Below are 72,089 nucleotides of genomic sequence, written 5' to 3'. Positions count from 1 at the left end.
CAGTATACTTGGCACTTCATCTGTGGCCCCGCGGGTCATGTTTTTGGGATTTCCATGGAGTTGCACAGGTGAGAGAATTCCTGATGCCTTGATGATACTTCCAAAATCTGTGTGGTAATGGGGGGGGGGCCTGGGGGCATGCCCCGTGGGTTCGTGGGGACTGGAATTTGGGAGGCACTGATCTATAGAATTATAGTGCTACCCTGGTATATACATGATATATCTACACACCAGAAGCCCAGTAAATATGACTGCAAACCTCCTGAATCATTATAAGCCTGTATATAGGGCTGTCCCCTGCAAATATGGCAGCATCTTTTATATTGTGCCCTGCTTGATGGCTGCCCCTAGTGGTGCTGCATTGGCTTTATAGTAGGTTAACAGTCATGGTATATACCCATTATTCGATTATCTACATTGCCTATGATGGTGGATAGTGCTGTGGGGAAGAGTTTACCTGGAGCCTTATCCTATATGTAATTACATAATATAAGGAATAAGTTGTGGGTGTGTAACTGGTCAAAAAAAAAAAAACACCTCGGTGTTGAATGGGGACAATCAGTGCTGCAGACAAGAGGCAGAGCCATAAACACAAGTGCTGTCATTACTGAAGGCAGGTAGAATTATGGACACAACAGTGCTAGCCATTAATGAGAGCCAGCAGAAACATAAACACAACAGTATCAGCCATTACTTACGGCGGGTAGAGCCATGGGAGGTGTCTTTATCCTATATGAATTCCCCTAATTGAAATAACATGGTAGGTGAAGAATGGGTCAACACGGGGATCGATGACTAATGGTGAGTGTGGTGGCCTCAGCGTAAATTTTCCTACTACTACTTCCTATTACTGTAAGAGCAGTGAGACTATGGAACTCTCTGCCATATGATGTTGTAATGAGTGATTCACTACTAAAATTTAAGAAGGGACTGGATGCCTTTCTTGAAAAGTATAATATTACAGGGTATGTACACTAGTCTCCTTAATATTGCGTTGATCCAGGGAGCTAGTCTGATTGCCGTATGTGGAGTCGGGAAGGAATTTTTTTCCCCAATGTGAAGCTTACTGTTTGCCACATGGGGTTTTTTTTGCCTTCCTCTGGATCAACATGTTAGGGCAAGTTAGGATAGGATATGGGTTGAACTAGATGGACTTAAAGTCTCCCTTCAACCTTAATAACTATGTTACTATGTTACTATGTTACACGGTATTTGTCCAGGACGAAGAAATATTTAAAAAAAAAAAAAAAAACGTAATAAATATTGTGGTCCTTGTGGGTGAGCCCAATGGTCAGAGAAAGAACCCCCTCTTGTTATACAGGTGAGTTGGGAATGCTGCAGCCCGGTTCTTGACTGTTATATTGACCGACTCTTGTTTCTTTAAGGCTGACCTCTGGACAAGCAGGAACCCAGTGCAATAAACTGAAGAGCAGAATACCTAATCGGGGTGACCTTCAGTCAGAGGGAGCAACTAAAAAAGAGAAGTGAAAAAGGGTGTTAACACATAGGGCAATATGCCTCTCCCCCAGTGCCCGTCAGCCAGGGGAAGCAGCTAAGGGTAACTAAATACATCACAAGAAGCAATAGGCCTATCCCCAAAAACTTGGACCCAGTGGCAGCGGTTAGCAGTGAATGTCATCAAGTGCATGAAGAACAAGTAACATAGGTTTAATTCAATTACTATGTCCAGGTATTATGTAGGTTATTTAATAGTCTGTTATCGTGTTGATGTTACATTGGGTATGGTTTTTAATTACTCGTTAATTAGAATATCTTCCTCTTTATATATACTCATCAATTTTCCGGGAATAGTATAAGGTATATTTAAAAAAAAAAAGCTTACTGTTCACCTATCGTACATATTGGTGTTTCTAGAACCAAAACCTAGAAATTAGGGGGCTGGCTATGGTATAATAGTTTGAAGCATGATACATGTCATTATACAGGTATGCATTCTGTTGCCCCCACCCCCTTCGGAATAGAACTGATTTCACAAAGAATTTTTAGTCAGACAGGCGCTTAAGGGTTCTCGGAAAGTAAAAAGCCAAAAGGACAACAGGTGGCCAGTGTCATTTGGGTTATTGGTGAATTTAATCTTACAATTAGAGGCTGTCTGCTGGTCACGTTTCAACATAGAGTTGTTTAGGTTGGCATTTTGCTGGCATTTTCAGGCAATGAGAATTGGGTAAATAGCGCCGGGTAGAACCAAAGTTGGGGACATTTTAGCCGGAGACAATCTTAGCCAAAACCGGAGACATCATGGCCACCCAAAAAGGGGTAGAATTTTGTATCAGTAAGTCAAAACGGACCAATGGCATAAAAGGAAGAAGGTAATGTTGGGAAAGGTGAAGAATTTTGTTATGTGCCCATTGCAATGTTTTGGAATATTTAAAGCTTCTAGGCCCAGGCAAGGGGAACTATTGTTGTCAAGAGAACTGTCCCCTTTTATCAGAATATCAATTCATCAAGGTGTTTCGGTGGTGCTTGGAAGAAACAGGCATGGAGCCGAACAGCTATGGAGGTCATTCCTTTCACATCAGGGCTGCAAAAGAGGCAACAGTTGGAGGTTTAAGTTTGGAAATTGTGATGAGAATTGGCCGGTGGGAGTCAAAACGGTATCAGTCCTACTTACGACCCCACGGATGTGAAGGGGCTAATCTTTTGGGGTAATTGACATATTGCACTAACCAGAAGTGGAGCATCATATTAGATTGGCGCTTTGTTATAGGATTGTTCCACTCCTGATTTTGGCTTACTAACAAAACACTGAATGCGTGAATTTGGCCTTAAAAGGTTTTGTTAATATGGATTTATGATAACACTTTCCAACACATCTTGTCATGTCTTCTTAAAGGGAATCTGTCACTCCCTACTGCACAGTGACTCACCGGCACCTGTGCAAAAGCAGGATGAAGATGCTGCCTATTGAGAGTCAGATAAATACCCAAAATGGTGCAAATGCGAGTTTCTATTAAAGCTTATCACAACATTGATTACATTTCATGAGTTAAGGCAGAATATGTGGTCTCCTGGATGTCCAGAATGGTTGTTATTAGAGGTGAGCGAATATCTTGGGTTCCCCGCTTATTCGGCAAGCTATAGCCGAACCCAGCTGTAGCTTAGCTTGCTGAATAAGCGAGGAACCTAAGATATTTGCTAAACCCTAGTTGAGATTACTTGAGGTTCAAGTGAAGCGGTTGATCCATTCAAGTTCTTTTCATGACCTTTCAATAGCATATAATAGAAAGCTTGTTTGTATTTTAGACATTTTTAGGGTTTAGCTTTAGTTGTGATCTTGGGACCCTTTCAATGCAATATATAGGATCATAGCATATACTTTTGAAGTTCCAAAGCAGTTTTTTTCATTTGACTTTTCGAGTGCTTGTCAGAAGTTCAGAAAATCCATTTTATTTTGAAGTAGTCGTCTGTATATGAAAAGTTTCCACAGAAGCTTTCATTGGACGGATACAGTAAATGTATTGTGACATCTCAAGATGAGGTGGAGAACTAAAGGACTGACAATTCCAGAAAGAATCTCCCTTTTGGAAGGAGATTATTATGAAAAAAGTAGCTTATTAATTCTTGATTATAAAAAATATCTTTCTATAATTAACACATACTGTATGTCAGTTTTGTAACATTTGAAAAAATCTATCTGAAATCTAAAAAAATATAAAAAAAAGTTGCTAATCTGGTGTTGATTATACCAACCCCATACAAAAGTAAAATCTGCATTCTGCTGTGCGAATATAAAACAGTCAAATGTAGTCTCATAACTGTGCCCAGTTAAAAGTCAGCCAAGGACAGCCAGCAAATGAAACAGTTAATTATTATGTTAATTAAACTTTCCACAATGGCATAATGGCATCACAAATATACCACTGAAGTAAAGCATATTTCACTAACATAACGATAGTGAATAGTTCAGCTAATGAATAGCCATCATAATTTATCTTCTCACCATACTGAAACAATTAAATGTACCACAGAGAATGATTTGAGATAGCTATTAAGTTTATCATTTTGTACTTATACACTGATTCATTGCTTGTTCTGGGATGTTTATATAGCAGGAAATGAAAGTTGTAGGTTACCGTGCAACATGTCCAAAGGTTTTAGCAACAATATATCGGTAACTTTTGTTTGTTGCGAGTTTTGTTGTTTTTACTATAGTTAATCTTTGATTTGGAAATCCATTTTTTTTTTACCCGGCAGCTATTAAAATTAATTTCCTTTAAAAATTCCTACTGTGCTGTATTAGATAAGCAAAAATAAAAAGCTGTACATAAATAAAAAGGAAGAACTAATTAAAATGATCCTTGCTTAGGTTACCCTGTACAAATGTTTAGGGTAAGATGTCCCAAAACGCCACTAAGGATATAAAGAACACGTGCCAGGGCTGAAATGAAATAAAAAATAAGTTTAAAATATTTAACCCCTTTGTGACCCAGCCTGTTATCACCTTTGTGACCCGGCCAATTTTTACAATTCTGACCACTGTCCCTTTATGAGGTAATAACTCTGGAATGCTCCAACAGATCCCACTGATTCTGAGATTCTTTTCTTGTGACATATTGTACTTTATGACAGCAGTAAAATTTCTTCGATATGATTTGCGTTTTTTGTGTGAAAATTTTGCAATTTTCCAACTTTTAATTTTTATGCCCTTAAATCAGAGTCATATCGCACAAAATAGTTAATAAATAACATTTCCCACATGTCTACTTTGCATCAGCACAATTTTGGAACCAATTTTTTTTTTTTGTTAGGAAGTTATAAGGGTTAAAAGTTGACCAGCGATTTCTCATTTTTTCAACAAATTTTACAAAACCATTTATTTTAGGGACCACATCACATTTGAAGTCACTTTGAGGGGTCTATATGGCAGAAAATACCCAAAAGTGACACCATTCTAAAAACCACCCCTCAAGGTACTTAAAACCACATTCAAGAAGTTTATTAACCCTTCAGGTGCTTCACAGGAATTTTTGGAATGTTTAACCCTTTAAAAAAATGAACATATAATTTTTTTTCACAAAAATTTTTATTCAGATCCAATTTGTTTTATTTTACCAAGGGGAACAGGAGAAATCAGACACCAAAAGTTGTTGTACAATTTGTCCTGAGTATGCTGATACCCCAAAAGTGGGGGTAGACCACTGTTTGGGCTCATGGCAGAGCTCTGAAGTGAAGGAGCACCGTTTGTCTTTTCAATGCAAAATTAGCTGGATTTGAGATCAAACGCCATGTCACTTTTGGATAGCCCCTGATGTGCCTAAACAGTGGAAACCCCCCAATTCTAACTCCAACTCTAACCCCAACACATCCCTGACCCTAATCCCAACCCCAACCCCAACCCTAACCCTAACCGTAACCCTAATGGGAAAATGGAAATAAATACCTTTTTTTAATTTTATTATTTTTCCCAAACTAAGCGGATGATAAAGGGGGGTTTGATTTACTATTTATCGCGGGTTTTTATGTTTGGCAGCTGTCACACGCTAAAAGACGCTTTTTATTGTAAAAATAGTTTTTGCATCACCACCTTTTGAGAGCTATAATTTTTCCATATTTTGGCTCACAGAGTCATGTGAGGTGTATTGGTACCATTTTCGGGCACAGGACATGAAAAGCAAAAAGCCACTCATTATGTATGTACAGTGGCTTACAAAATTATTCTCCCCCTTGGCATTTTTCATGTTTTCCTACCTAACAACCTGGAATTTCACAGTTTTTTTAGTGTTTGCATCAGTTGATGCAAAGAACAGGCCTAAAACTGTCAACTTTTCATTTTGTTTTTATTGTGAAGCAAACAATGTGTCAACATAGCTGAAAATGTCAGTGTGCATAACTATTAACTCCCGTAAAGTCAGTACTTTGTACAACCTCCTTTTGAAGATGGGGATGATAATATTTTAATTATCTAACTATGCTGGGTGGGACAGGCTGTGGAAATTGGAATCATTATATGGTAAGGGGTCTATGTGATTACACTATGCAGGGACGATGATGATTAAAATGTAAGGGTATATGTAATTATACTACCCAGGGGTGACAGGGTGTGGAGGGTTTATAGAATGCAAGTACAAGCTACTACATTGCTTGTCTTCAGAGATTAATGACTGTTATTAGTGGTGTTACATCGGACTACAGGTCACATCAAGCTATACTCATAAAGTTATCACTACGTTATCTGTGATTCTTCAGTACATGAGACTGCAGAATTACCATGTTAAAGATATTAATAACCAATGAAGATATACAAAATGCTGACATTCTGCACCACACCTATCTTTGCTAGGTTCAGAGTTCTCATAAGACGTTTTGTGGACTTTGATCTTCTTTTACCGATTTTGTCAATAAATACTATTGTACAGCAATGAGGAGCAGAATCATAAAAGGCAATAACTATTGCTTGAACCTTGAACCAAAAAGGTAATAATTCCTTTTTTTAACAATGATCATGAAGGTAAGCAATTGTTTATATAAACCTGTGTAGCTTCCTTAATAAAGAGAGCTTCTGCTTTTGACTGATATTGGCAGTCGAGTGTGGTTATTCTCCGCATACGTGCACATACATTCATTTGATAACAGATTTAACAGCAGACAATTCAGGGGATCGCACACACCTAGAGTGTGGCTGCAAATCAGTTGGCACCCATCGTGAGGCACCAACTGATTTGGGGTACACTCTGTGGGTGAGTAATCCTCTTAATTGTCTGCTTTTGACTGACATTGACAGTCGAGTGAGGTTATTCTCTGTGTACGTGCACATTCATTATTTCCAGTTGATGATTTGTTAGCAGACAAGAAGATTGCACACCCCTAGAGCGTGCCCGCAAATTAATCTAAAACATTATCTTTACTCGGAGTATTACCACTGTGTGTTATCTATGGTCTTTTATAGGACTGCAGATAACATCTACTACATTATCTATACTCAGAGAGTGTTATGCGGGGTTTAGGTCAAAGAAGGCTGAAATACCCGGGGCCCCTGCGGAGTCCCTCCAACTAGGGAAAACCCTGTCTAACCCTCAACCCAGGGTTTTTGCTAATGGTGCAAATGCCTGAGCCTCCAACCTTTCCTAATCTCCTGCTCAGCCCTAAGCTGAACCCTCCACCCTCCACCCAGTGAGCCGTCAAACCACCAAAGCCCGCACAGTAATGACAGACAGGGAGAACTTAAACCGCACCGCGCCGCATACACACAGGACAATACCGTAATGTGAACAGGGCAAAACAAAGCACAAATATAGGAAGGCGAAAAGGTAACAACGGATCATACGCCACCAGCTACGAATTTCTCTCTCCAACACCTCCTCTCCAGACCGGAACCACTTGGCATAAAACACAAGCTATAATCAGCGACGCCCATAGGCCAGCACGACTATTTAAAGACCGTGGGCGTGACCAAACATCCCACCTGATTTCCAGCTAGATTAACCCCGAATAACCTGAGTAAAATCAAGCCGGCGCCAATGAGGCTATAGTGGACGGAGATGGAAGTACCGCTGCCTGCCGGACGCTGTGGTGTGAATAGCGTCCGACATGACAGAGAGTTATCGCTGTGTTATTTATGTCCTTACATAGGATTGCAGGTAGCAAAAACTACTTTATCTGTACTCAGAATTATTGTGGTGTTACATAGGGCTGCAGGTAACCACTAATATATTATCTGTACTCAGAGTGATCTCTGTGTTGTTACATAGAATTGTATTGATAGAAAAACACAAGCATGCCATGTTGGGGGTTTCAATATTTTTGATGACAAGAATAACAGGCGGAAAACTAAGACATTTTGTAATATATTTTATTAGAGAAATCCACTTTCTTTTCCCCCAGGATTTTTCATACAGTCTCAAAATTCGTAATTCATGGATAAAACTGTCTTCATTGAATACAGACTTTTCCATTACAAATCCCAGCATTACTGCTATAGATTTTTATGTCCAAAGTAGTGTTAAATAATAAGATGAGAGAACCCAGTGGAGTGCCATGGCCCCTTCATATATTTGATCAGTGAGGCTGCTGCAATTTGGACCCTCACCAATCAAATATTAATGTATTAATGGGCTATCCAAAGGTATGGCCAACACAGATGTGATCCTGAGAACCCTCGCTAGGACTTTTCTGACAATTTATGCCATTGGGTCATAATACGCTATGATCAATGTGATGTCTCATTTTTAAATGCCCCCTTAGTAGCCTTAACAATGTTAGGCTGGTTTCACATTAGCGTTGAAATAACGCTGCGCACTGCGTCGGTAAAGCCCCGCCCCGATCCGGCTCCCTGCCCGCCCCATCCGGGATCACCGCCTACTATCGCATTTGCACGCATGCGATCGGCGCACCCTATCTTTAGCATAGGGTGCGCAGATCATGCGCTGCCAGTGTGAAAGTAGCGTGCTGCGCACTTTCGGGCCAGATCTGGCAGAGCTGGAATTGCTCTTACTTACAAGCTTTTCACTTTCGCTAATGGAGGGGGCATTCCTAGTGATTAAATGAGAAACCTTCTTAAAAGTTAGCTTTATAGGATATTGTTGTGCCTGGGGATTCATCAAACAGAAAGCAAGACAATTTTCCCTGATGTATTACATCAATTTGTACATGTCCTTATCACAAAATATAAGGTATTCTGTAAAAAAGAAAAAAAGAAATTAAAAGCAAAAGTGGGAAAACTCAACCTCTCTCTGAATTGTAATGAGGACATGTAAATATTTCTCGGCATGTCACCGAGTCAAATTGCAAACAGAATGTACAAAAAAAGAAATCTTAAGAGGCACAAATGAACTTGAAAGTTCATGGAACAAAAAGTTTCTACGCTTTCTCATTACTCTGATAAACATGGTTGTAAATGGAAAGGACAAGTGTTGCCACCCACTGCAGCTTTATTTGACAGAATTCTATGTCCTAATGTCCTTTTCTTCACATTTTAAAATAATAAGGTCAAATCAGACTTGTACCACATGAAATATCACATTAGAGGCTTTAAGGCCACAGATCAGATGGATTGCCTGCTTTGCTAGGACTATATGATGAATGAGAATGGCAACAGCTCTCTGAAGAGACATAGAAGGCTGGCAGCGACTTGATTAACAGTGATATATGACTTGGAAATATCTGGTGAAAGCACATTCTTTTCTCAAATGATAATCGTAAAATCTATAAGGGTATTTGGCTTTCATTGACCAATATTTGCCAGTTAGTGAAATGCCAGTGCCCTATTAAGTGTTGAGACGTAATAACAAGAAAACTCAAAAAATATTACATAATAGAATGGTTCTTGAGTGTCCTCAATATGATTTCAGAAAATTAATGGCTCCAAAATCACTACACAGTTCAGTAGTCAACAGTTAGCTCTAACATCTGTTGTCTTTGAAATTTAACCCCTTCATTACCAAGTCTATTTTGACCTTAATGACCAAGCCATTTTTTGCAATTCTGACCAGTGTGCCCTTATGAGGTAATAACTTAGGAACGCTTCAACGGATCCTAGCAATTCTGAGATTTTTTTTTGGGACATATTGGGCTTCATGTTAGTGGTAAATTTAGGTCAATATTTTTTGCGTTTATTTGTGAAAAAATCAGAAATTTGGCAAAAATTTTGCAATTTTCAAATTTTGAATTTTTATTTTGTTAAACCAGAGAGTTATGTGGCACAAAATAGTTACTAAATAACATTTTCCACATGTCTACTTTACACCAGCACAATTTTGGAAACAATTTTTTTTTTGTTATGAAGTTATAAGGGTTAAAAGTTAACCAGTGATTTCTCATTTTTACAACAAAATTTACAAAACCATTTTTTTTAGGGACCATATCACATTTGAAGTCACTTTGAGGGGTCTATATGGCAGAAAATACCCAAAAGTGACACCATTCTAAAAACTGCACCCCTCAAGGTGCTCAAAACTACATTCAAGAAGATTATTCACCCTTCAGGTGCTTCACAGGGGTTAAAGCAAAGTGGAAGGAAAAAATGGACATTTTAATTTTTCCAGCAAAAATTTTCTTTATCATTAATTTTTTTCATTTTCACATGGGCAACAGGATAAAATGGATCCTGAAATTTGTTGGGCAATTTCTCCTGAGTACACCGATACCTCATATGTGGTCATAAACCACTTTTTGGCTGTACGTCAGGGCTCGGAAGGGAAGGAGCACCATTTGACTTTTTGAATGGAAAATATGCTGGAATATTTAGCGGTTGCCATGTCGCGTTTGGAGAGTCCCTGTGTGCCTAAACATTGGAGCTCCCCCACAAATGGCACATTTTGGAAACTATACCCCCTAAGGAACTTATCTAGATGCATAGTGAGCACTTTGAACCCCCAGGTGCTTCACAGAAGTTTATAAAGCAGAGCCGTGAAAATTAAAAATATTTTTTTTCCTCAAAAAATTATTTTTTAGTCAGCAATTTTTTTATTTTCACAAGGGTAAAAGGATAAATTGGACCCCTGATGTTGTTGTCCAGTTTGTCCTGAGTACGCTGGTACCAAATATTTTGGGGGGACCTCTGTTTGGGCACACGTCGGGGCTCAGAAGGGAAGTAGTGACATTTTGAAATGCTGACTTTGATGTAATAGTCTGTGGGCGTCATGTTACATTTGCAGAGCCCCTAATGTAACTAAACTGTGGAAACCTCCCACAAGTGACCCCATTTTGGAAACTAGAGCCCCCCAAGGAACGTATCTAGATGTGTGGTGAGCACCTTGAACCCCCAAGTGCTTCACAGAAGTTTATAACGCAGAGCCGTGAAAATAAAAAATCATTTTTTTTCTCCAAAAAATGATTTTTAGCTCGCAATTTTTTTCCCACAAGGGTAACAGGATAAATTGGACCCCAAAAGTTGTTGTCCAGTTTGTCCTGAGTATGCTGGTACCCCATATGTGGGGGAGGACCACTGTTTGGGCACACGTCGGGGCTTGGAAGAGAAGTACTCACTAGGTATTGAAAGGCCGACTTGATGGAATGGTCTGAGGGCGTCAAGTTGCTTTTGCAGAGCCCCTGATGTGACTCAACTGTGGAAACCCCCCACAAGTGACCCCATTTTGGAAACTAGACCCCCCAAGGAACTTATCTAGATGTATGGTGAACACTTTGAACCCCTAAGTGCTTCACAGAAGTTTATAACGCAAAGCTGTGAAAATAAAAAATCTTTTTTTCTTCAAAAAATGATTTTTTAGCTTGCAATTTTTTATTTTCACAAGGGTAAGAGGAGAAATTGGACCCCAAAAGTTGTTTTCCAATTTGTCCTGAGTATGCTGATACCCCATGTGTGGGGGGGAACCATTGTTTGGGCACACGTCAGGGCTCGGAAAGGAAGTAGTGACATTATGAAATGCAGACTTTGATGGAATGGTCTGCGGTCATTGTTACATTTGCAGAGCCCCTGATGTGCCTAAACAATAGAAACCCCCACAAGTTACCCCATTTTGGAAACTAGACCTTCAAAGGAACTTACCTAGATGTCTGGTGAGCACTTTGAACCCCCAAGTGCTTCACAGAAGTTTATAACGCAGAGACGTGAAAATAAAAAAAACATTTTTTTCCGCAAAAATAATTTTTTAGCCCCCAATTTTTTATTTTCCCAAGGGTAACAGGAGAAATTCGACCCCCAAAGTTGTTGTGCAATTTGTCCTGAGTACGCTGATACCCCATATGTTGGGGTAAACCACTGTTTGGGCACACATCGGGGCTTGGAAGGGAGGGAGCACCGTTTGACTTTTTGAACTCAAAATTGTCTGGAATTAATGGTGGCACCATGTCGCGTTTGGAGACCCCCAGATGTGCCTAAACAGTGGAAACCCCTCAATTCTAACCCCAACATAACCCTAATCACAACCCTAACTCCAACACACCAATAACCCTAATGCCAACCCTAACTATAACCCTAACCACAAGCCTAACCCTGATCTTAACCCTAATTCCAACCCTAACCCTAATTGTATCCCTAACCCTAACTCCACCCTAACCCTAACTCCAACCCTAACCCTAATTCCTCTTTAACCCTAACTCTTATTCCAACCCTAACCCTAACCCTAATTCCACCCTAACCCTAATTCCAACCCTATCTCTAATTCCAACCCTAGCCCTAACCCTAGCTCTAACCCTAACCCTAATGGAAAATAAAAATAAAAATATTTTCTTTATTTTATTATATGTGCCTACCTATGGGGGTGATAGAGGGGGATTTTAATTAATTTTAATTTCATTTTGATCACTGTGAGCGCGATCAAAATGAATTAATCAAATCTGCAGCCGTCAGATTCGGGTGGGCACACTGTGCATGCGCCCGCCATTTTCCAAGATGGCGACGCCCATGATCCGGGACCGCGGGACACCAGGAGCGACAGCGGCACTCGGTAGGCACCAGGGGGTTGGAGGGGGGTGATCGGACTGCGGGGGGGAGCGGAGGGAGGTGGGGGGAGCTGATGGGGGTCACATTACTGTCTCCAGCCATGTCCGATGCTACTGCAGCATCGGCCATGGCTGGATTGTAATATTTCATCAATTTTCATTGATGAAATACTACTATCGCTCTGATTGGCTGTTTCACTTTTAAAAGCCAATCAGAGCAATCGTAGCCACGTGGGGGCGAAGCCACACCCTCTGTGGTGAAGAACAAAGCCCCCTGTATCTGCAGGTCGGATGACCTTTATGTGACCCCAGTCACCCGACCCGCAGGGGGGCTTTAAAGTCATGACGCCACATAGGCGTCACTGGTCAGATTGGCACAGGTTTTCATGACGCCTATGTGGCGTCATTGGTCGTGATTTCAAAATTCACCTTTGAACACCCGGGCATGGTCTACATTACACATTGCATTAAAGTAGGCTCTTTGGCTTAAAAACTAGTCAGCAGATTTTCAATCCAAGATGAAATTTTGTATTATTTCCTGTCAGTGAGGATATTTGTTTGGCTCTGAGTTAGATAAAATCCTGGGAAAGCTGCAGATAGAAAAAATATTTCCCCTTCTTTTACTTAAACATAATATGTACTTTCCGGTCCCAGTAGAAATTAGAAGGAACATTCAAGAAAAGGCCACATGCTTAGCATGTCATTCTCCACAAGGAGAAATGATACTTCTTGGATATCGGTCAGACGCCTCTCTCACAGCCAAACCAGATCTCCCACTTTGCACTGATGAGGGGCAGTACCCCGAAACACAGTGTCTGCAAATGGAGATTCTGGCTTGGCTTTTATCCTAAGTCATGTAACTAGGCTCGTTAAAGGGTCAACATTGACTTTTAGGATTGCTACCTCCAATAGGTGGCACTAGAGTTCTAGTCCTCTTCCTCTCTGAAGAGACAATTTGCATAATTAGTAAAAGAGTATAACTCAATCTAAAGAGTCCTTGTTTAAAGAAGCACTTTCAGCAAAGTTTTTAACCTTTTAATGTATTGCATTCATCATATTACATATCACTGTGCAATCGCTCAGTTTGCCTTTCTACCCAGTTAATTATTCACTTTTCTCTGCTCTATGTAGAAACTGGAAGTCTCTTTACCTTGCATTAATGATTTCTCTCTTCAACTCCTGATCCAGCTGCTCCGCTCCTCCTCCTGCCAGGGACATTTGTAGGGATGCATGACTCATACAAGCATAAGGCTATGGGCACACATTACGGAATTGCATCGCTGAGGCCTGGTGACGCTGCGAGGGACGCCAGAAGGTGAGAATATCATGATTTTTAATTTTAATTCTTATTTTTACAGGGATATAGTACCCAGAGCCTGGAGGAGAATCTCCTCTCCTCCAGACCATGGGTACCATCTGCACATTTTCCGCTTACTTTGCGCATGGTGGGCATAGCCACATGCGGAAAGTAAGCAGAACAATGCATTTCTATGTGTGCGGAATTCCCGCGATTCTGCACAAAGAATGAGCATGCTGCGCATTTTTTCGAGATGCGATTCTGCCGCAGAAAAATCCGCAGCATTAGCACAGCATGTGCGGAAAGCCATTGGATTGCATGGGATGCTTTTTTGTGTGTTTTTGCGGCAAAATCGCTTGTTAAAAAACGCCGCGAAAACGCAAAAAAAGCTACAGATGCACACAGCCTAAGGGTCGGCCAAGGTGGTAGTTGTGGCTGAGGTAAACGGCTCAGGCACGCCATGGTCTTCCCTCACATACACATGATAGTTCTCTGTCAGCATACCTGTTGCTCCATTCTTCTCACCTTCAGTGCCTTCCACAGGTGGCTGCGGATTTTTTCCAACTCATTTGGCAAAAACGATGACAGTCTAATTCCAACTTTAAACAAGAAATTTTACTCTTTTATATTCTCAGTCCGTTCTCTTCAGTTACAGCATTGACATCAGGTAACATACAGTTTGCTGTCTTCACTTTCCCTAGTTTCTTACTGTCACCTTCCAGAACATTCCCTGGTCATCCCATCTCAGTCAGCATCACAGCATCCTCCCCATCCAGCTTCACCATCTTTGGGAGTTCCCCGGTCTGTCTCACCCCAGACAAAAGGGCATCTGCCCATGTAGCAAGCTGCCTCATAATGAGCGATCTGTGCTGCCATACTGCTGCCAACTGTCTCACCACCATCTGCAGTGTAGTGCTCGGTACTGCAATGTTCTGCACTGCTGTCATCTGTGGCCCTCATGCCCTGAACAGCAGGGCTCATGTCCTTAAACGTTACGGGGCTACCCGCACTGTCAGGGCTACTAAGCTCAACTGACTAAATTGCCAGACGCTCCCTGGCTTAACCACAGTTAGCCCCTCCCACATTAACTATTTACATTCTGAGCATAACTATATCCCCATCTAGTGAGCCTACTTAAATACGATAATAGCAAAGCATACAGAGAATTATACGGAGGATATTAATAAACATTATAATCAACATTATACATAACATGTATATCATGGCTTTAGACATCCCTTACACAGGGAAAAGAGACTTCCTGTTTCTACATAGAGTTTAGAAGGATTAAGCAAGTCATTTTGCAATCATGTGATGTTATAGATTTAATAGAAAACAGAAGAAATAGCTGGGTAGAAAAGTAAAATTAGCAATTGTAAGTACACAGTGTTATATAATATTATGATTGTAATATATGAAGAGGTTAATAGCTCTGATGGGAGTGTTTCTTTAATAAATCTAACTCAGATGGGGGAGGGAGTAAGCCCAAGCAGTTACGATGCAGGGTCCAAGCTAGGGGGAAGGCTCAGCTTCTTATAAGATCAGAAGGCTTTGCTGCTGGCAAGTCGTTGGGTGGTAGACAAGGTTGGTCAGAGTCTCAGACAATAATTTTCTACTTTTCCTCCAAAAAAGATAATAGAAGGAGTGGAGAAAAAAAAGAACTTAACTGTCCCAAAGAAAGAAGTTTTAAAATAAGAAATTTTAGAATTGTTGGAAAAACAAGTTTTGGTCAGAGAGGTAAAAAAAGAAATTGGGTGGGGATTTTACCGCAATCTTAGTAGTCAGAAAGCAAGATGGTTCTTTCAGAACAATTACCAAATCTAAAATCCCTAAACTTGCATGTAATAGGAACAAATGTCAAACTAGAGATGCTAAAATCTGCTATACCCATACTTTTTAACGCCAGTGATGGACCTAAAAGATGTATATTATCATGTCCTCCTAATTCACCCAATTCACCCCAAATAGCTCAGGGTTGCAGTGAACAAAATTAAAGGAAAGTTTCTTTATCTTCAAAATCAGTTTCTACCTTTAGTTATTTGATATTGAACCTGGGGTTCAGAATATTAATACAAATTATCACAAAAGTGTCATCCAACATAAGGAAAAAAGGCATTTTAACTCCACAACACCCAAAGACTGTTATCACCTTCATGACCGAACCAAATTTTACAATTCTGTAACAATGTAATAACTCTGGAATGCTTCAACAAATTCCACTGATTCTGAGAACTTTGTGACATATTGTACTTCATGATAGTGGTAAAATTTGTTCAACATGACCAGAGTTTATTTGTGAAAAAATCGGAAATTTGGAAAAATTGCTGAAAATTTTACCAAGGGTAACAGGAGAAATTGGACAGCAAAAGTTATTGTGCAATTTGTCCTGAGTACGCTGATACCTGATATGTGTGGGGGAACCACTGTTTCGGCGCATGGCAGAGCTCAGAAGGAAAGAAGCGCCGTTTGACTTTTTCAATGCAAAATTGGCTTGAATTCAAATCGGATGCCATGTCACGTTTGGAGAGCCCCTGATGTGCCTAAACAGTGGAAACACCCCCACAAGTGACCCCATTTTGGAAACTAGACCCCCCAAGGAACTTTTCTAGATATGTAGTGAGAACTTTGAACCTTCAAGGGATTCACAGAAGTTTATAATGTACAGCTGTACAATTACAAAACCAATTTTTTTTCCGAGAAAATGAACTTTTCACCCCCAATGTTTATTTTCCCAAGGGAAATAGAACCAAAAAAATTATTGTGCAATTTTTCCTGTGTAAGCTAATACCCCATATGTGGGGGTAAACCACTGTTTGGGCGCATGGCAGAGCTCGGAAGGGAATGAACACCGTTTGACTTTTTCAATGCAGAATTGGCTTGACGCCATATCGCATTTGGAGAGCCTTGGATGTGGCAAAACAGTGAAAACCCCCCTCAAATGACACCATTTTGGAAACTAGACCCCCAAAGTAACTTATCTAGATGTGTGGTAAGAACTTTGAACCCCAAGGGCTTCACAGAAGTTTATAACGTACAGCCATAAAATTAAAAAATCATATTTTTTCCACAAAAATGATCTTTTCACCCCCAATTTTTTATTTCCCCAAGGGCAACAGGACCCCAAAAAGTTATTGAGCAATTTGTCCTGAGTATGCTGATGCCCCATATGAGGGAGTAAATCCGTGGGGTCTGTCAAGGAGGACCCCGAGTCTGTTGTTCCTCCAGTGTTGGTGGAGGGTCACTTGAAGTATGAGGTCAGACATATTGTGGATTCTCGGCGCATGCGCCGCTCCTTGCAGTACCTGGTCCACTGGAAGGTATATGGACCAGAGGATTGCTCATGGGTCCCTGCTCATTCTGTACATGCAGATCGCCTGGTTCAGGCTTTCCATGCCAAATACCCGGGGAAGCCTGGGGGTCCAGAGGCCCCCCAGTTGAGAGAGGGGTACTGTCATGATCCCAGTGCAGGTTTTTACCTGCACGTCAGGGGTTAATGTCTTGAGCCCAGTGCAGGCTTTGACCTGCACGCCTGGGGTTAATTATTGTGGCCTCTCTTTGGTTCAGGGAGAGCTTCTTATAGCCCTGGGAAACTCCAATCCCCATCAGTTATACTTTTGCCTTGGGCCGAGTGTGGTGACCCCTGTGCTGCCCACTCCACAGGTATCTAAGAACACAGTTTGTCTTACTCAGGACATGCGCATTGGCTCAGTGAGCAAGTGCAGTGCGGTGTTCCTGACATTATAACTGACCTGAACTTTTTTCTCCCACTTCTGCAGCATGGACCTAATGCATGCTTTACCTGAGCAGGTGAAATGCTTGACTCAGTCACTACAGAAGCTAAGTTTGGAACACCAAACTTTGGCCCAGTCCCATTGGCAGTTGGCGGACTCGGTTCAGGGAGCGCTTTCTGCAGGCTTTCAGCAGGTGGGGAATAGAGATGTCATTTTAGTCCCACCCGAATCCCCGGTTAAGTTACGAGATACATTTGCTGGTAACAAAAATGAATTTAGAGCATTTAAGGAGGGCTGTAAGCTCTTTTTCTACTTGAGACCCCGTTCCTCTGGGGATGAGAAACAGAGGGTGGGGATGGTTATGTCCCTGCTTAGGGGGTCCACACAAGCCTGGGCATTTTCTCTTTCCTCTTCTTCCCCGGAGAGAATGACTGTGGATGCGTTTTTTGAGGCCTTAGGGCTTATTTACGATGAGCTAGATAGAGTGCGTTTGGCTGAGGACAAGGTGATGAGTGTCTGTCAGGGGAAGCACTCAGCCGAGTGGTTCTGTTCTGAATTTAGACGTTGGGCAGCCGAGATTTCTTGGAGTGATGCCGCCCTTCGGGGGCTGTTCTGTAGAGGCTTGTGTGAACGTCTGAAGGATGCCCTGGCACTCCATCCTCCACCTGAATCCCTGGAGCATGCCATGACCCAAGCGGTTCGCATGGATCGCAGACTGTGGGCAAAAGGTGTTATGCAACTTAAAACATCATTATTCTCCAGTGGAGGTGAGACCTGACCTTTTCCTGTGGCTATGGAGGTGAGCGCTGTCACCTGTGAGAAGGAAAGAAGATGCCGCCGGGAGAAGCAGTTGTGCTTCTATTGTGGGGAATCTGGAAATTGGAAGAAGGACTGCCCCTCCTGTCCATCATCCTCCAAGATGGTTTGAAATGACTTGGTCTGGGTAGTAGTCGAGGAGGCTACCCAGACCTTCAGGTACAATTTTCCTCACTTGCAAAAATTGTGCTTCAGGTGGAACTGGAACTTGGTGATGATCCTGTTCAGACTACTGCCTTTGTTGACTGTGACTCTGCTGTGAACCTGATTGAAACCAGAATTATGACTAGTGTTGAGCAATACCTTCCGATATCGGGAAATATCGGATCGGATTGGATCGGACCGATGCCCCAAAAATATCGGATATCGCCGACTCCGATATCGGAAAACAATGCAAGTCAATGGGACACAAATATCGGAATGAAAATAAACCCTTACTTTCCTTGTAGGTTAATTCTACATGAAGGAAAACAACTAAGAATAATGTAGAATGTATTGGGGGAGGTGGAGGAGACTTTAAAGGCATAGAGGTTTAGCCCGTTCAAATGGAATAGCAGGAATTAATTTTTTTTAAAGACGTTCGGAGTTACAAAGATATTGATTATGTTAAGCTTTTTTATATTTTGTCAGATATTTATGTTTCACTACTTCCATGCTCTTCACCTTCTTTTTACTTCTCCTACACTTTCTCCTTTATCATCCTCTTCAGGGTCATCATCTTGATCTTCTTTGGGGTGGTCTTCAGGGTCGTCGTCTCCAGGGTCGTCGTCTTCTTTGGGGTGGTCTTCAGGGTCGTCGTCTCCAGGGTCATCATTTTCGGGGTCGTCGTCTTCTTCGGGGTGGTCTTAAGGGTCGTCTTTAGGGTCGTCGTCAGGGAGATCCAGAGTGATTACCAAAAACCATTTCAAAAGGGGTTGAACTTGGAAATGTAGCAGAAGGTACAAGAAGGCTGAGGAACTGCTGAGAACCAGCTGACGTTACTGGAACCTGCATGGGTAGCCGAAGGTACAAGAGCCAATGGAACTACCGAGGACCAGCTGATGGTACTGAAACCCGGTTACTAAGCAGGAGGTACCTGTGGCAGAAAGCACTACTAAGGACCAGCAGACGTTGGTGGAACTCAGATACCAAGAAGGAGGCACCTAAGCCAAAGTCTCTGCCTGGAACCAGCTGACGTTACTGGAACCCAGGGGAACGTATTCAAGATTGACTTCCAAAGAACCAGCTAATGGTACTGGAACTCAGATAGGCAGCAGAAGGTACACATGAAAAAAAAAGTTGCAAGGCCGCGAGCCGGCCGGAGTTGCCGAAACCTACAGTCCTACAGGGGGAGCTTGTCCTATTGGCACTATGGAACCAGCCTTCATTGCCAGATCCCGCAGCCCACATAGGAAGCACCTAAACTGCAGGCACCATAGAGTCGGCTAACCCAACCGCAACACGACAGTATTGGAGGCAAAGTGACGTTGACACTACCCGGAAACAGCTGGCATGTTGGAACCGGGCAGGAGGGAGTACCCGTGCCAAAGACACTTCTGAGCAGCAACTGGCAGTGTTGGAGCCTAGGGATTACAGTAGAAACAGAGTGTAGCCAGAGGCCTAATTGGAGCAAGTTTAATATCTGTAGTAGTGTGAATGTGGACAGAGCAGGAGATCAGCTGACGTTACTGAACCCCAATAACACTGGAGCATGTTTTGACTGTGCAGACGGCACTTATGAGCAGCAACTGGCGGTGTTGGAGCCCAGGGATTACAGTTCAGGTGGTAGAAACATGAACACAACAGGAGACCTGGATACTGTTGCAAACCAATTATTTAATCTGGAAGAGGACTGGCAAATTCCTGCAAGATCCAGGCCTTGTTCATTTTCAGAAAAGTAAGCTGGTCAATGTTATCGGAGGATAGTCGCATGCGACAGTCTGTTAGTACACCACCTGTGGCACTAAAGATGTGTTCCGATAATACACTAGCAGCAGGGCAAGCCAGCACATCCAATGCATACTGGCTATGCTCTGGACATGTATCCAGCTTAGAGACCCAAAACTTGAAGGGGGAAGAGCCGTGTGGGAGAACACTGAGAGGGCAAGACATGTAGTCTGTCACCATCTGACGGAAACGTTGCCTCCTGCTGACTGGAGCCGTTTGTGATGGTGTAGACATTTGTGGCGGGGACACAAAACTTTGCCACATTTGTGCCATACTGGTCTTGCCTTGTGCTGAGGCACTGCTTCTGCTCCCTCTTTGTGCAGAGCTTTCTCCACTGCCTCGACGCACTGAGCTGCTTTGTAAAGCACTAGAAGCACTGCTCTCGTGTGGAATGGAGAACATGATGGAATGCACCAGTGTGTCTTGGTACTCCCGCATTTTACGCTCCCGGTTCAACGGTGTTATGAGGCTTTGTAAGTTGTTCCGGTAGCGAGGATCTAGGAGGGTATACACCCAATAATCAGCCATGTTGAGAATGTGGGCGATGTGACGGTCGTTTCTCAGGCACTGCAGCATGAAATCAACCATGTGCTGCAGACTGCCAACTGGCCAAGAAACGCTGTCCCCTGCTTGAGGCGTCATCTCTGCCTGCTCTGCATCACCCCACCCTCGCTCTACATACTGACTGCTAGAGCATTGTGTACCTCCCTCCTCTGGACAGATGTCTTCCTCCTCCATTGACTCCTCCTCATCCTCCTCACAAAGTGTCCCCTGCCTAACTGCTGCTTGCTGCTCACACAACCTCTCCAACATATGTAACGTTGAATTCCACCTGGTGGGTAGGTCACATATGATGCGATGTTCCGGAAGGCAGAATCGGCGCTGCAGAGCTGCAATTAGCGATCTTGCCATGCTGGAATGCCGCAAATGAGCGCACTCTATGCGGACCTTGTGCAGCAGTGCATCAAGATCCGGATAGTCCCTCAAAAAGCTCTGCACGACCAAGTTGAGCACATGTGCCAGACATGGGATGTGAGTCAGGTTGCCTAGGCCCAGAGCTGCCACCAGATTTCGGCCATTGTCACACACTACCATGCCTGGCTGGAGATTCGCTGGCACAAACCACACGTCGCTCTCCTGCTTGATGGCATTCCAGAGCTCCTGCGCTGTGTGGCTTCGATTCCCCAAAGGAAATTAATTTCAATACGGCCTGTTGATGTTTGGCCACGGCTGTGCTCATATCGGTCGTAACAGGTAAGCGTTCACGGGTCCATGTGGAGGTAGACTGTGACGGCTCCTGCAGCGCTGATTCAGAGGAACTGGAGTATGAGGAGGAGTCAATGTGTACAGACTGGATTCCTGCAATCCTTGGAGTTGGCAGAACACGTACAGCGCCACTCTCAAGATCTATACCCGGCTCCACAACATTTACCCAATGGGCAGTGAGGGAAAGATATCGTCCCTGTCCATGGTTACTGGTCCACGCATCGGTGGTCAGGTGGACCTTACTACTGACGGCGTTTAGTAGCGCATGTTTAATTTTTCCCTCCACATGCTTTTGCAGGGCAGGGACGGCTTGCCTGCTGAAATAAAAGTGGCTGGGCATGTTGTACTGCCAATACCATGAAGTTACGGAAGGTGTCCGTCTCCACCAGCCTGAATGAGAGCATTTCAAGGGGCAGTAGTTTTGCAATGCTAGCATTCAGAGCCTGTGCTCGGGGGGTGGTTTGCCAAGTATGGGATCCTTTTCTCCCATGCCTGTGCTACCGATGGCTGTAGACTGGCCTGGGAGTATGAGGATGACAGGGAATGTGGTGCTGTGGGTGGAATGACACTGGGTCTCTGGACAACAGTGCCAGAGGTTCTTCCATGGCGATCCTGTGAGGAAGCTGAACCAGCTGTGTGTGAGCTGGAGGAAGAGACTACAACACGAGCTGAACAGGTGGTAGGTGGCGCTGTAGGTTGGCCTAGGTCTTCAGTGTGTCTTTGTAACTCCACTACGTGCTTGGTCCGCACATGTTTCCACATATTTGTGGTATTGAGGTTGCTGACACTTTTCCCTCTTTTCACTTTCTGATTACACAGCTTGCATTTGACAAAGCAAATGTCATCTGCAACTGTGTCAAAAAAGGACCAGGCACTGCAAATCTTGGGAGCGCCCGTTTTGGGTTTTGGAAGAGGCATGCTCCTAATGGGTGTTGAAGTGGAGGCTACAGGCAACCGAGTCTGCCCCTCCCTCTCCCTCCTTTTTTGGCCGTTCGGGGAATCTCTTCCTCAGAGCTGCTCCCACCACCTTCCTGTACCTCACGCCATGATGGGTCAAAGACCTCATCATCTACACTACCCTCTTCAAACGACTGCTTCTCCTGGGTAGTCTCGCCAGCACAGTACTCACCAGAAAGTGGCACCTGAGTCTCATCATCAGATGCGTACTGAGGTGTGCTGACCAGAAGCACTGGCCCACCCGCCTCTTCAGATTCAGAGAGACAAAGCTTTTGCGCATCACTGCATACTACCTCTTCTTCAAATTCTCGAATGCTGCTTAGCTGGCCCCCTCTTTCCAAGCCAATAGATTCAGAGAACAGAAGTAGAGATGGCTCCTGTCCAGGGCTCTCTGACTGCCTGGGCAATTTGGCAGGTGATGAAGAGACAGATGGGTGCTCTTCAGTGCTCTGGACCTGAGAGGATTTGGAACTAATTGAAGTCGATGCATTAACTGCCATCCATCCGACAACGGCTTAAATTTGTTCGTCCCGCAGCAGTGGGGTATGGTGAGCTCCTACAAAGCTGCGCATAAAGGACTGTTCCCTGGGAAAACTGGGGGATGCTGAGTCACTGGTGCCCGCAGCAAGCACAGAATCCCCACATCCTCTCCCTGCAGTAACTCCACGCCCACGACCACGTGCCTTACTCTTTGCCTTCTTCATCTTGGTAGACTGATAAAGATAGGCAGAAAAGTACTAAGGGCTTAGTGTGCTTACTCCTGAACAGCTGCCTAACAGGTATAAGAAGCACTAAGTGTGGACTAGACTTTAATATGAGCTAATGTGGCCTACACAACTGTAAAGTGGAGTGTTTGGTGAACTTTATTAACTTTTTTTTTCACAAAAAGACACTGGATGTGCTCAAAGATGTAAAACCGATAGTATCACAAACTTTTTGTAGCTATTACAATGCAGGAAGGTAACCTACAATGCAATAGATGAGGCTTCAAAAAATAGGCTAATACTAATCTGGCTGGGGCTGCAGGGTACAAGCCATCAGAAAGGCTCCTCTATCTACTCCTATATAGTGTTTGCAAATATTTTAGCTGGATACGGATGGAACCACACTAATAGGCGAAATCTGGAAAAATGAGTAGCACTAATGCAAAAAAGGACAATGTATGAGACAGTGACGCACGCTGAGTGGACTACAACCGGAGGTGGCTGGCTGCAGAACACACTACAGCGTGAGCTGCACTCACACACAGAGACCTCGCAGACAGCCGTGAACAGCGCTGCAAGATAAAAGAAAGATACAGGGGTTGATAAAGTAGCCTTGGTAAAGCACAATATAGCAAATCGCTAGGTCACACTGTCCCTCAGAACAGCAGCGTCCTATCCCTAACTGAATTCACAGCAGAGTGAACACAAAATGGCGGCGGCGGCTTTTACAGTGCATCATGACATCATTTCAGCAGCCAATCACAGCCATGCCAGTAGCTACATGCCTAACATGCTCTAACAGGATGTGCCCACACTTCTTAGGATCCTCATTGGTTGAATAAAATCAAACTGGCTCATTGCATTATGGGAACTTCCGATCCCGGTAATCGATATACTAAAAGTATCGGAGAACTCAGTATCGGAATTCCGATACCGCGAAAATCGGCCGATACCCGACATTGCAGTATGGGAATGCTCTACACTAATTATGACTCAAAATAAGATTGGGTCAGTGAGGCTTCAGGATCCTGTTAAACTTGTGGCAATTGACTTGTCCCCTCTTACTCAGGATGGTATCTGTTTCAGGTCTGAACGTTTTTCTCTAAAAGTGGGTCCCACTCATGTGGAAAAACTAAGCTGTCTTGTGTTAGATAACTTGCCTGCAGGACTGGTACTGGGGATGCCTTGGCTACAATGCCATAATCCTACCATTGATTGGGTAACAGGGGAGATCACTCAACGGGGATGCAAGGATAAATGTTGTAACCTGGGACCTCTTGTTAACTCTTTTAAATCCGTATTTGTGTCGTCTGTCGGTCTGGAAGGTATTCCGGAGTACCTGATGGATTTTGAAGACGTTTTTTCCAAAAGTGAGGCTGAGGCGCTGCCACCACATAGACCCTACGATTGTGCCATAGAGTTAGTACTCGGCGCCAAGTTACCAAAGACTCAGTTGTTCATTTGTCCAGGCCTGAGCGCCAAGCCATGAATGAGTACATAGCTGAGAGTCTCCACAAAGGGCATATCAGGCCATCTGTGTCACCCGTGGCAGCAGGATTCTTCTTTGTGAAGAAGAAAGATGGTAATTTGTGGCCGTGCCTTGACTTTCGGGAACTTAACAAGATAATGTTAGGAACACTTACCCGCTTCCCCTCATCCCAGACTTATGTAATCAGTTATCTGGGGCCCAATGGTTCTCCAAGTTAGATCTCCGGGGGGGCCTACAACCTGATAAGGGTTCGGGAAGGTGAAGAGTGGAAAACTGCGTTCCTAACATCAGAGGGACTCTTTGAAAACCTGGTTATGTCGTTTGGGTTAACTAATCGCCCCACTATTTTCCAGAACATTATCAATGTTGTGTTTTCTGACCTCATAGGTCGTTTTGTTATCATTTATTTGGATGACATTTTCGTGTATTCCCCGAACAGTCAGTCTCACTTGCAACACCTACGGACAGTTCTCCAGAGACTCAGGGAGAATCAATTGTTTGTTAAATTGGAAAATTGTTCGTTTTTCGTACAGGAACTGTCTTTTTTGGGGCTGATTGTGTCCTGTGAGGGGTCTCTTATGGATTCTAAGAAGTTGCTGGCGATCACTGACTGGGTTCAGCCTCGAGATCTCAAGGGGCTCCAGTGCGTCTTAGGATTTGCAAACTATTACCGGAGATTCATTAAAGGTTTCTCACAATTGGTTAAACCACTCACAGATCTTACCCAGAAGGGGGCTGATGTAAAAAATTGGTCTGTACTCGCTAAAGAGTCCTTCTCAGCTCTTAAGAAATGTTTCATGTCCGACCCGGTGTTGGTCCAACCAGACCCATTCAAACCATTCATTGTGGAGGTGGATGCTTCTGACGTGGGGGTGGGGGCTGTGTTGTCCCAGGGTCCGGCCACCCTTACTAATCTCAAACCCTGTGCCATCTTCTCCAAGAAGTTCTCTTTCGCCGAGAGAAAATATGATGTGTGCAATAGAGAACTTCTATTTCCATTCGAAAAATGGAGGCACTTTTTGGAAGGGGCGGCTCACCCTATCACTGTTATCACGGATCACAAAAATTTGGCATACCTTGAATCTGCTAAGAGGCTTACTCCTAGACAAGCCCATTGGTCACTTTTTTTTCACAATTTCAATTCTCCATTACTTTTCGACCGGGGTCCAAAAATGTTAAAGCGGATGTCCTGTTCAGAAGTTTTGACCCGGTGTCTCCCCCCCCAGCCGCCGTCCTCCATTCTTCCCCCAGGGGTGGTAGTGGCGGGGGTCTCATCAGAGTTGAAACAAGAAATCTTGAGAGCTCAGTTCCTAGCTCTGGCGACAAGGCCAGGGGATAAATTGTTTGTTCCAGATTTATTGCGGCGTAGACTTCTGCAGTAGTTTCATGAGTATAGGCTGAGTGCTCATCCCGGTATCACGGCCACTAGAGAGGCAGTAGCCAGGGTTTTTTGGTGGCCTTCACTGGGGTCCGATGTCAAGAAATTCATTTCTGCTTGTGGTGTGTGTGCCCGTTCCAAAAGCTTGCATAACTGGCTGGCTAGGGAACTCATACCTTTACCGGATCCTGATAGGCCATGGACTCATCTCTCCATAGACTTTATTACCAGTCTTCCACCTTCCAGGGGCAATACCGTGATCTGGGCAGTGGTGGATAGGTTTTCAAAACAGGCCCATTTCATTCCCTTGGCAGCATTACCCTCAGCAGAAACATTGTCAAGGTTGTTTGTGCAGCATGTGGTCCGATTGCATGGGGTACCCCTGAATGTGGTGTCTGACAGAGGTGTGCAGTTTGTGGCCAAATTTTGGAGGGCATTCTGTATGAAATTGGGCATCTCACTCTCCGTCTCGCTGGCATATCACCCGGAGAGTAATGGTCAGACGGAACGCACCAATCAATCCCTGGAACAAATTCTCAGGTGTCTGACCTCCACCAGACAGTAGGATTGGTGTGATGCATTACCGTTGGCGGAATTAGCTTTTAACAACTGGGTGAGTCAGTCCACCAACATGTCTCCATACCTGATCAATTATGGGTTTTGATAAGTTTTCACGGGTGGATTCCGGTTGTCCAGGGGCAGAGGGGTCTGTTCAATGGTTAAAAAACCACTGGGCTGAAGTCCAGCATAATATCTCTCGGGCCCAGGGGAGGTACAAATATTTTGCTGACAAAAAGAGAGCCCTGGAACACGTTTCAGGTGGAGAAGGTTTCGCTTTCCAAACGTAACATCAACTTGAAGGTACCATCAGTTAAATTGGGACCAAAGTTCATTGGTCCGTATGAGATTATGGAGATAGTCAACCCAGTGACATATAGGTTGCGTCTCCCTGCCTCCTTAAAAATATCCAATGTGTTCCATAAATCTCTGTTGAAACCCATGGGGTCTGTCAAGGAGGACCCCGCGTCTTTTGTTCGTCTAGTGTTGGTGGAGGGTCACTTGAAGTATGTGGTCGGACATATTGTGGACTCTAGGCGCATGTGCAGCTCCTTGCTGTACCTGGTCCACTGGAAGGTATATCGACCAGAGGTTCGCTCATGGGTCCCTGCTCACTCTGTACATGCAGATCGCCTGGTTCGGCTTTCCATGCCAAATACCCGAGGAAGCCTGGGGGTCCAGAGGCCCCCCTGTTGAGAGGGGGGTACTGTCATGATCCCAGTGCTGGTTTTTACCTGCACGTCAGGGGTTAATGTCTTGAGCCCAGTGCAGACTTTGACCTGCATGCCTGGGGTTAATCATTGTGGCCTTTCTTTGGTTCAGGGAGAGCTTCTTATAGCCCTGGGAAACTCCAATCCCCATCAGTTATACTTTTGCCTTGGGCTGAGTGTGGTGACCCCTGCGTGCCTGTACTTTTTGATTGTCGTCTAGCTTGCTTATATGGTTCTGACCCGGTTCTGTCCCCCGTTGTGAGTTTGCCTGTTGATTCTGTACTGTATATCTGTTTCTCTGGTTTCTGACTTCTTGGCTAAGTCCTGACTTTCCATTCTGTCTTGTGTGAGGTAGCACGTCATTCACATAGGGGATTCTCGCTTAGCCATCACAAAACCAGATCCGGCATGGGTTTTCCATAAAACCATTATAGTCCATGCGGTTTATTATGCACCATAAACCAAAGCAAGCAATATAAAGTTCATATCAGCATAACATCCTTGACAGAGCTTCTCTCTGTCCTCCCTGTGGTCACACAGGTTGGCATACACAGGCTCTTCAGCCTCATAGTTATCTCACCGATGTCAGGGTTTCCTCATGGCTGTTTCTCCATGCTGCAGACATCCATTCCCTCCAGGGAATCATCAGGCACGTGCAGCCATTACACACAGCCACTTCACATGCTGTTAGCCAGGAGACACATCTCCCAGCGGGACCTTTCACAATGGACCAACCAGGTCCCTGCATTCACCACATGTGACCTACCCTGTACCCTGGCCACCTTATATGGCCCATAGCCACGCCCACCGGGTCACAAGGCTATGACCTCATCACAGGTCCTTGAACCATTCACACACACTTTGGAATAGCGTTCTTAAACACACCCCCTGGGTGGGTTTGTAGGTAACTGGGGCGGCCCGTCTCCCCAGTTACCTGGAGACTTCTCCCTGACACATTGACACAACACATCAGCAGTATCACTGCTGATCAACACACACATCAGTCTCCATCTCAAGGCCACCCACCTTGAGATACATAATGGTCATTCATGACTCTGCCATTCATCCTCTCTCCTCAGACATCCACACAGCGCCCCCTAGCGGACACAGTGGTCACTACACCACATACCTGCCCCTTCTGTTCAAACGTGTGGGGTTGAACACACAACTTTACACCAGGGTCTCGAGACCGGGCACTCACTACATCTTGCCCCACAGGTCAAGAGAACCGTCTCCATCTGTCATACAGCCTCATTCCTACGTTAGGCCTCCCCCGCCCCCCAGCAGTCAGAATATCGGCCCTGATCTTTGGCCCTCCAGTCACAGCCTGTCTGCGTCATCAGACACTGTTTAGTCACCACATTCCTCTCCCTGTTTGTTCCGCTCCCCGACCAGCTCCCCCGGTCAGTACGGTCATAAGTCTTAGATACGTCCACTGTCTGGCCTGAGTCTGACTCATTCAGCGTCTCACAGGAACTGCGGTCTCTCAACGTCATCCTGCCAGTCGAACTACCACTTGCTGACATTCTTCGGCCATCTGACATGTCACTTCTTGGAGGAACCCTTCGGGTCCTTACATCTTGGGGTGAAGGTGGCCGCCACCTGGTATTCCATACCTCTTTATTAATTCGCCGACGGTCCCGCCTCAACTGCTCAATCTCTTGCAGGTACCCCACTCGATACTCCATGAGCATCCGAAAGTCTCTCAGGCTCTCCACAGAGCCAACCACCATGATGGGAATCCTACCCACTTCACTGGATACCTGGTCTTCATCATCAGGAGGGATCCTCAACCTCACCTCATTGACAAGGTCTTGCATCACCTTCCCGAGTCTTCCAACGATTCTCTCAATCAGAGCTTTGGGTACCGGAACCACATCTTTCCGCAAACCCAGCCGATCCATAGCCTCCTTCGCTAACTCTAGGCATCAAGCAGCTTTCATATTACTCCGCCTGACCAGCTGTTTGGCCTGGAGACATTGTAAATGCATCTTTTTCAGGACAGCTACCCGGTTTGCTGTATCTTCCCTGGCTGATATTATCACCAACTGCCGAGTCTCAGGTGCCCAGTGCACATTACACGCCTTGACCGCCACTTTGAAAGCCTCATGTACACCTTCCTCTGCACAGGCTTCTTGCATGTCTTCGGGTACCTCGATTACAGATTTGAAGGTCATGGCCTTGCTCTCTTCCTGGACAGAAGACTCTGTCTTTACCACGGACACTTCTCTCACTACAGTTGACCTGACCGGGTGACTGTCTTCTTCAGTCCTTAGCTCACCAACTTCACAAGATTTTATCTCATCATGACCCTTTGCCAAGATGGATACTGACAGTTGTGTCTTGTTATTACTCGCGCTCACCCGCGGTAAGTCTTCGTCCAACTTCCTCTCCTGCCGAAGATCTCTTACAGTTTCTTTGAGCTCTTCCACCTCTTCCCTCAGGGTCATGTTCACACTTTGCCAGGTGGACAGGTGACCTCTGAGCTCCAAGACTTCTTTCTCGAGCTCCTCGACCCTGTGCTCAGCTGTTTGTCTCAGGACTCTTTCTCGTTTAACATGTTCATCCTTCTCTTCTCTGAGGGCCTTATTCAGTCCTTGCCACTTAACCATGTGACCTTTGAGCTCAGAGACTTCTTTCTCTATCTCCTCCAGTCTGTGCTCCCTGTCTCTCTCAGAGCCACAGTCACCTCCAGAGTTTGAGTCACCCCGACCTGCCGAGTAATCCTTCCAGTTACCCATTAACCGTGCGAACACTCCAGCCGTTTTATCAACCAGGTCAACGTCAGTCCTGTAACAAGATCTCAGGTCCGTCCGTTGGGCCGACGTTCCCCTTTTCCCGGTCACTTCTCCCTCTGACCTCTCAAAGTCAGGAGCCGTCACCGTCTTAGTATTGGTTAACCCAACAGTAGGAATGTCTCCACCCTCCTGGCATATGTCATCAAACCTGACAAAGTCCCGGCCCCACTCCAAGGCATGCACTAAGTCTGATGATATACTGCCACCTTGGCACTCACTGCCTCAGAGCCCCTCAAACATTACTCTGTCTACCGCATAGTTCACCGTGACCCCATGTTTACAGCGAACCTGGACCATTTTCTCGGTCAGACAGAAAGTGAGAGGAGTTCCTACCAGAGTCACCTGACTCTTTGAGTCCAACCGTCCTGAGATTCCTTCCCGGTGCAGCATCACAGTACACACTTGCGGCCAGTCATCACCCGGAAAGAATATCCCACATTCTGGAAATGACATACACGAACACTGCGGTTCCCCAGACATACGCACTGAGCCAACCAGTGCTGTCATTTCTTCAAACTCGGCCCCTTTCTGGACCACCACCCCACTTTGGGTCACCGCCTCCCTCTGGGACTCCACCCCCTTTTGGGCTACCACCCCGGTTTGGTCCACCGCCCCCTTCCGAGACTTCCCCATGTCCGTTATACCGGTCTTCTCAGACCACAGTTCACACCACACAGTTTATGGCTCGTACAATACCACACAAGTCCTTGTTGGCACCACCACAGCTCCTGCTGTCACCGAACACCGACACTACCGGCTGCCGTTCACACACCGCTGCTGGTGTCATCTTCATAACCCTGCCGAGTTACCGGAAGCTGCTTGTCCCCTTCGTAACCCTGCCAAGTTACAGGAAGCCGCTTGTCCCCTTCGTAACCCCGCCGAGTTACTGGAAGCCGCTTGTCACCTTCTTGACTCCCACTGAGCCACCACAGGCTGAGTTGAGAAAAGAAAAAAAACACACCACACAAAAACTCACGTGTCCTGGCTGTGTGCTATTCATGACGTTCCGTCCCTGCCTCAGACCGTCCAACACACAGGGCGCACCGGGTGCGATTCAGGGAGCGACCCTGCTCCCAGGGTCTCCCCACACACCAGCCTCACCTGGTCCAGGGGCTTGGCGGGTGCTCTTCAGGACATCCGTCTCTGCCTGAGACTGCCCAACACTCGCACCTCACCAGGTCCAAGGTGATACCACGTGCTCCCGGGATCCGACTCTTTCTCCTTGAATCTCCCAACACTGACCCTCCAGAACCTTTCCTCACTGAACCCTCCAGGTACACAGTCTTACTCACTGACCTACTGTAGGTCAGTACCACAAGAACACCAGTCCGTTACCTGTGTCGGCCACACAGGTCCTCGGGTACCTCTTCTCCGCAGAGGCACCCTAGCAATCACCAGTCTCTTTCTCCTGGGGAAGCGGCCGCACTGGGCTCACCGATCCGGTCAATGCCTTACTCACTAGGCCGCCCGACGGATCCAGAACCAGAGCCGGACAGTGGCTTCCCCAATTGCAGGCCGTCACAGGCTCTGGTCACACACATGGCCGGTCAGCATATTACACGGCTTTCTCGACCGTCAGCCCTCCTGGCTCAGCGTTGCCCTTAGCCACCGAATTTTGTAGTCCTCTTCCGTTGCTCCCAGCAGCAAGGCTACAATATTGCCCTTTGCAATCTCCCCCAATTGTGAGGTACCGCTGTCATTCACATAGGGGATTCTCACTTAGCCTCCACAAAACCAGAACCGGCACGGGTTTTCCATAAAACCATTATAGTCCATGTGGTTTATTATGCAGCATAAACTAAAGCAAGCAACATAAAGTTCATATCAGCATAGCATCATTGACAGAGCTTCTCTCTGTCCTCCCTGTGGTCATACAGGTTGGCATACACAGGCTCTTCAGCCTCAAAGTTATCTCACCCACGGCAGGGTTTCCTCATGGCTGTTTCTTCATGCTGCAGACATCCATTCCCTCCAGGAAATCATCAGGCACGTGCAGCCATTACACACAGCCACTCCACATGCTGTTAGCCAGGAGACACATCTCCCAGCAGGACCTTTCACAACGGATCAACCAGTTCCCTGCATTCACCACATGTGACCTACCCTGGCCACCTTATATGGCCCATAGCCACGCCCACCAGGTCACATGGCTATGACCTCATCACAGGTCCTTGAACCATTCACACACACTTTAGAATAGCGTTCTTAAACACACCCCCTGGGTGGGTTTGTAGGTAACTGAGCTGCCCGTCTCCCCAGTTACCTGGAGACTTCTCCCTGACACACTGACACAACACGTCAGCAGTATCACTGCTGATCAACACACACATCAGTCTCCATCTCAAGGCCACCCACCTTGAGATACATAATGGTCATTCATGACTCTGCCATTCATCCTCTCTCCTCGAACATCCACACAGCGCCCCCTAGCGGACAGAGTGGTTACTGCACCACACATGCCCTTTAGTATTGTTGTGCTATCTCGTGCTTTGACTCCAGCCTGATCTGTTTACGTCTCTGTCTATGCCCCTTGATAACTTTGTCCCATACTTACCATTCTAGGAGTTTTCCTGCAGCTCTTAGCTCTCTGGAGATTAGGCTACGCCCATTGCAGTCACGTGCTTTAGGTCCTGTTAGTCTGAAACACGCATCATCTTTGCTGTTGCCCGTTCCACAGGTATCTTAGAGCACAGTTTGTCTTACTCAGGACACGCGCATTGGTTCAGTGAGCAAGTACAGTGCCGTATTCCTGACAGAAACTAGACCCCCAAGGAACTTATCTAGATGTATGGTGAGCACTTTGAAACCCTAAAGGCTTCACAGAAGTTTATAACGCCCGGGCGTGAAAATAAAAAATCATATTTTTTCCACAAACATGATCATTTAGTCCCCAATTTTTTTTACTTTTCCCAAGGGTAACACGAGAAATTGGACCCCAAAAGTTGTTATTCAATTTGTCCTGAGAGCGCTGATACCCCATATGTGGGAGAAAACTACTGTATGGGCACATGTTGGGGCTTGGAAGGGAAGTAGTGAAGTTTTGGAATGCAGACTTTGATGCAATGGTCTGCGGGTGTCATGTTGCCTTTGGAAAGCCCCTGATGTGCCTAAACTGTGGAAACCCCCCACAAGTGACCCCATTTTGGAAACTAGACCCCCCAAGGAACTTATCTAGATGTGTGGTGAGCACTTTGAACCCCCAAGTGCTTGACAGAAGTTTATAACGCCCGGGTGTGAAAATAAAAAAATCATATTTTTTCCACAAACATGATCTTTAGTCCCCAATTTTTTTATTTTCCCAAGGGTAACACGAGAAATTGGACCCCAAAAGTTGTTGTCCAATTTGTCCTGAGTACGGTGATACTCCATATGTGGCAGAAAACTACTGTATGGGCACACGTTGGGGCTTGGAAGTAGTGACGTATTGGAATGCAGGAATGGTCTGCGGGTGTCATGTTGCCTTTTGGAGAGGCCCTGATGTGCCTAAACTGTGGAAACCCCCCACAAGTGACCCAATTTTCGAAACTAGAGCCCCCCAACAAACTTATCTAGAAGTGTGGTGAGCAGAGATGAGCGACTTTGCCTTTTTTCGGGTCGAGTCGGGTTTCATGAAACCCGACTTTTGCGATAGTCAGGTCGAACGAAATCCGCCGATTATTCTGAAAAGTCGAAGTCCGACTGAAACACGAAACCCAATGTAAGTCAATGGGGAAGAAAAGTCGGCAGTGAGTGGAGGACAGGAAACACTCCTAGAATGCCCATTTTAATGCCAAAAACATCAATTCTTATTCCTTAAGCTTGTCAACCTTAATTTACTTTACAATAATAGTTACGCATTGAAAACTGGGGGTTATTTGGCTAAAGTTGTGGGGGGGGGTAGTGCTGGCTGCAGATTTTCATGGGCCCAGGGCCAAAGAGTGTCACTGAGCTCCTTTAACACATGACACAATTCATGATCCTTTGATACGGCAGAGAAATAGCGGTACAGTACAATGAAAAATACTTCAATTCTTACATCACATGACTGATATCCATTTTAAATTCTCCAATAACGCCAAAAACAGACAGTATATTACTCCATACAGTATTATGGCCACCCCATAGTGCGCCATACAGAGTAATGAGGCCCATATATTTCTCCATACAGAATCATTTGTCCCATATAATGTTCGATACAGTATATGATGAGCTCCACATAATGCTACAGTATATGTTGTTCACCATGGATGAAGCTCCAGTGTCTTATGGGCCCAAATAATGCTCCATATATAATGGGCCCCATTTCAAATGCTCCAGTGTATAATGGGCCCTGTAAATGCTGCTCCAGTGACTGATGTCCACCTTTGAAATGCTCCAGTGTTTGGTGGGCCCCAGATATCATTCTCCAGAGTATCGTGCTCCCCAAAAATTGCTCCCAACCTTTAAAACAATTAAATAAGTCTCCTCGCTAAGGAATCCCTGTACTCTGGACTCCTCGTCGTTCCCATCTTCCATCTCTCTGCACTTGGACTGTTTAGGCAGAGGGCGTACAGACGTGATGTCATCGCGCTCTTTGACAAGAATGTCACTGTCAGGAAAAGTGTTTGGTTTCCGGGGCAGTATGGTTGCAAAGCTGAACCTTAACCCCTTTACCCCCAAGGGTGGTTTGCATGTTCATGACCGGGCCAATTTTTACAGTTCTGACCATTGTCCCTTTCTGAGGTAATAACTCTGAAACGCTTCCATGGATCCTGGTGATTCTGACATTGTTTTCTCGTGACATATTGTACTTCATGGTAGTGGTAAAATTCCATTCATATAACTTGCGTTTATTTGTGAAAAAAATGGAAATTTGGCAAAAATTTTGAAAATTTCGCAATTTTCCAACTTTGAATTTTTATGCCCTTAAATCACAGAGATACGGCACACAAAAAACTAAATAAGTAACATTTCCCACATGTTTACTTTACATCAGCACAATTTTGGAACCAAAAGTTTTTTTTTTGTTAGGAAGTTATAAGGGTTAAAAGTTGACCAGCGATTTCTCATTTTTACAACACCATTTTATTTTTACGGACCACATCACGTTTGAAGCCACTTTGAGGGGTCTATACGATAGAAAATACCCAAAAGTGACACCATTCTAAAAACTGAACCCCTCAAGGTGCTCAAAACCACATTCAAGAAGTTTATTAACCCTTCAAGTGCTTCACAGGAATTTTTTGAATATTTTAAAAAAAATGAACATTTAACTTTTTTTCACAAATTTCAAATTTCAGGTTCAATTTTTTTTTCATTTTACCAAGAGTAAAAGGAGAAATTGGACTAGAAAAGTTATTTTTCAATTTCTCCTGAGTACACTGATACCTGATATGTGTGGGGGAACCACTGTTTCGGCGCATGGCAGAGCTCAGAAGGGAAGGAGCTCCGTTTGACTTTTTCAATGCAAAATTGGCTGGAATTCTGATCGGAGGCCATTTGGAGAGCCCCTGATGCACCTAAACAGTGGAACCCCCCCACAAGTGACCCCATTTTGGAAACTAGACCCCCCAAGGAACTTATCTAGATATGTGGTGAGAACTTTGAACCCACAAGGGCTTCACAGAAGATTATAACGTACAGCGGTACAATTAAGAAATCATATTTTTTCCACAAAAATGATCTCTTCACCCCAAATTTTTATGTTCCCAAGGGTAACAGGAACCTAAAAGTTATTGTGCAATTTGTCCTGAGTATGGTGATACCCCATATGTGGGTGTAAACGACAATTTGGGTGCATGGCAGAGCTCGGAAGGGTAGCAGCGCCAATTGACTTTTTTGGCTGGAATTGAGATCGGACACCATGTCGCGTTTGGAAAGTCCCTGATGTACCAAAACAGTGGAAACCCCCAACAAATGACACCATTTTGGAAACTAGACCCCCAAGGAACTTATCTAGATGTTAGGTGAAAACTGTGAAACCCCAAGGGCTTCACAGAAGTTTATAACGTAAAGCCATACAATTATAAAATCATATTTTTTCCACAAAAATAATCTTTTCACCCTCAATTCTTACTTTCCCAAGGGTAACACGACCCTAAAAGTTATTGTGCAATTTGTCCTGAGTACGCTGATCTCACATATGTGGGGGTAAACCACTATTTGGGCGCATGGCAGAGCTCAGAAGGGAAGCAGTGCCATTTGACTTTTTTGGCTAGAATTGAGATCGGACACCATGTCAAGTTTGGAAAGCCCCTGATGTACCTAAACAGTGGAATCCCCACACAAGTGACCCCATTTTCGAAACTAGACCCCCTATGGAACTTATCTTGATGTGTGGTTAGCACCTTGAACTCCCCCAGTGCTTCAAAGAAGTTTATAACGCCAGGGCGTGAAAATAAAAAAATCATATTTTTTCCACAAGCATGATCATTTATTCCCCATTTTTTTTATTTTCCCAAGGGTACCAGCAGAAAATGGACCCCAAAAGTTGTTGTCCAATTTATCCTGAGTACCCTGATACCCCATATGTGGGAGAAAACTACTGTATGGGCACAGGTTGGGACTCAGAAGGGAAGTAGTGATGTTTTGGAATGCAGACTTTGATGGAATGGTCTGCGGGTGTCATGTTGTCTTTGGAGAGCCCCTGATGTACCTAAACAGTGGAAACCCCCCACAAATGACACCATTTTGGAAACTAGACCCCCTAAGGAACTTATCTAGATGTGTGGTGAGCACTTTGAACCCCCAAGGGCTTCACAGAAGTTTATAACGCCCAGGCGTGAAAATAAAAGAATCATATTTTTTTCCCACAAAAATGATATTTTTGCCCCCAATTTTTTATTTTCCTAAGGGCAACAGGAGAAATAGGACCCCAAAAGTTGTTTTGCAATTTGTCCTGAGTAGGCTGACACCCCATATGTGGGGGTAAAACTCTGTTTGGGTGCATGGCAGAGCTTGGAAGGGAAAGAGCACCATTTGACTTTTTCAACGCAGAATTGGCTGGAATTGAGATCAGACGCCATGTTGCGTTTGGAGAGCACCTGATGTGTCCAAACCATGGAAACCCCCCAATTCTAACTCCAACCCTAACCCCAACACACCCCTAACCCTAATCTCAGCCCTAACCCTAGCCCTAACCCTAGTCCTAACCCTAGCCCTAGCCCTAGCCCTAACCTTAATGGGAAAATGGAAATAAATACATTTTTTTAATTTTATTATTTTTCCCTAACTAAGGGGGTGATAACGGGGGGTTTGATTTAATATTTATGGCGGTTTTTATTTTTGGCAGCTGTCACACGCTAAAAGACGCTTTTTATTGTAAAATAGTTTTTGCATCACCACATATTGAGAGCTATAATTTTTCCGTATTTTGACCCACTGAGTCATGTGAGGTCTTATTTTTTGCGGGACGAATTGACATTTTTATTGGTATTATGTTCGTGTGCGTGACATTTTTTGATCGCTTTTTATTCCAATTTTTGGAACGCAGAATGAACAAAAACCAGCGTTTCATGAATTTCTTTTGGGGGGTGCGTTTACACCGTTCCGCGTGCAGTAAAATTTATTCTTTGGGTTAGTACGGTTACAATGATACCTCATTTGTGTCTTTTTTATGTTTTGGCGCTTTTATGCAATAAAAACAATTTTATATAAAAAATAATTATTTTTGCATCGCTTTATTCTGCGAGCTATAATTTTTTTATTTTTTCTCTGTTGATGCTGTGTGGCAGCTCATTTTTTGCAAAACAAGATGACGTTTTCAGCGGTACCATGGATATTTATATGCATATTTTTGATCGCACGTTATTGCACTTTTTGTTCGGCGGTATGATAATAAATCAATATTTTTTGCTTCGTTTTTTATTTTTATCTTTTAAGAGGTTCGCTAAAGGGGTTAACTAATGGGACAGTTTTATAGGGCAGGTCGGTACGGACGTGGCGATACCAAATATGTGTACTTTTATTGTTTTTTTTTTTATTTCCAAAAGATGAATTTATTAGGGAATATTTTTTTTTTAAATATATTTAGCGATTTTTTTAAAATTATTTTTACACTTTTTTTTTTTAACTTTATTAGGGTGTCCCAGGGGGGACATCACTGTCCTGTGACAGATCGCTGATCTGTCACATCACAGATCACTGTGACAGATCAGCGATCTGTCACATGTCACAGGCAGTGTACAGGTTTCCTCCTTGCCTGCGCTTTGCAGGCACTGAGGAAGCCAGCTCCCTGCAGGCCCCCGAAGGTCCCCGTCGCCATCTTGGATCTGGGGACCTGCAGGGAAAGAGCCCCCCGCAGCAGCGATGCACATTGCGCTGCTGTGGGGGGCTCAGGGAAGCACGGAGGGAGCCCCCTCCCTGCCGATGCTTCCCTTTAACCACCGTTACACTGCAATCGTGTTTGATCGCAGTGTGCAAGGGGTTAACGTGTCGGGGCCGGTCCGTGACTGCCCCTGACACATAGTGCCGGGTGTCAGCTGCGATAATCAGCTGACACCCGGCCGCGATCAGCGGCGCTCACCACGTGGGCGCCGCTGATCGCGCTAGATGTACTATCCTGTCCATGGGCATAGGGACCCGGGTCCCATGGATGGGATAGTACGTCTGATGTCAGAAAGGGGTTAAAGGAATGTCCAGAAGGGCACCACCAGGAGTGGAGCCTGCGGCTTAATTGGACTCAACACAGGCAACCTCAACCATGCCATCCACAAAAAAAGCTGCACAGATTGCAAGCTTAATTCCGTTAACGAACGAGACTCAGACATGCCCCCGTGGTCCGCGTCCAGCTTACTAGAGGGACACGCGAGGCTCTGGCACGCGAGATCGGCCAATAACAGGTCTGTCATGCCCTTACATGTCCGGGGCTGCACGCGTGCTACAATGAAAGGACCAGCGTGTATCGCTTACAGGTGCGGATAACACGCTGAACCCCGTTAGTGATGGGGATCTGGGATAACAATTCTTCCCCAAGAATGAGGATTTCCCAGTAAGTGCAGGTCAACCGGAATTCTGGAATTAGGCCTAACTGGCATTCCAGAAAAAATGTGAAAAAATTAATTGCCCAAACCACAGGTGCTGTAGCTTGCTTAACAGCTGGGCTCCTCTGCTAAGTAGCACGTAGTTCTTACATAAACAGGTGGCATAGCTTGTTTCACGGGTGGGCAACTCTGCTGAGTAGCAGACAGTGCTTACATAAACAGGCGGCATAGCTAGGTTCACGGGTGGGCTCATCTGCTGAGCAGTAGACACAGGTACTAGGCCCAAAGTATTGACTGGGCTAAATGGAGTTAAAAAATGGTTCTTACATAAACAGGCGGCACAGCTTGGTTCACGGGTGGGCTCCTCTGCTGAGTAGCAGACACAGTTACTAGGCCCAAAATATTAACTGGGCTAAATGCAGTCAAAAACTGGTTCTTTCATAAACAGGCGGCATAGCTAAGTTCACGGGTGGGCTCCTCTTTTTTTTTATTTTCCCACGGGTAACAGGAGAAATTGGACCCCAAAAGTTGTGCAATTTGTCCTGAGTAGGCTGATACCCAATATGTGGGGGTAAACCACTGTTTGGGCGCATGGCAGAGCTTGGAAGGGAAGGAGCACCGTTTGACTTTTTCAGCGCAGAATTGGCTGGAATTGAGATCAGACGCCATGTTGTGTTTGGAGAGCCCCTGATTGGCCTAAACAGTGGAAACCCCCCAATTCTAACTCCAACCCTAACCCCAAAACACCCCTAACCCTAATCTCAGCCCTAACCCTAGCCCTAACCCTAGCTCTAGCCCTAACCCTAGCTCCAGCCCTAATCCTAGCCCTAATCCTAACCCTAGCCCTAACCCTAGCCCTAATAGGAAAAGGGAAATAAATACATTTTTTTAATTTTATTCTTTTTCCCTAACTTAGGCCTCTTTCACACATCAGGTTTTCGTCGTCAGGCGTGATCCGGCGCTTTTGACAAAAACCGGATCCGGCGAAATGCAATGCCGGATCCGGTTTCCCCCCCATTGACTTGCATTAGAGCCGGATCGAGCCGGATGGCCATGCGTTTCATCCGATTTTCGCCGGATCCGGCAATGTGACGCGATCCGGCGTCTGGAAAAAACGGCTACTGTAACGGTTTTTGTCTCCGGCGAAAAAGCCGGACATGCCGAATCCGGCGTGTCTGGCTTTTTCATACAATGAAAGCCTATGAGCGCCGCAATGCGCCTGATCCGGCGACAGCCGGATCCGGTGGCTGGATCCAGTTTTTTTTGGTCTGAGCATGCTCAGTAGCTCTGCCCACAAGACATATATAAAAGCAAGACAGTGGGACCCTCAGCCACACCCAACATGCCACCCAAGCCAAGAACCAGGAGCAGGAGAAGGCAGCAGACATCTGCAGCAGCACCATCAGCACCACCCCAAATGGAGCAGCATGCTGAACAACGGGAGGGGAGTCCAGCAGCAGATGAGAGACGGTAATTATCAAATCCCCCATTCCTCCAAACTAGGGCTATGGAATATCAAGATATTCATTGGCCCTTTGTTTCTCTTTATTCAACAGCCGCCCAATAGATGCAGCAGCAGCAATGGCAGCAGCAGGAACACCACCCACAGCCATGGAGTCTGGCCAGCAGGAAGACAGCACATCTTCTTCTGGGAGCCCTCCCTCGCATCGTCAGCGTTTGACGGTAAGTTTTTATTTCCAAAATCCATCATCTCTGTAATATATGTCTATTCATTGCCTTTTATTTCAAAACAGGAATCACAAGATGAAGAGGAGCTCCCAGAAGAAGAAGGAAGGGGTGGACAGACACTTGGAGTGGGCTCACAATTGGTAAGTTTTTTGCATCAAACGCAGAAACACAACATCACACTACACACAACACATAGAAAACAATGTTCTGCAGACCACACACAGCAGACAAATGCCTACATCCAAAGACATAACATTTTTTGTTTTCTTCTCTAGTCTTCCCAATCTGGTGCTCGGCCAAGAGGTCCTCGCAGTGCCTCCCAGGGTCGTCGGCGACAGCAACGCGGCGGTCACCAGCGTGTAAGTATAAATATTTTTGCTTTGTTTTTTTGCACTTTTTATTTCATTTCTTTTGTGGAGGCTAATTATGTTATTTTTGTCTTTTTCTTTAACAGCCTTCACAGCGTGCTCCCGACTCTGACGGTGAGGATGGAGGAATCGATGTGGACCACCTCATCGATCTCGTCAGAGAAAGGGAGCCGCTCTGGAATATGGCTGACCGCCGCCACGCTGACCTGATCGTTACCCGACGACTCTGGGAGGAAATCTGTTCGCTCCTTGTGGACCGCTGGGAGGACCTCGAAGCTCGGGCCCAGATTAAAGAGCGTAAGTATATACAGTACCGGTTGCTTGATTTAAACCAGTGTTTCCCGAACTCCAGTCCTCGTGGTCCCCACGGATCATGTGTTCAGGATTTCTATTTACTTTGGAAATCCTGAAAACATGACCCCTGGGGACCATGAGGACTGGAGTTTGGGAAACACTGATGTTGTATACTAACCACTTTGTACTTTCTCGTTTCAGGGGAGAGAATTGTGAAGCGGTGGCGGTCTGTGAGGGATCGTTTCAAGAAGGAGTTCAATAAAGAGATGCGGGCCCCGAGTGGATCTGGAGGACGCAGGAGCAAGTACAAGTACGCACGAGCCCTGTCGTTCCTCCGGGATACAATGCTCACCAGAAGGTAAATATTACACACCACATGTGACAAAAAAATGTTTAGATGTAACTTTTTTTTTTCAGCCAGGGCCATACCATGTCACTATTTTAATTGTTTTTTTTTCTCTTTATTCCACAGCACAGTGAGCAGCACTCGGGAGTCTGCACGATTGGACCCTTCTGAGGCGATCCCTGAGGAGACCGGCACCGAGGGACACTTCGACCGCCCCGGTACATCTGCACCTTCCCAGCCTTCCCACACATTCGACCCATCTGTCCCATCCACCAGCACAGGAGCATCGTGGCCGCCTACATTACATGAAGCTGCTGGTGAGGAGATCGCTTTCCCTTTACCCCACCCTTCTGCCCCTGCCACCTCTAGTACACCTGCGGGTACTGGGCGGCAGCGGCAGAGGGGTCAGGAAAAGAGTTATGCGCCAGAGTTCTTGCATCTGAATGCATCTTTCCAGAACTGTCTAAAAGTCTTGTCAGAGCAAATCTCCGCAGGCTTTCAGCAGATCAACTCCAGCATTCTGGAGGTGAAGACACTTCTGCAAACCATGCATTCAGAAGCAAGATCTTCGCCAAACCACACCTTTTTCAGGTCTGTTGTGGAGCGCATGGCAACACTATCTCCTACCCAGCAGATGCATGTAATGCATTCGTGCCACGGTGCTCTACAGCAGGTTACCTCCCAACCTCCACCTCCCACCACTGTAGTTCCTCCACCTGCACCCCCTCCAGCCACTTTCCATCCTCCCCCTCCTATTACATCTGCACCCCCTCCAGCCACTTTCCATCCTCCCCCTCCTATTACATACCAGCAACCTCCCCAGTACCAGCAACCTTCCCAGTACCAGACATCTCCCCACTTCCAGCAACCTGCCCCGTACCAAACTCCTTCCCCGTACCAAACTCCTTCCCCGTACCAAACTCCTTCCCCGTACCAAACTCCTTCCCCGTACCAAACTCCTTCCCCATACAACTTTCCATCAACATCATCTGCTCCTACAGTCCCTGCCCAACCCTCCACTCCACCGCCCACCACCTCTTCTGCCTCCCACATGTCCACCCATTCTGTAGCTTTTTCCACACCATCACCTCTAACTGTTCCTTCCCCACCACGATCCCAGTCCTCTCTCCACACTCCCATTGTCGAAGTGTCCCGCAGCCCCTCCAGCAGTATTTCCACCCACACTACACAGATTTATGATGTGTTTTGTAATAAAAATGCCCAGTTGGTTTCAAACCTTTATTAAAAAGTTTTTTTAACTTTAAAAACAGTTTACAAAAAAAAAATATTTTAAATAAAAGTTATATTATTGTTTACACTGGTTGTCTGTCATTTCTTTCTGCGGCGAAATAGGTTTAAAAAAAAGGTTAAATACAGGGTATTTAAAAAGTAAAAAGGTATTCAAAACCAGGTATATAACTGTGGGTAAATTTTGGCTTTTTGCCACAGTTGTGTTCCTGGTTGTGTTTGAAGCAAAGTATTTCACCTAAAAAGTTGTGTTTATTGTTGGTGATTTCCTAACAATGTACACAACTTTTGTTAAAAGGTGAAATACTTTGCATAAAACACAACCAGGTACACACCTGTGGCCTAAAGCTAAAAATAGAGACCATGACAAGATAGCCAACTTTGGTTGGCAAAGGTATATACTGTTGGTACAGAAGGTACACAAGTTTGGTTAGGGCACAAATATTTCACACTCTGTCATCCTGCCAGTGTACTCTGCCTTGAGGTGACATAAAGTATAGTGCAAAATTGTCCCTCATTACTGAAACCGTCGCAGAACTTCTAGTGGTAATGTCATGGTAATCTTGCAAGGTGGTTTCTTTAGAGGTGTCCTCAATGGAAATGAGTTCCTTGCAGATAACAAAATTGTGGAGTACCACGCAAGCTTTGATCACCTCGTCAACAGTTTCTGTCTTGAGGTTGATCGCAGTCAATAGGACCCGCCATTTGGCTGTCAGAATACCAAAGGTACATTCAACCATTCTTCTTGCTCTTGTGAGGCGGTAATTAAAAATGCGTTTTGTTCTTGTCAATCCTCTGCTAGAGTACGGTTTCAAAAGGTGTTCTGACAGCTGGAAGGCTTCATCCCCTACACAGACAAATGGCATAGGTGGACCAGATGTTTGCGGCAGCGGTCTAGGTGGTGGGAACTGGAAGGTGTTTCCATACAGTTTACGCCCCATGGCAGACAGTTTGAAAACTTGAGAGTCATTGGAGCGGCCATAGGCCCCAATATCAACAGCAATAAATTTGTATTCCGTGTCAGCGATGGCCATGAGGACAATTGAAAAATATTTCTTGTAATTGAAATATTCCGATCCCGATCCGGCTGGCTTTACAATGCGGATATGTTTCCCGTCCACAGCGCCCAAGCAGTTGGGAAACTGACATATCTGTTGAAACTTGTCAGCAATTTCAATCCACCTCTCTGTTGTGGGCTCTGGTAAAAACTCTTCAGCTAAGGAGTCCCACAGTGCACAGCATGTGTACTTCACTATTCCAGATGTGGTGGAAATCCCGAGTCTGTACTGGAAATGCAGTGACGAAAGGGATTCTCCAGTTGCAAGAAATCTGTGGGGAATTAAAAAACAATAAATTAGTTTTAAATCACAGCATTACATACCAAAACTCAGCTATAACACTTGGAGATACAAACTACCACCAACAAGATTGCAGTGAAAGTGTGCTCTGATGCGATCACATCCAATAAATGTGGCTTACCTTAAAGTCACCATCAGACGCTCTGCGGGTGAAACAGAGAAGCGGCAATAGGTGTCCGCTTTTCTTATGAGGTGTGCAATGCGCTCCACCAAGTAATCAAAATTCTCCATTTTCATCCGAACATATCCAAAAAATTTATCCGGGTTTCGTCGAAGGTCCATGCAGAGTGTAGAATAGACCCCACGCGTCATTCTCTTGGCTGTGATGGGGTGGATCCACAAACGTCGTCTACGATGCCTGATGCGCTGCTGTCTCGCTCTCTCCTTCTCCAGAACAATCACCCTCAAACGATTCGCCTCCGCTATAAAATCCGCCAAATTCTTCAAAATATTTCCAATCACAACATCCATCTTCGCCAGTAACTTGCTCTTCTCTCCAACCTGCACTTTCTCCTCTACAACCTGTCAAAGAAGGGCTGTAGGAACACGCTATATATAGTTTTCCAGTAGCCAATCCCGTTTGGAAGGCCACAAGGGTCAATTTTAAAAACCGGATCCGGCGTAATCCGTCGAAAAACGGATAGAAAAACGGATGAACCGGATGAGACGGATCCGGTTTTGTCTGTCAAGAACAAGACGGATCCGGCAGAAAACCGGATCCGTCACATCAGGTTTTACAAAACATTTGCCGGATCCGGCGTTCCGGCACGACGCCGGATCGCGCCTGACGCCGAAAACCTGATGTGTGAAAGTAGCCTTAGGAGGTGATAAAGGGGGTTTGATTTATTATTTTTAGCGGGGTTTTATGTTTGGCTAAAAGACGCTTTTTATTGTAAAAATTATTTTTGCATCATCACATTTTGAGAGCTATAATTTTTCCACATTTTGACCCATAGAGTCATTTGAGGTCTTATTTTTTTGCGGGACGAGTTGACGTTTTTATTGGTACCATTTTTGGGCATGTGACATTTTTTGATCGCTTTTTATGCCGATTTTTGGGACACAGAATGAACAAAAAACCAACATTTCATGAATTTCTTTGGGGGAGTGCGTTTACACCGTTCCACGTGTGGTAAAATTGATAAAGCGGTTTTATTCTTCTGGTCAGTGCAATTACAGCCATACCTCATTTATATTTTTTTTATGTTTTGGCACTTTTATGCAATAAAAACAATTTTATATAAAAAATAATTATTTTTGCATCGCTTATCCTGCGAGCTTTAACTTTTTTATTTTTTGCTGCTGACGCTGTATGGTGGCTCGTTTTTTGCGGGACAAGATGACGTTTTCAGCGGTACCATGTTTATTTATATACGTTTTTTTGTTTGTGCGTTATTGCACTTTTTGTTCAGAGGTATGATGATAAAGCATTGTTTTTTGCTTTGTTTTTTATTTTTATTTTCTAAGGGGTTCACGAAAGGGGTTAACTAGTGGGACAGTTTTATAGGGTGGGTCGTTACGGACACGGCGAAACTAAATATGTATACTTTTATTTATGTTTTTTGTTTTTCCAAAATTTGAATTTATTAGGGATTACTTTTTTTTTTTCAAATTTATTTAGGGATTTTTTTATAAATTATTTTTACATGTGGTTTTTTTTACTTTATTATTTTGTCCCAGTGTGGGACATCACTGTGAAGTGTCAGATCGCTGATCTGACACTTTGCAGTTGAGTGTTAGATCAGGCACTGAGGAAGCCGCCTCCCTGCAGGCCCCAGAAGGCCCCGCGGGAAGGAGACCCTCTGAACAGCGTAGCACATCCCGCTGCTTGGGGGGTCTCAGGGAAGCAATGGGAGCCCCCTCCCTGCCCGATGCTTCCCTAATCCCCCAGTACACTGCGATCATGTTTGATCGCAGTGTGCCAGTGGTTAATGTGCTTGGGTCGGTCCGTGACCGCTCCTGACACATAGTTCCGGGTGTCAACTGTGATAATCAGCTGACACCGAGCAATGATCAGCACGCTCCCCGCAGGGGCGCCGCTGATTGCTTAGACGTACTATCCCGTCCCCGATCATATGAGTCCGAGTACCGTGAAAAGGATAGTATGTCTGTTGTCAGTAAGGGGTTAAAAGAAGTTGAGCTGTGATTGGTGCCTGTAAGCAACAGTTTTCCAACTCCACAACACCTTAGCAGACACTGAACGGGGATCACAACCTGGCTTCATCTTCCTTGGTCAGTTTCTCCACCTGTGGCATGCACACAGAGAGAAGGTAAAGATTTTTGAGTAAAATGTAAATTGTTCTTTTATTCTATACTAGCTGAAGAGCCTGGCACTGCCCAGGCATAGTAACTAACTGTGGTTAGTTATAACAAATTATAATTCTCCTCCATCACATAGTCCCGTGCCCATATACCCATCATACATATCCACGATCCCATAGGCTCGTGCCCATATACCCATCATACATATCCTCCATCCCATAGTCGAATGCCCATATACCCATCACACATCCTCCATCCCATAGTCCCATGCCCATATACCCATCATACATATTCTCCATCCCATAGTCCCATGTCCATATACCCATCATACATATTCGCCATCCCATAGTCGAGTGCCCATATACCCCTCACACATCCTTCATCTCATAGTCCAATACCCATATACCCATCATACATATCCTCCATCCCATAGTCCCATGCCCATATACCCATCATACATAGCCGCCATCCCATAGTCCCGTGCCCTTATACCCATCATACATATCCTCCATCCCATAGTCCAGTGCCCATATACCCATCACACATCCTCCATCCCTTAGTCCCGTGCCCATATACATATCCGCCATCCCATAGTCCCGTGCCCATATACCCATCACACATCCTCAATCCCATAGTCCCGTGCCCATATAACCATCATACATATCCGCCATCCCATAGTCCCGTGCCCTTATACCCATCACACATCTTTCATCTCATAGTCCCATGCCCATATACCCATCATACATATCCTCCATCCCATAGTCCCGTGCCCATATAATCATCATACATATCCGCTATCCCATAGTCGAGTGCCCATATACCCATCGCACGTCCTTCATCTCATAGTCCCATGCCCATATACCCATCATACATATCCTCCATCCCATAGTCCCTTGTTATTATTGAGTCACCGAGGAGGAAAAAACAAAACACAAGCTCAGCCCAGAAAATCAGAGAGGTTGGAAACTAGCGGATTGCAGACCCCTAATCCAATCACACAACTAGTAGTAGCCGTGGAGTGCTCCTACGGTGATCCTAGACACCTCGTCACAGCCGGAGATCTAAATAAGCCTAAAGAGAGAAAAGGGAAAAACTGACTGCCCCAGAGCAGACCCCAAAGCAATAGGCAGCCCACAACATATAATGACGGTGAAATACGATGAAAACGCTAACACAGATAGAAAGATAGGTTGAGAAAACGATGGGGCCCAAGCTAACTAAAAAGGACAGGACAGAAAAACTGCTGTCTGCAATCCGAGAAAACCCTGCTAAAATTATTACCAACACAACTGATAAGCAAAAAGGACCCTGAAGTCACTAGACTTCAAACCCTATATCAGCACTCAGAATATTCTGAAAGCAGAGCAAAAGAGAACACTGATCAAGGAATAAGAATCCAGCACACCCCCGGCCGGGGAAGGCTGAACTCAAAAAACAAGGTAAACAAAACCAAAACTAATAAGTTCAATAGCAGAGCAAAAACTTATCTTTGGGAAGCAGGAATCAGACTGGTCTCCAAGAATCCAGCAGAGAAATCACCAGCCACTCAGAATTGCGTCGGCTGCCTTATATCCAGTCTGAAGTTCCCGTTACCCAGTCACAATCCACCTGATCAGGTGTTTGGTTTCTTTCATCCAAATCAGCCTCACTACCTTCCTTCACCAGAAGAGGGAGATCCTCGGACACAAAAGGTGAATGAACAGATGAGCTCACAACAGTACCTCCCCCTTGAGGAGGGGTCACCGAACCCTCATCCAAGCCAACAGGCCGATCAGGAGGAGCCCGATGAAAAGCACGCACCAATCTTTCGGCTTGAATATCAGAGGCAGAGACCCAGGAATTATCCTCCTGACCATAACCCTTCCACGTAACCAAATACTGGAGTCTCCGTCTAGCCAGATGGGAATCCAGTATCTTCTCTACCTCATATTCCATGTTACCTTCAACCAACACAGGGTCAGGAGGTGCCGCCATAGGAACCACTGGTTCAACAAACCTCTTCAACAAGGACTTATGAAACACATTATGAATCTTAAATGTGACAGGAAGAGCCAACCGAAAAGAGACCGTATTAATAATCTCCAAAATCTTGTAAGGTCCAATAAATCTAGGTTTAAACTTTTGAGAAGCCACTTTCATAGAGATATTCTTTGATGACAACCAGACCATATCACCCACCTTAAACCGGGGACCAATGGTCCTATGCCGGTTAGAAAACGGCTGGGCCTTTTCCTGGGAAAGAGACAACTTATCCACCACTTGGTCCCAAATCTGCTGCATTCTTTCCACCACAGTGTCAACCCCTGGACAGGCAGAAGACTCCACCTGCCCTGAAGAAAATCGAGGATGAAACCCAAAGTTACAGAAAAAGGGTGACATCAAAGTGGCAGAACTAGCTCTATTATTTAAAGCAAATTCGGCCAAGGGTAAAAATGAGACCCAATCATCCTGATCAGCAGATATAAAACATCTCAAATAAGCCTCCAAAGTCTGGTTTGTTCTCTCCGTCTGCCCATTGGTCTGAGGGTGAAATGCAGAGGAGAAGGACAACTGAATTCCTAACTTGGAACAAAAGGTCCTCCAGAATCTAGAGACAAACTGAACTCCTCTGTCAATTACAATGTTATCAGGAATCCCGTGCAAGCGAACCACCTGTTGCAAAAACAAGGGCACCAACTCTGAGGAAGATGGCAACTTAGGGAGTGGTACAAGATGGACCATCTTAGAGAATCTATCACAAATCACCCAGATAACAGTCATCCTCTGAGAGACAGGCAGATCAGAAATAAAATCCATTGAAATATGGGTCCATGGCCTCCTGGGCACCGGCAAAGGCATCAACAACCCACTAGAACGAGAACAAGGCTTAGATCGGGAGCAAGTCCCACAGGACTGCACAAAATTTCTGACATCATGAGACAAGGCAGGCCACCAAAAAGACCGACTCACCAAATCTCTAGTACCAAAAATACCTGGATGACCAGCCAACGCGGAGCAATGAACCTCAGACATCACTTTCCTCCTCCTCTGGTCAGGAACATGCAACCTACCACTGGGACAAAGCTCAGGCTTATCCTCCTGAAACTTCTCCAGAGCACGTCTCAAATCAGGCGAGATGGCAGAAAGAACCACCCCCTCACCTAAGATGGTAGCAGGCTGGGTCACAATAGGAGAATCAGCCAAAAAACTCCTAGAGAGGGCATCAGCCTTAACGTTCTTAGTGCCCGGAAGAAAGGAGACCACAAAATCAAAACGTGTGAAAAACCAGGCCCACCTGGTCTGTCTCGGATTCAAGCATTTAGCCGACTCAAGGTAGATCAAATTCTTGTAGTCAGTGAGGACCACAACTTGATGTCTAGCTCCTTCCAACCAAAGTCTCCACTCCTCAAATGCCCACTTCATGGCCAACAGTACTCGATTCCCCACATCATAGTTGCGTTCCTGTATTGCCAACTGTTCAGCAATAAAGGTTCGGATACGACTTTAAAGAAGGCTACTACTTGGATATGACACAATTTTATTATACAATGATTATAAAACACCAAATTAATGGAATGGCAGATATAATATTACCCTGTCTTGTTAATTAATTTCATGTGAATCATACAATTATTATGAATTATAGTACATAGAGAAATAAGTATCCATACTATACATTACCAAGCATTGTAGCATCACTTCTCTACTGGAGGGACCGCAGTGTCGAGAAGGAAAATACTCTGGTCTTGTCATCACAGAAACCGTGCACCCACGATAGCTTCTGGAAATGTCCCTGCCGGAAATGTCCCCTTTTTCACTGACACAGGGTCCACCTTTTTATACACAACACTCCCACATTACAACTGTGCAGCATGTTTAGTCTGCATCAGAATCTTGAATCTGCACAAGACTTCAAGGTCTGTTTGTTATAGCCTCTTAGTGTGTTTGCACCAACCAGAGATTCGTTTGCCATTAGCATGTCTCTTAACAATAGCACAATGTTTTGCTACTGATTATAACCCAGGATCTGTTTGCCTCTGGTCAACTCGTCAAAGTTGTCTATCACTGTTCAAAGTTCAACATATGTTGCTTGTGACAAAGTTAACTCTTCATGCTCATAGCATAACGCTCTAAGATGGTAACATATGGGCAGCATGACTTCCATAATCGCCTATTCTGAAAGCTGGATACCTATCGTAACCCAGACACACACGCATACATGTCAGATATGTATCACAATTGGTCCTCGATTATGGATGTCATGCATGAACATTGCTACATGAGACCATCACATTTTGGTCTCTCTTGTCTTCGAGAATCATACTATTATTGAGCACAAGACTTCCTTGTTCAAGCAGCATAAATATTCATTATCTATACAGTTGTTATTCCTATTGTCCTAATACAACACACAGAATTAGTTGGAAATTTCCTTCCCATCAACCACCCCCCAAGTGAAAGTGTTCAGTATCTATCACTGTTTGTCAACAGGGGTCACTTGCGTACAAATCAGGATAATGAATCTTTGAAACACAGAGCTTCAAAGACCACAGAACAATTCCTTGTCTTACGGTATTGACACAGAGCAAACGCTTTGTGGCTCAGTGTCAAAGTTCAGCATTAATGATATTATACCATAGTATATTGCAATATAGTGTTTGGATTCTGACAACCATATTTCATATTTGCAATACTTTCCATCCTTGGTCTAATGACCACACTATATCAAAGCACATAAACAATATATTACAATATGTAGGCTATAAGATATCCATATTTTTATTAGCACCACAATCCACCTTTGGATATCTTATAGCCACACATTATCTATCCAACAACAACAAACCAATGTATGCATAATACAAATTACTCCTTAAAGTCAACCTATAGCTAACACCTGACCCACTAGTTATATTAGTTGGAACATAACGAAAAGTGATATTTCCAAAGGAAAAAATCCCACCTCTAGGCAATCTTACATGTTCTGCAAATGATGGAGAGATCACTATACTGTTACACGTCATATTTGCCTACCCTCATACTTTTGCACTTTTTATCTGAACTGGAGCCACATATTATAGCCCTCTCCCCATCCCCAGTCTGATTCATCATATTTAAATGTTTATCACAAGTCCACTGACAGCATGGATCAGCTGGCATAATTCTTGGAATCCTTCTGTTAATCATTTCTCCCATTAGAAATTTTCTTCAGTACAGTTCACACTTTGGGTCACATCTTCTTGGTCTTTGCCCTTCCAAAAATGGCTAGTGTCCACTGAGCCAAGTAAAGCCATAGATTCTGTTTGGTTTTCAGAAATCCACACTTTCAATAGCTGGCATCTGTCTGAAGATTGCTTGGCTCTTGAAAGCAGTCTCACAAGATGAAAGCAATAATACAACACTTACAGATCAGATTTTGATCTAAAGGGAAAACAAAAACTTTATTATCTGAGATCACATTGACTGCTACTTGAGAAATGACTTGAGCAGATTCAGGACACCTAATTGATTCCACCAAATTTTAGAAATCCACTGACTGAGCTATTCTAGCTTCTCTCTGTATTATTGACATGTCACTTTACTCAATATTCATGCATTTCTCCTGGATAAATCTGATCTATCACATTACCTCCATTCATTGAAATATCAAACATCACTGTTCAAGGTGCAACTTACAAATGGATTTTACAAACCTATTATGTTCCTAATTGAAAATAAAGATTAAGAACATACATAAAACTAAACCACAACTTTTAGCTAAATACAGTCCAATTCATCACAATGGGATGATTACTTATTTAATTGTTTGCAAACAATTATTTTAACCTTTACCTTTGAGCTCATTAGTCTACCCCCATGTCTTATATATAGCTAAATACATTGAATCCGATTCCTCTGAAAAACTGGTTTGTCCAGTCTGGAAAAAGAAAACACAAAGAAAAAGGTTAGAATACGTACAAGTCAAATACTGCACTTTGTCCTTATCCTATCTGTACAAAAACAAACAAACAACCTCACTGGACACTGTCTTAAAAGGATAACCCAGGAATGATTGTGGGGAAGGTGACCTGACGTACGGGCGGGCGTGTCAGAATGGAGAAAGATAGGTTTGCACAGTTTAGGTAGGTGTCAGTAATATAGTGGGAAACAGCTAGGAAAGTGCACCGAACTCTCAACAGTCTACTTCACTACGACAGTCTGTGCTTTCCCTGCTAATAGCAGCTGCATCGTTGAAATCGGCCGTTACTCCGGCTCCGTTGGAAGTAGTGGATGCGGCCTGTCCTGAGGCCGCGGTTATGCCGCTGCTGGAGTCGGCTGCGGCTGACTTAGCGGGCCCTGTGATTCCAGCCCCCGAGGACCCGGTTGTCCCCATTTGCCACCTGACCCCAGCGGCTGCTGGGCCACAGAAATCTTCAGCCGTTTCTGTCTTGCGGTCTTTTTCAGCGGAGTCCCGCCCACCGGACTCCAGGGCCCGTGCTGTTCCCTCCGTGTGGGTAGCGGTGGTGATCAGGAAGAAGAAGGCCCGGGAGCAGGAAGTGTGGAACCTGCTCCACACTCAAGGAGAGGCCGGCATGGAAAAGAAGAGGACTTGAATGGACACCCTCAGTATCCCCGGGGCTCCACGGCTGTGGGGTCCCTCACTACTAGCCACTGCGTAGTGAAGTAGACTGTTGAGAGTTCGGTGCACTGTAGTGCAGGTTCTGGAGAACAGTTCTAGTTTAAAAAAAAAATGTTTTATGTGCTGAGTTTGTTTTTAGTATGTTCCTCTTACAGGATGTTATTTACTGATTTGAAACTTGACAGAACGGGGATACGGAAAAGTGGAGGAGTGTTCAGGTCCAAGGAAGGGGGGAGAAAGAAGACATGCAATGTTTTTTGTTATATGTTGGTTTTAGAAGCAAAAGAAAATGAAAAAAAAAATATAAAAATGGGTACTTGTGCTATTATAAAAGTTGTTTAATGTATAATATGCCAAAGTAAAATGCAACAAGTCCGGGTAAGGGAAGGTCTGCGGGACCAAAGGAAAGTGTGAGATCCGGTAGGGATCTTAGAGTTGAGGAGGTCTGGGAGACCGGGACGCCGACCATGACATGTTATTGAAAGAAAGGAAAATGAGTTGGAAGACGTGAGGAAGACAGCCGTCCTAGGTCAGGTCCCCAACACCACGGACACCCCTGAAGGAGGAAGGCGGGCGCTGGTAATGATCTGGAAGGTAAGAGACCTCGATCATGGCGTACCGAATGGTGGAAGGTGACAGTAGGGGAGAGTAGGGGAAGGTACATGCCATAGAGAGAATATGGGTGTACCTAGCCCAATTTGAAAGACATTGTCATGTGGCGTGCGCGCTGGTGAGTAGCAGTAGGCTGCTCAGAGCATAGTGCTCCCAGTATGGTTCGGCCCCCACAGATAGTGGGTTTGGCTCAACAGCTGGTCCGACAACAGAATGTAGGTGTAGCTTCAGAACGATGAAGGCAGGGATGACGATTGTCGAGGACGACAATGGACAAAGGAAGGGAGAGTGTGGGGAAGGTGACCTGACGTACGGGCGGACGTGTCAGAATGGAGAAAGATAGGTTTGCACAGTTTAGGTAGGTGTCAGTAATATAGTGGGAAACAGCTAGGAAAGTGTAGGTGACGTGCAGTACCTTGGGATGACCATTAGATGGCAGGGTGGAGTGTGAGCAAAGGACATGACATCAGCTTAGGGCTTTAGAAATCGTTGGTCATGGGGGGCGGAGTGACAGTTGGAGTGACAGTTTCAAGGAACCGGGAGAGCTATAAATATTGAGGGAGGGTTCCAGAAAGTTCCAGTCCCCAGGGGGAGCTCAGGTGACAGGAGGACTGTGACAGTCTTTGCGCTCTGAGGAGAATCTTACCAGGGGGACTGAGGAGAGAGAACGTCAGGGGGGTGGTCCTGACAGGAAGATACCGCAGAAGAGACGAGGCAGTGAGTGCTATATACCGTATTTGACACGACGACTGACCAGTGAAAGCGCTGTTGGTTATTGGGCCTAGGGCGGCCACAGTGGCGGACCTGTCAGGAGCATCAAACAAGTGAAGGAGGGACGGTACGCATATGTACGTCCCTATTGTAAAAGTACGGTGTGTAAACGGCTCTAGAAACGGAGGGCCGATAAGTGAAGAAACGTGCGGTGTGCTGCGGAGGCCATCAGGCGGACGGCAAGTAAAGAAATAAACTTGGACCTGTTGCACCCAGTACCTGCCTCCATCTTGTCTCTGTGTCATCTTTGCGCGGTAAGAATAGGGATCACCCCCCCAGCTCGGCCCACCGACCCTACATTATGACTGGTGACCCATGTAAAATGATCCAGCCCCAAAGACAGAACACAGGAATAGTAGCACCGTCTTTTTGGGGTCTACAATATGACAAGTTCTGCTCTTTCCCAGTCTCACTCTTATCCACCGTTCGGATCTGCATTTCTTGTGACTTTTGTGCAGTTGTAGCAAAGTTGTTTTTTTTACAGGAGTCTGTAAATTCAGTATCATAGATGGCAAGTTCTTCCTTATTCTCAATACCATCAATATTCTGGTGCAATGAATGGCTCTCTGGTTTGGGATTACAATAACGTTTAATGTGGCCTATCTTCCCACATTTAAAGCAATACCTAGGCCTGTAAACAGCAGACACATTCTCGGATACTTCATCCTGCTCTTTTGACTTAAGACACCGCTCATTTAATAGTTTTACAAATCTTTCATATGAACTGGTATTTCTTAGAGACAGTGTTGTGGCATAATCTACATTACAATGATTTGCCATTGAAAACAGAAAACTAGGATCATTCTGAGACATATCTGGATGATTGCAAACATTTTTGTACAATGCCAAATAATTACTACAGAACAACATGGGATCATCAGATCGCCTGAATCTGAACATTGCCAGGGCCTTGCCACCCCTAGTATTTCTTCTACTTAAGGTAGATTGCAACTCAGATCTATCAGACACACTGCAATCTTCTACCTCATTCTGGTTTTGCTTCCCTGTAGCTGTCTCTACAACCTGGATCTGGCAAATGCGATGAGCTTTTAATGGGTTAAGAAGAGGATCCATTTCTTCCATCTCCCCATCAAAATGATCATCCCCCTGTTCTGGGATGGTGACAGTTTTGGAGTCAGTTGACTCCTGTGCATCACTATCCCACTGATCTGGGTTCCTCTCCATCTCTGCTCTGGCAATGGCCAAAGCTTTATTCCTTTTCACCTTCTCCCTCTTCTTTCTGCACTTATACTGTTTTACACATACAGCAGCCTGTTCTGCATCATGCTGAGTTCCAACACATTTGTCCATTACCAACTTATTCTGACCCTGTGCTGCCATCAATGCATTCTGGGCCTCACATAGCTGTATTTCCAATTCCTGCACTTTAGTTAACGTTCTTTGCTTTTCCTCATGCTGTTTTCTATATGCAGATAGCGGGATCCAGCCACACCTACCAAGAATACATAATTCTTTCCCTTTTTCCACTTTTACTTTCTGCAAGCATTCTGCTACATCAACAGGCTTTGCATCTTGCCAATATTTGCCCCAATGTTCACTTGAACCAACACTGTGCGACAAAATATGATATGGAGTTTCCTCCCACCCTGGAGTCTCAATAGACTCCCTTACAACCTCTTTTTGTTCCATTTCTGACAACTTTCTTTGCATATGGGTGTTTTGCTCATGCATATCTCGGTACGTACTGAGTAAAATCCACATACGCCATCCTAAAGACACTACATCACCTGCCTGAGCAGGGACACCCTCAGTGTCAAAGTTCAGCATTAATGATATTATACCATAGTATATTGCAATATAGTGTTTGGATTCAGACCACCATATTTCATATTTGCAATACTTTCCATCCTTGGTCTAATGACCACACTATATCAAAGCATATAAACAATATATTACAATATGTAGGCTATAAGACATCCATATTTTTATTAGCACCACAGTTCTGAAGGAGAGAACTTTCAGGAAAAGAAGGCACAGGGGTTCATTTTAGATGTTACAGGATCTTTTTGGGACAAAACAGCTCCTGCACCAGTCTCTGAAGCATCCACCTCCAACTGAAATGGAAGTGAGACATCGGGTTGTCACAAAACCGGAGAAGAAGTGAACCTCCGCTTCAGCTCCTGAAAAGAAGAAACAGCCTCAGGAGACCAATTCAGCAAATCAGTGCCCTTCTTAGTCAAATCAGTTAATGGTTTGGCAATAACAGAAAAATTGGCTATAAACTTACGATAAAAATTAGCAAAACCCAAAAACTTCTGGAAAGCCTTCAAAAAAGTGGGCTGCACCCAATCATAATTGGCCTGTACCTTGGCCGGGTCCATTTCAATAGTTGACGGAGACAAAATAAATCCCAAAAATGAAATCCTCTGTACACCAAAAAGACATTTCGATCCCTTAACATACAGGGAGTTTTCCCTCAAAATCCGGAACACAATCCGAACATGTTCCACATGAGAGTCCCAATCCCTGGAAAAGATCAAAATATCATCCAAATAGATGATCAGAAACTTATCCACAAAATCCCGGAAAATATCATTCATGAAGCACTGGAAGACAGAAGGGGCGTTAGTGAGCCCAAAAGGCATCACCACGTACTCAAAATGTCCCTCCGGAGTATTAAACGCTGTCTTCCAGTCATCCCCATGCTTAATGCGAATAAGACTATACGCCCCCCTGAGGCCAAGCTTGGTAAACCAGCAAGCACCTTCAACTCTAGAAAATAGGTCGGAAATCAGGGGTAACGGATACTGATATTTAACAGTAATTTTGTTAATGGAGCGATAGTCAATACAGGGCCTTAATGAACCATCCTTCTTGGCCACAAAAAAAACCCCAGCACCCAAGGGTGAAGAGGATGGTCTAATATGACCCTTCTCCTATGACTCCTTAATATAAGAACGCATAGCCTCATGTTCGGGTACAGATAAATTAAAAAGTCGACCCTTGGGAAATTTACACCCCGGACTCAGCTCAACTGCACAGTCATAACTCCTATGAGGAGGCAAAGACGCAGACTTACTCTCACTAAACACATCATAAAAATCAGCCAAATAGTCAGGAACCTCATGCGACTGGGTAGAGGTGGAGAAAACAGGAGTGTCAGTAAGAGCACACCTACAACCCCAACTCACCACAGACACAGATTTCCAATCCAAAACTGGATTATGGATTTGCAACCAGGGGAACCCCAGCACGATGGTATCATGCAAATTATGCAACACCAAAAATCTGCAATTTTCTTGATGTTCTGGGGTGACCCGCATTACCACCTGGGTCCAAAATTGAGGTTTATTCTTCACCAAAGGAGTAGCATCAATACCCCTCAAAGCAATAGGCGTCCGAAGGGGTGTCATAGGAAAACCACAACGTTTAGCAAAATCTAAATCCATTAGGTTCAAGGCCGCTCCTGAATCCACAAAGGCTTTAGCAGAAAATGTGGACAGGGAGCAGATCAGAGTAATTGCCAGAAGAAACTTAGGTTGTACACCACCTACAGCAAATGTGTGTGCAAAATGTTTAGGGCAGACAAATAGTATGAGAGGCATCTCCACAGAAAAAACATAGCTTATTACGCCTTCTAAACTCCTGACGTTGCGCCCTAGACAAAACTCTATCACATTGCATAGGTTCAGACATTTGTTCAACAGGTGACAGCATTTCCCATGTAATTTTACGTTCACATAAATGCCGATCAACCTGAATGGCTAATGACATAGAATCGTCAAGACCAGAGGGAACAATCCCACCATAGAATCCTTTACGGCTTCTGACAAACCCTTCCGAAAGAGAGCTGCCAAGGCACCATCATTCCAAGTGGTGAGGACCGCCCACTTTCGGAATTTTTGACAGTGCAGTTCTGCAGAATCTTGACCCTGGCTCAATGCCAACAGGGTCTTTTCAGCTTGATCAATCGCATTAGGTTCATCATACAGCAACCCCAAGGCCTGAAAAAATGCATCCACATTAGTTAGAATAGGATCATCTGGTACTAAAGAAAACACCCAATCCTGGGGATTGCCGCACAGCAAGGAGATGACAATTTTAACCTGCTGCGCAGAGCTCCCCGATGAGTTAGGCTTCAAGGCAAGAAATAATTTACAATTATTCTTAAAATTCAAAAATTTAGACCGATCCCCAAAAACACATCAGGAGTGGGGATTTTTGGTTCAGCAGCGTGTGAATGAGCAAGATAGGCCGAAATTCCTCGCACTTCAGCAGCAAGCTGCTCCACACGATCAGACAATTGCTTAAACTACATCAGAAAAAAAATATATATTCCTCCTACAGCCTCAGAGAAAAAGAGGAAAAAATATCCACAAAAAAAAAATTCTGACACTTTTTTTCTTTTTTTTTTTTTAAATTCCTTCCTGCTTTTGAGTACCCTAGAATCTGCGGTAGGACTGGTGATTCTGTTATGATTGAGTCACCGAGGAGGATAAAACAAAACACAAGCTCAGCCCAGAAAATCAGAGAGGTTGGAAACTAGCGGATTGCAGACCCCTAATCCTATCACACAACTAGTAGTAGCCATGGAGTGTTCCTACGGTGATCCTAGACACCTCGTCACAGCCGGAGATCTAAATAAGAGAGAAAAGGGAAAAACTGACTGCCCCAGAGAAGACCTCAAAGCAATAGGCAGCCCCCAACATATAATGATGGTGAAATAAGATGAAAACACTAACACAGATAGAAAGATAGGTTGAGCAAATGATGGGGCCCAAGCTAACTAAAAAGGACAGGACAGAAAAGCTGCTGTCTGCAATCCGAGAAAACCCTGCTAAAAATATTACCAACACAACTGATAAGCAAAAAGGACCCTGAAGTCACTAGACTTCAACCCCTATATCAGCACTCAGAATATTCTGAAAGCAGAGCAAAAGAGAACACTGATCAAGGCATAAGAATCCAGAACACCCCCAGCCGGGGATGGCTGAACTCAAAAAACAAGGTAAACAAAACCAAAACTAATAAGTTCAATAGCAGAGCAAAAACTTATCTTTGGGAAGCAGGAATCAGACTGGTCTCCAAGAATCCAGCAGAGAAATGACCAGCCACTCAGAAGGGCGTCGGCTGCATTATATCCAGTCTGAAGTTCCCGTTACCCAGTCACAATCCACCTGATCAGGTGTTTGGTTTCTTCCATCCAAATCAGCCTCACTACCTTCCTTCACCAGAAGAGGGAGATCCTCGGACACAAAAGGTGAATGAACAGATGAGCTCACAACAGTCCCGTGCCCATATACTCATCATACATATCTGCCATCCCAAAGCCCCGTGCCCATATACCCATCATACATATCCTCCATCCCATAGTCCAGTGCCCATATACCCATCACACATCCTCCATCCCATAGTCCTGTGCCTATATACATATCCGCCATCCCATAGTCCCGTGCCCATATACCCATCACACATCCTCCATCCCATAGTCCCATGCCCATATACCCATCATACATATCCTCCATCCCATAGTTCCATGCCCAAATACCCATCATACATATTCGCCATCCCATAGTCGAGTGCCCATATACCCATCACACATACTTCATCTCATAGTCCCATGCCCATATACCCATCATACATATCCGCCATCCCATAGTCCCATGCCCATATACCCATCATACATATTCGCCATCCCATAGTCGAGTGCCCATATACCCATAACACATCCTTCATCTCATAGTCCCATGCCCACATACCCATCATACATGTCTGCCATCCCATAGTCCCGTGCCCATATACCCATCATACATATCCTCCATCCCATAGTCCAGTGCCCATATACCCATCACACATCCTCCATCCCATAGTCCCGTGCCCATATACATATCTGCCATCCCATAGTCCCGTGCCCATATACCCATCACACATCCTCCATCCCTTAGGCCCGTGCCCATATACCCATCATACATATCCTCCATCCCATAGTCCCATGCCCATATACCCATCATACATATCCTCCATCCCATAGTCCCGTGCCCATATACCCATCATACATATCCTCCATCCCATAGTCCTGTGCTCATATACCCATCATACATATCCGCCATCCCATAGTCCCATGCCCTTATACCCATCACACATCCTTCATCTCATAGTCCCATGCCCATATACCCATCATACATATCCTCCAACCCATAGTCCCGTGCCCATACACCCATCACACATATCCGCCATCCCATAGTCCAGTGCCCATATACCCATCACACATCCTCCATCCCATAGTCAACCAATATGACATCATAATGAGCGGCGGCAGGGCTTGCAACCTACGATGACATCAGCGTAGCCATGGCAACCATTGTGACATCATAATGAGGGGCGGGGCTTGATACGCACACACTGCTTCCCCAGTATGCAAGTAGGGGCATTATGACATCATAATGAGGGGCAGGGCTTGACACACACACTTTTTCCCCAGTATGTAGATAGGGGCAAAATTGTTTGGTGAATTGGAACGCGTGGGGTTAAAATTTCGCCTCACAACATAGCCTATGATGCTCTCGGGGTCCAGACGTGTGACTGTGCCAAATTTTGTGGCTGTAGCTGCGACGGTGCGGATGCCTATCCCAGACATACACACATACATACACACATACATACATACATACATACACACTTTGAGCTTTATATATTAGATGAGCACGGGACTATGGGATTGAGGATTTGTATGATGGGCATATGGGCCCGGGACTATGGGATGGAGGATGTGTGATGGGTATATGGGCCCTGGACTATGGGATGGGGGATGATCATTATAATTTGTTATAATACCTAACCACAGTTAGTTACTATGTCCAGGCATGCCGGGCTCTTCAGCTAGTAGATAATAAATAGCATTTCCCACATGTATACTTTACATTAACACAATTTTTGAAACATAATTTTTTTGTCAAGGAGTTAGAAGAGTTAAAATTTGACTCCCATTTTTCCAACAAAATTTACAAAACCATTTTTTATGGACCAAATGACATTTGAAGTGACTTTGAGGACCCTATATAACAGGAAATACCCCAAATTGATACCATTCTAAAAACTTCTAAAAACTGTATCCCTCATGGTGCTCAAAACCACATTCAAGAACTCTATTAAACCTTCATGTGCTTTACAGGAATTAATGGAAAGGGGAAGGACAGTTTATTTTATTTTTACAAGGTTAAAAGGAGAAAATGGACCCAGAAATTTGTTGTTCAATGTCTTCTGAGAACACAGATTCCTCATAAGTGTGATAAAATTACTGTTTGGACATACAGCAGGGCTCGGAAGAGAAGGAGGACCAATAGACTTTTTGAATGCAAAATTGGCTCGTATCAAGAGCGGACACCATGTCACGTTTGGAGAGCTGCTGATGTGCTTAAACAGTGACCCCATTTTGTTAACCAGACCCCTCAAGGAACTTATCTAGATGTAAGGTGAGCATCTTGAACCCACGGGTGCTTCAGAGAAGTTTATAACATTGAGCTGTGAAAATGAAAAATCACACTTTTCCTACAAAAATATTATTTTACCCCAAATTTTGCATTTTTACAAGGGTAACAGAAGAAATTGCACCATACAATTTGATGTGCAATTTCTCCTGAGTCCGCCAATAGCACATATGTGTGGGAAAACTACTGTTTGCACACAGGGAAGGACTCAAAAGGGAAGGAGAGCCATTTAACTTTTCGAGCAAAAAATTGCCTGGAATCATTAGCATGCCAAGCTTGGAGAGCCCCTGATGTCTCTAAGCAGTTTAGACTAGAGATTAGCAAACTTTTTAAGGTTTGGTTCAGCTTGGATCAGCGAACTTCCCAATGTTCGCCGAACAGTTCACCGAACTTATCCAAACCCCACTGAATTCAATAGGAAGCAAAACCAAATGCATAGACAACACCTTCTGGGTGGCCCAAAAGCTGCCAAAACAGCTCAAGTTGGGGGCAGACACTTTTAAAAGTGGCAGCAATTGACCCAGAGTACAAATAAGGTAATTATGCAGCATGGATGCATAGGACAGGGAATGGGACAGGGCTTGGACCAGCATTCCTAGCTTAAACACCAGGAAAAGAAGCATCAATTGATCCACAATAGAAATTTGGGTCAGCATTTACAGCTTTGAACTTAATTTAAAATTAAGAGGTGAGCATCTAGTGTAGGCCTGCTATGCTGAGAGCCTAATACCTCATGCAACAGCTCAAACTGCTTTTCTGCTCAGCATCACTCAGGTGGCACAAATATCAGCTTCGTAGTGTTCAATTGTTAGAAACATTTAAGGATATTAACACAGGTAGTTGACTGAAAGTGAGCGCAGGCCTGGAAGCCCTACTACTACAGGCAACACACATGAAGGAGACCCAACTTGGAGTCCAAATATTTCCAAAAATTATGAGGAAACACCAGGAAAAGTGGCACCAATTGACCCACAGTAGAAATCTTATAATGGTGCAGCAGTCAGGCATGGTCCATGCATGAGACCGGGTCTGGGCTAGCATTTACAGCTTTGAAATTAAGTTGAAATTAAGAGGTTGATCAGAGACTGGTGTAGGCCTGCCGTGCTGGGAGCACTGCCAAATACAGGCAGCACACATGAAGGAACCTAACTTGGAGTAAAAAAAAATGCAAAAATTACAAGCAGACACCAGGAAAAGTGTCATCAATTGACCCACAGTAGAAATGTTATAAAGACACAGCATGGTTGCATGGGGCAGTGCCTGGCCCAGCATTTCTAGATTATAAATTGATCAGTAAGAGGCGGATGAGTAACAGGGGTAGGCCTGGTGCTGAGACCCCTTCCACTAGAGGCAACCCAACAGATGGAGGCCCAACTTGGAGTCTCCATATTTCAAAAAATGATTGGCACACACCAGTAAAGTGGCATTAATTTCCACACAATAGAAATAGTATAATGGTGCTCTGAGACCCCTTCCACTATGGGCAACCCACCAGATGGAGAGGATTACTTCAAGGTGGTGCATGATCAAACACACATTGTAAACTTTCAAAGGAGTAGAAAAAAATCAGCATTCACCCCATCTGAAGGACAAATGTTTTACACTTAACTTATGCTTCTACTAGAGCACAAAATATTTGATGTCCATCATGTCTTTCCTTTGAAATCCCTGCACCTGCATGCTATCAGCACTATTGCACTTTATGCCGCTATCCTAAATTAAATGAAAAGAAAAATGGACTGATGTACCATCAGACGGGGTGAGTGCTGCTTTTCTTCTACTTCTTTGAAAGTCTACAAACATGTCACAGACTGCAATAACGTAAGATCAATGCAGCACACTGAAACTCTTCTCAGGCTGTGACTGGGGTGCGAAAGTCATTGGAGTTCCATGACTTGTTCATTTTGATGAAAGTTAGGCGGTCTACACTTTCAGGGGACATCCAGAAGCGCTTATCCGTCAGGACATCACCAGCAGCTCTGAAGACACGTTCTGAGAGAACGCTGGCTGCGGCCATGACAAAACCTCCAAAGTGTGACAGGCGAGCTTAGGCTACTCTAACATTTTTGAAGACCAAAATGAAAAATGGTCCAAACCCCCATGATGACATCAATATTGAGCTTCAGATACTCCTGCACCAACCTCTCCAGTCATTCACTATGTGTCAAACTTGTACTCTGTTTTTCTGGTGAACGTGATGGTCTAAAAAATCTGTGAAACGACTCATGGAAATTTCTTCTGCCACTTACACTGCTGCTGCGGCTAATATTTTTGCATTGATGACTCGACGTTCTTGGGGTTGGAATTCTTGAACTGCGATGCACACTGCTGTCTTGGGGAAAAACAACTCTTAAGATTGTCTACAAGTGCGTTTCGATACTCCAGCATGCGCGCATCCCTTTCCAGGTGGAAAAGCATCTGGCAAAAATTTACTCTTGCACCATAGATCTAACAGAGTGGCAACCCAGTAATCATTACTATTTCTTAAACTAACAATATTGGCATCCTGTGGCATATAGTGCTGCAAGAAGGTGCTCATTTGTTGGGCGCTTCCATGAAGTCCAAGTCAATGGTGTGTTGGTTATAAGGGTAACATGTAAGATTGATTCCTCGGTCCCTTCCTGTTAACCATGGACAACAGAGAGGGGATCATTATCCTCTTCATATCCTGACTGCTGACACCCATCACCTCTTCCCCCTCAACCTCCTTCATTTGTTCCTCGGCTCCTGCACCTTCACTAACAGTTTGTTTGGTACCACGAGGCCCCCTCGATCGCTGTAATTCATACTCCCATGGCAATCACCTATGTGATGACAGTCCAGGACTTAGAGATATTATTATCCCTTCCACATTCTCCTCTGCTTCCTCCTCTTCCTCTGATATCACAACCTCCTCCTGCAGATTATTAAAAGTGTGCCCCATGTAGATGACCGGAATAGTGATGCTGATGACCACATCGTCAGTGCTAAACAATCTTAGTAGCCATTTCAAAACTGTGAAGAAAAGTGCAGAGGTCCTTCATCTGTGCTCACTCCTAAAGCGTGACTTGCACCACGTTAGTACTGCATTGGCCCAGACTATGCAAAATAACATACTGTACCAGGGCTTGTCTCTGCTGCCACAGCTGCTGAAACATGTGCAGAGTGGAATTCCACCATGTCAGTACATTGCATGTTAATGACATCTACAGCAATGCAAGAGGGGTGCAAATGTAAGAATTGAGCACACAGCAACCATACTTTTTGCAGAAGTGCATCAAGGCTGGGATAATGGCAGAGACATTGCTGTACCACCAGTTAGAGGACCTGAGCCATGCAAGGCTCATGCGTGAGGTTGCCCCGGCATAGGGCCGCCACCAGGTTCTCACTGTTATCACACATGGTCTTCCCTGGTTCAGTGGAGATAGCCATTACTCAAACTCGGCCTGATTAGCTGTCCACAACTCTTGAGTTCTGGACTACGAACTCCAATTCATATTAATTTAAACACTACCTGATTGGGTGAGCCCTGACTGTGCAGTACAGAGGTGAGGGATTCTCTCTGCACTATTGGATCGCGTGTTTCATTAAGGCAGAGATTGAGGGTGCAGTTGGCGGCCCTAGAGGAGGCAGAATCAGTGGAGGAAATGATAAATACAGAGGTTTGTCACTTAAGCCTTGGAGATTTGAAGACTTGTGGAGCAGCCTCTTACCCACCTCCCCCCACAGTCACAACAGCCACCCAGTGCCCAGTTATCAAAATGTAATGCTCCTGAGTACGCTTGCTTATCCAGGAGCCAGTGGGGAAATGAACCCTGTCAGACATAGATTTTTTAAAATAATGGGTGATTTTGTCTGCAAAATGATGGTGTAGCGCAGGCATAGGTTTCTTGGAGAATTCAAGGTGACTGGGGGACTGTGATGGCTATCAGCTTTTGAAAACTGTATCCATCAGGCGGAAAGGCAGCAATTCCATGGCCAACAGATTTAAGATGATGAAGTTCAAGCTCTTAGCTTTGGCTTGCGTAGGATGAAAAAATATTTTACGTGACCACAACTGTGGGACTGAGGGCTGGCTGCTGTGCTGAGTGAGAGCGGAGTACTTTGTACACAACAAGCTGCTGGAATGTGAGTGAGGTGCAGGCAAAGATGTTATGGTAGATTGAGAAAGATGTGATGTACTCGGTGTCTGAGATCGGTCAAAAACAGCAGGCATGTCCACCTTTGTAACAGCTGATGTGCTCTCACTCATCCCGACTCTAGCGGGTAAACAAATGGAGTTTCTGCGGCCTGTGTAAGAACACTTGATGGAGGAAGAAGAAGCAGCAGATGCAGTTGATGTGGCAACCGGTGGCTGTTAAGGCTCACTAGTCTGCATTTTAGCGCAGTGAGATTCACATACTGATGCATGTTTATTGCTCATGTGCCGGTTCATGCATGTTTAGTCAAATTATTGGAATTTTTGCCTTTACTGAGTCATTTTTTACAAAGTTGGCAGATAACGTAAGTTGGGTCATCCTTTGCGGTCTCAAAAAAGGCCCAGGCTAGGTAACACTTGCTACTCCTCTGAACTGCAGATCGATAACTGCTGATGGCCACAGCCAGAGATGTGGCTGAGGATGCAGTGCTTGTTGTTGCATCACTCCATGTCTGTATGGCAAGCTGCAACATAAACTCCTCATCTTCCTCCTCCTCCACGATCTCTGCTGAGCTACTTAACTGTATTAGCTGTATACCTCTAGGTTCACACCAAGTGGGATCTACAACCTCGTCATCTTCACTGTTCTCCCACTCCTCATCCTGAGAGTCACCCTCCTCCTCTTTTTGGCCTGACAACAGAGTACAGTATGTGTGTGCCTCAGGAGTCTCATCAGGGTCACCTCCACCCCCGGAGGTTAACGTCTGGAGACAGGGATCTGGATTCTGCTCAGACCCTACATCATCCAGCCCCGGATCCACCTGAAAAAAAATTTGGGCATTGGTGCAGATGGTTTTCTCCTCTTGATTCTGTGGATCTTTGGAGCAGACCTCTGATAGCCATGGAATAGAACATGTGAACAGCTCTGGGTTCCCCACAGTCAGTTGGGTGGTTGGAGTGTTATGATGTGTGGGAAACAAGGGTAATTGTGGTAGCTGAGGACTGTACTGTGTGTGATGTTAAGGTGGAGGAAGAGGCGGAGAGGCCACTTGATGCAGCATCTTCCAGCTACTGGAGCAGATGATGTTTTTGTCCCTCATCTACAAGGCAAACTGCTGTGAGGCTGCCAAAGAAAGGAAGTCGAGTAACCTATCCAGTAACAGAAGTTGTCAGTTGTCTTTGTATAGGACAAACTGGTGTTTGTTCAGTAGATCTTTCAGTAACATTACCACCTACCCCACGTACACCTTGAACACCACACCTATTGCCCCTTCAACCTCAACTTTGCTTTTTTCCATTCATGTTGGATGTACCCTTCCCCTTTTTTAACCAGCTGTTTTATAACCCTAGGCACAGACCTGTACGTCATCTGTCACTAAACAATCAGTATTAATTTGCTGAGATAGTGTGGCTCAACCACAGAATTAGCACAAAAGATTTATATGCTGAATTGTGGACTGGTGGCTGGACCACACAATTAACACAAAGGATTTAGATGCTGAAATGTGGACTGGTGGCTGGATCACACAATTAGCACAAAGGATTTTTATGCTGAAAAGTGGGACCACACAATTAGCACAAAGGATTGATATGCTGAAATGGGCACTGGTGGCTGGACCACAAAATTAGCACAAATGATTTATATGCTGAATTGTGGACTGTTGGCTGGACCACACAATTAGCAAAAATAATTTATATGCTGAATTGACGACTGGTCGCTGTACCACAGAATCAGCAGCACTATGGATTTTTATGCTGAAGAGGCAACCGGTTGCTGTACCACAGAATCAGCAACACAATGGATTTACATGCTGAAGTGGCAACTGGTTGTTGTACTACAGAATCAGTAGCACTATGGATTTATATACTGAAGTGGCAACTTGTGGCTGCACCACAGATTTATATGCTGGCTGGTAGGTTGATTTGACACAGGATCTTATCTAAGTAAACTAGCTGAGAATAAACCACCTAGCTAACTATCTGTCTATTTGCAGCTGCAGCAGCCTCACTCTGCTGTTACACTCACAAAATTGCACCAAAGCCACATGTCCACTTTTTATATGGAGAGGGACATGTGACTTTGGCTGTCAATGACAAAAGCCCTTATGTCTGGACGTTGCAGATGATTTCTGCTACCTGATTGGCTGCCGGAATCACCTGGAGCGCCCTGCAGGGCCAGGGGTTACTCGGTACCGGGCCGGTCAGGTTCTTTCAAAGGGAAGTGTCCCAGCGGCAGCGACCCGGTCCGTGGCCCTGGGTGTCCAGTGGTGATGGAAGTTCAAATGAGGGGAAAGATGGTAGGATAATTGTAGGGGAAAGGGGAAATCGTGATGCCACCTGTAGTATTCAGCTAGGGGTAGCCGACGCTGCTATACAGATCCTCTGGAATGGTGGTGCGGCAGCAACAGAGATGGTGTAGCTCTCCATGGGCAGAGCTGTGTCCCAATGCAGCTAAGATGGTAATAGTGAGCCAGTGATGGTGAAAGGCTGGAGCGTCCTGCAGGGCCGGGATTACTAGGTACCGGGCCGGTCTGGCTCTTTTAAAAGGGAAGTGTGTCATGGTGGTGATAGTGACCCGGTCCGTGGCCATGGGCATCCAGTGTAAATGATGGAAGTTCAAATGAGGGGGGAGATGGTAGGAAAAATAATAGGAAAAGGGGAATCGTGATGCCACCCGTGGTATTCGGCTAGGGGTAGCCGACGCTGCTATACAGATCCTCTGGAACGGTGGTGCAGCAGCAGCAGAGATGGTGTAGCTCTCCATGGGCAGAGCTGTGTCCCAGGGCAGCTGAGATGGTAACAGTGAGCCGGTGATGGTGAAAGCAGTGTATGGCAGGCAAGATGTAAATAACACAAAGGACACAGTTGGGTGCAGTTTCAGGGTCTTTACTCTCAGTTCCTGCAAGCGGTAGCTCACTTGGTACTGTGTCCTCCTGGTAAGGGGTCCAGCCAACTCCCAGGTAGATCAGTAACACCTTTTCAGGACTCCTCCTTGTGTTCACCTTTCTAGGCCACGTCGACTCTCTGCGCTGATCTCTCCTCCTCTTTCTTGCCCTGTGCCTTCACAAACAGTGTCCCCAAGCCAGCAGCCAAGAATCTCACCGGGTGACGTGGATCAGGCCCCGGGATCCTCTATAGCTACCTTTGCCAGGAATGAATGTGGCTGCGACTGAGGCACTTAAAGTTACTTCAGCCTCCGGCTTACTAGCTGAGCCTTGTTCGTTGTTCTCCACAAGGCTTAGGGGCCTGTGCGCTTACTATGGCCTGGTCCTTCCTTTTCTGGATACGGGCTCCACGGGTGGCTTATCGCACTACCCGTGCCCCCAGGACCCCTTCTATTCTCCTGAGAGCTTCATTTCTTCTAGATGTTTCTCCCTCTGACTCTTACTCTCCCCACGTCCATCCTGCTCATCTGCTGTCCTGCCACTGACTGACTCTTTCTAGAACAAACTATTTACCTCAGGACTAGCTCCTCCCACTAACTGTCACCTCTCTTTCACTGATTGGATCACATACCTCACACCACCTCCTAAGCTCCCCCCCTTCTACCTACCTTTCCCACTCGCCTTACAACACCCTTTCCTGGCCAGCCTGGTGTGTGTTGGGTGCAAGTGTTAGGAGTCCTGGGTGGTACTCCCTTCTTACCTGAGGGTGGGATACCACACCTCTGGATGACGTGCTGTACCTCTGTGGCGACTGGACCCTCAGGGGTGCCACACATCACTATCCTAACAAAAGTTCTAGCAAAAGTATTAGTGGAAACTCGATCATTTACCAAACTTTGGCTGAATTTTGGTGAATATGAGGAAAATGCTCAGGAATCCGATCACGAATCCAAATGTGCAAGTTTCATGCCGAATTTAAGATTGACGAACATTTTCCGAACAAGTTCGCTCATCTCTAGTAGAAACCCCGGACAAGTGACCCGATTCTGGAAACTAGACCACTCAGTAAATGTACTTGGATGTGTGGTGAGCACTTGAACCCCAGGTGCTTCACAGAGATTTATAACGTTGTGCAGTGAAAAGAAGAAATCACATTTTTCCCACACAAATGTTCTTTTAGCCCCCAATTTTTTATTTTGTACAAGTAACAGGAGAAATTGCACCATAAAATTTGTTGGGCAATATCTTCTTTGTATGCCAATACTTCATATACAGTTGTGGCCAAAAGTATTGACACCCCTGCAATTCAGTCAGATAATACTCAGTTTCTTCCTGAAAATGATTGCAAACACAAATTCTTTGGTATTATTATCTTCATTTAATTCGTCTTAAATGAAAAAACACAAAAAGAATTGTCCTAAAGCCAAATTGGATATTATTCCACACCAAACATAAAAAAGAGGGTGAAAAATCATGTGATGCTTCTCTAATTTGTGTAATTAGCAGCACCTGTAACTTACCTGTGGCACCTAACAGGTGTTGGCAATAACTAAATCACACTTGCAGCCAGTTGACATGGATTAAAGTTGACTCAACCTCTGTCCTGTGTCCTTGTGTGTACCACATTGAGCATGGAGAAAAGAAAGAAGACCAAAGAACTGTCTGAGGACTTGAGAAACAAATTGTGAGGAAGCATGAGCAATCTCAATGCTACAAGTCCATCTCCAAAGACCTCAATGTTCCTGTGTCTACCGTGCGCAGTGTCATCAAGAAGTTTAAAGCCCATGGCACTGTGGCTAACCTCCCTAGATGTGGCCGGAAAATAAAAATTGACAAGAGATTTCAACGCAAGAATGTGCAGATGTTGGATAAAGAACCTCGACTAACATCCAAACAAGTTCAAGCTGCCCTGCAGTCTGAGGGTACAACAGTGTCAACCCGTACTATCCGTCGGCATCTGAATGAAAAGGGACTGTATGGTAGGAGACCCAGGAAGACCCCACTTCTTACCCCGAGACATTAAAAAGCCAGGCTAGAGTTTGCCAAAACTTACCTGAAAAAGCCTAAAATGTTTTGGAAGAATGTTCTCTGGTCAGATGAGACAAAAGTAGAGCTTTTTGGGCAAAGGCATCAACATAGAGTTTACAAGAGAAAAAAAGAGGCATTCAAAGAAAAGAACACGGTCCCTACAGTCAAACATGGCTGAGGTTCCCTGATGTTTTGGGGTTGCTTTGCTGCCTCTGGCACTGGACTGCTTGACCGTGTGCATGGCATTATGAAGTCTGAAGACTACCAACAAATTTTGCAGCATAATGTAGGGCCCAGTGTGAGAAAGCTGGGTCTCCCTCAGAGGTCATGGGTTTTCCAGCAGGACAATGACCCAAAACACACTTCAAAAAGCACTAGAAAATGGGTTGAGAGAAAGCACTGGAGACTTCTAAGGTGGCCAGTAATGAGTTCAGACCTGAATCCCATAGAACACCTGTGGAGAGATCTAAAAATGGCAGTTTGGAGAAGGCACCCTTCAAATATCAAGGACCTGGAGCAGTTTGCCAAAGAAGAATGGTCTAAAATTCCAGCAGAGCATTGTAAGAAACTCATTGATGGTTACCGGAAGCAGTTGGTCGTAGTTATTTTGGCTAAAGGTTGTGCAACCAAGTATCAGGCTGAGGGTGCCAATACTTTTGTCTGGCCCATTTTTGGAGTTTTGTGTGAAATGATCAATGGTTTGCTTTTTGCTTCATTCTCTTTTGTGTTTTTTCATTTAAGACAAATTAAAGGAAGATAATAATACCAAAGAATTTGTGCTTGAAATCATTTTCAGGAAGAAGCTGAGTATTATCTGACAGAATTGCAGGGGTGTCAATACTTTTGGCCAACACTGTATAGGAAAAACTATTGTTTGGGTAAATGTCAGGGCTCAGAAGGGAAGAAGTGCCATTTGACTATTAAAGTGGAAAGTTGGCTGGAATCATTAGCTTATGTAATGTCACATTTGGAGAGCTCCTGGTCTGCCTAAACAGTGGAAACCCCCCACAAGTGACCATATTTTGGAAACTAGACTACTCAAGGAATGTATCTACTGTAGATGTGAGGTGAGCGCTTGAACCCTCAGGTACTTCATAGAAGTGCTGGGATATATTTGTAGCTACATACAGGTGCCT

The sequence above is a fragment of the Dendrobates tinctorius genome, unplaced genomic scaffold (assembly GCF_039654945.1).
Source record: "Dendrobates tinctorius isolate UK_male_01 unplaced genomic scaffold, ASM3965494v1 ptg000036l, whole genome shotgun sequence".
Taxonomy (NCBI): Eukaryota; Metazoa; Chordata; class Amphibia; order Anura; family Dendrobatidae; genus Dendrobates; species Dendrobates tinctorius.
This window is presented reverse-complemented; position numbering follows the sequence as displayed.